The sequence below is a fragment of the Ceratotherium simum genome, chromosome 7, assembly GCF_057802395.1.
Source record: "Ceratotherium simum simum isolate JZ-2026a chromosome 7, ASM5780239v1, whole genome shotgun sequence".
Classification (NCBI taxonomy): domain Eukaryota; kingdom Metazoa; phylum Chordata; class Mammalia; order Perissodactyla; family Rhinocerotidae; genus Ceratotherium; species Ceratotherium simum.
Window position 1 is genome coordinate 24,566,780 of NC_141906.1, and position 56,953 is coordinate 24,623,732.

The 56,953-nt window shown below is 34.8% G+C and overlaps 2 protein-coding genes and 2 pseudogenes across 2 annotated transcripts; 3 read left to right on the top strand and 1 right to left on the bottom strand.

Moving 5' to 3' along the window:
* Positions 1-7,898: 7,898 nt before the first annotated feature.
* LOC101406344 (olfactory receptor 52N1-like) lies at positions 7,899-8,892 on the top strand (annotated as a pseudogene).
* A 13,284-nt stretch (positions 8,893-22,176) lies between these two features.
* LOC101406074 (olfactory receptor 56B2-like) lies at positions 22,177-23,136 on the bottom strand. The gene has a single exon (XM_004418616.1). It carries the CDS (start codon positions 23,134-23,136, stop codon positions 22,177-22,179), a length of 960 nt encoding a protein of 319 aa, XP_004418673.1.
* An 18,220-nt stretch (positions 23,137-41,356) lies between these two features.
* On the top strand, positions 41,357-42,319 carry LOC101407547 (olfactory receptor 52N1). Its single transcript, XM_004418322.1, has one exon. The coding sequence runs from the start codon at positions 41,357-41,359 to the stop codon at positions 42,317-42,319; it is 963 nt and encodes a 320-aa protein (XP_004418379.1).
* Positions 42,320-50,365: 8,046 nt separating this feature from the next.
* LOC101408069 (olfactory receptor 52N5-like) lies at positions 50,366-51,772 on the top strand (annotated as a pseudogene).
* The last annotated feature ends 5,181 nt before the right edge of the window (positions 51,773-56,953 follow it).

Below are 56,953 nucleotides of genomic sequence, written 5' to 3' on the forward strand. Positions count from 1 at the left end.
GAGGGCTTGAGTTAACTAATTTAAAGACTTATAAGGATACAGTAATCAAGATAATGTAGTAATAATATAAGGATGGAAATATAAATAAATGAAACAGAACAGAGAGTCCAGAAACAGAATCACACATATACGGTCAATCGATTTTCAACAAAGGAATCAAAATATGTAATGGGATGAATAATTTTTCCAAGTGGTGCTGGAACAATTGTGTGTTTCTAGGGACAAATGAATCACTGCCCTTACTTTTCTGCATGCACAAAAAGTACCTGAACATGGAGCACATAATTAAACTAGAAGCTAAAATTACAGAACCACTAGATGAAAACTTAAGATATGTCTTAATGTCCTTGGGCTAGGCAATATTTATTAGCTAGGAAACAAAAAGTATAAAACATAAAATAAAAATTTGGTGAGATGTACATCGTTAAAATTAAAAACTACTCTTTGAAAGATGCCATTAATAATATAAACATGAAAAGACAAATTAGAAGCTGAGAAAAAAAAAGACTTGCAATAAATATATCTTAATAATGACTTTTATTCAAAATATACAATGAATATTTTCAATTCAAAAATAATAATACAAATAACCCAAATATAAATGGCAAAATATTTGAACAGACATTTCACCAAGGAAGATGTATACGAGACAAGGACACAAAAAATGCTTAGTATCATAAGTCATCTGGGAAATGCAAAGCAAGATCACAATGAGATACTACTATATCCACACCAGCATGTTTAAAATTAAAAAGAATGACCATATCAAGTATTGGTGAGAATGTAGGCCAAATCGACTCTCATATATTGTTGGTGGGAATGTAAAATGGTAAAAGCACTTTGCCAGTTTCATGAAAACTTAAACATGCACCTACTATATGACTCAACAGTTCCAACTGGATGCTTAATTAAGAAAACTAAAAATATATGTCTATAGAAAAACATGCCGTGAACGTCTACAACAGGTTTATTTATAATAGCCCCAATCAAGAAACAAATGAATATCCAATAATGCAGGTGAGTGAACAAATTGTAGCAAATTCATACTATAGCATACTAGAAGCAATTTAAAAAGAATAAACCACTAATACTCAAAATTACATGGATGAATCTTACAAATATTATGCTAGGTGAAAGGAACCAGACACAAAAGAACATACTATATTGCCCCATGCATACTAATATCTAAGATCACTAATCTAACATACAGTGTTACAAAGCAGATTATGAGTTATTTGGGACTTGAAATATAGTTGAGCATTGACTGAAAGAGGCATAAGAAAATTTTTGGGGGGGTGATAAAAATTTCTATATGTAACTGTATAGTAGTTGCACAGTTGTATATACGTGTCAAAACTCTTTAAACGGTATCTTTCTGATATGTGCAATTCAGTGAATTATACATTATAAAGTTGACATTAAAACCAATCAACATAAATCAATATGTTATCAATAAAATGAAGACTAATCATATGATCACCCCAATAGATGCAAGTTGATAATATTATAACATTCAAAATCCACTCATATGAAAAAATATCTAAGTATATTTGGAACAGAAGGGAACATCTTTCAGCTGATTAAGAATATCTATTCAAGTGACATCATTACTTGAACACTCCCAAACTCATTTCATGAGGCCAGCATTACCAAGATACCAAAGCCAGATAAGAACACTACAGAAAAGAAAACTGCAGGCCAATATCCCTGATGAATATAGATGCAAAAAGTCTCAACAAAATACTAGCAGACTGAATTGAACAACACATTAAAAGGATCATACACTATGATCAAGTGGATTCATCTCTGGGATGCAAGGATGTTTCAACATATGCCAATCAATAAATGTGATACATCACATTAATGGAATGACAGACAAAAATAATACGATCATCTCAATAGATACAGAAAAGGCATTTGACAAAATTCAACATCCTTTCATGATAAAAACTCCTAACAAAGTAGGTATAGAAGGAATGTACCTTAACATAATAAAAGCCATGTATAACAACCCCATAGCTCCATCTTACTGAACAGTGAAAGGCTAAAAGCTTTCATTCTAAGATCAGGAAAAAGACAAGGATGCCTGCTCTGACTACTTCTGTTCAACATAGTACTGAAGGTCCTACCAAGAGCAATTAAGCAAGAAAAGGAAATAAAAGACATCCAAATTGGAAAGGAAGTAGTAAAATTGTCTCTTCATGGTTAACAAGACCTTGTATATAAAAAATTCTAAAGACTCCACCAAAATACTCTTAGACAGAATAAATTCAGTAAGGTGTCAGGATACAACACCAGTATACAAAAATCAGTTGCATTTCTATACACTAACAACGAACTATCTGAAAAAGAAATAAAGAAAACATTTCCATTTACCATCACATCAAAAACAATAAAATACTTAGGAGTAAATTTAATCACGGAAGTAAAAGATCTATGCACTAAAATTTATGAGACCTTTATGAAGGAATTTGAAGAAGACACAAATAAATGGAAAGATATCCTATGTTCATGCATCAGAAGTGTTAAAGTTAAAATATCCATATTATTTAAATCCTTCATAGATTCAAGGCAATCCCTATTGAAATTCCAATGGCGTTTTTCACAGAAACAGAAAAAAAAACAATACTAAAATTTGCATGGAATTGCAAAAGACCCTGGGTAACCAAAGGAATCATGAGAAAGAACAAAGCTGAAGGCATCACACTTCCTGATTTCAAACTATAATCAAAGCTATAGTAATCAAAATGGTACAGCGTTGGCATGAAGACACATTGACCAATGGAACAGAATCAAGAGCGCATAAATAAACCCAGGCATATGTGGTGAACTAATATTGACAAGGGAGCCAAAAATACTCAATGAAGAAAGGATAGTTTTTTTCAATAAATGGTGCTGGTAAAACTGGATATCCACATACAAAAGAATAAAACTAGACTCTTATCTTACACCATTCACAAAAAATAACTCAAAATGGATTATGGGCTTAAACATAAGATCTGAAATCATAAAACTCCTAGAAGAAAATGTAGGGTAAAAGCTTATTGACATGGGTCTTGTCGATATTCTTTTTGGATATGTCACCAAAGTCACTAGAACAAAAACCAATAATCAAGCGGAACTGCATCAAACTAACAACTTTTGCACAGTAAAAGAAACAATCAATAAAATAAAAAGGCAGCTTACAGACCACGAGAATATATTTGCAAGCCATATGTCTGGTAACAGGTTAATATCCAAAATATATAAGTGATTCATACAACTCTAGCAACAAGACTTAAAAATTTTATTAATGATGTGCAGAGAACTTGAATAGATATTTTTCAAAGAAGACATACAAATGGCCAACAAGTACCTGAAAAGGTGTTCAACATGACTAATCACCAGGGAAATACAAATTAAAACCACAATGAGATATCACCTCATATCTGTTAGAATGGCTATCAACAAGAAGACAGTAAATAAGTTCTGATGAGAAGGTGGGCAAAAGAGAACGCTGGTGCACTATGGGTGGGATTGTAAATTGGTATAGCCACTGTGGAAAACAATGTGGGGGTTCCTCAAAAAATTAAAAATAGAACTACCATATGATCCAACAATTTCTCTTCTGGGTGTAGATCTGAAAGAGATGTCACTAATCTTTATCTTCAAGAGAAATCTGCGGGCCGGCTCCGTGGCTTGGCGGTTAAGTGCGCGCGCTCTGATGCTGGCGGCCCGGGTTCGGATCCCGGGAGCGCCCCGAGGCACCACTTCTCCGTCCAACGCGAGGCCGAGTCCCACGTACAGCAACTAGAAGGATGTGAACCTATGACATACAACTATCTACTGGGGCTTTGGGGGAAAAACTGAATAAATAAAATCTTTAAAAAAAAAAAAAAAAAAAAGAGAAATCTGCACTCCCACGCTCATTGCAGCACTGTTCACAATAGGCATGACTTGGAAACAATTGAAGTGTCTGTAGATGGATAAATGGATAAAGGAAATGTGGTATATGTACAATGAAATGTTATTCAGCCATGAGGAATAAGGAAATCCTGCCATTTGCAACAACATGAATGGATTTTGAGAGCAATATGCTAAATGAGGTGTCAGACAGAGAAAGACAGATACTGTATGATATCACTTATATGTAGAATCTAAAAATAACAGACTCATAGAAAAAGAGTAGAATGGTGTACAACAGGGACTAGGGCGTGGAGAAAATTGGGACATGTTGGTCAAAAGAAAAACTTGCAGTTATAAATATGAATAAGTTCTGGGGATCTAATGTACAGCATGGTGACTATAGTTAACAATACTGTATTGTACACTTGAAAGTTGCTATGAGAACAGACTTTTAATGTTGTCACCACAATGACACAACAAAATGGTAATTATGTGAGGTGAAGGATGTGTTAACTAATGTTTTGTGGTAAATATTTTGCAATATACACCTGTATCAAATCATCACATTGTACACCTTAAACTTACACAATGTTATATGTCAATTATATTTCATAGAGCTGGGAAAAACAGAATCTATAAAATTCTACAGCAAGTATCATGGTGAATTATTGGACAGTAATCCAGAATTATCTTCTCAGCAATGGATTACACTTTCCTGAACATCCAAAACAGTTGTTTCAAGTTTTGTATGGGGATATAATTGAAAGTCAAAGTGAGTTTTATCAACCAGCAGGCAGACGCACATTATTACAAATTACTACATGTTACTATAAGCAGTTACCCATATTGATTTGTTCTGAAGAAGTGACTTGCTTTTATTTTATAATAGTTTTTATCATTTCACAGCTGTGGTTCTGCATTGTAGCAGAAGTACATGTCTTCATATGACTGTCTGGAGCCAGGTTTCTCTATGTCTAGTCGGCTTCACTATACCCAGTCATCACTATATCCACTATAGCCAATGAAACAACGATGTCCATGATCACTCCTCCTGTTAAACATTGCACTGAAGGGATATCCTAGCCAGTTGAATAAGACAAGACAAAATGCAAAAAAAAAAAAAAAAAAGGAAACTGTTAAGCAAACTTTTCTTCATTCACAATGAGATGGTTTATATCTAGATAATCCAAAATGATCTGTACAAAATAATTTTAAAATTAACAAGTAAATTTATCAAGGACACTAAATATATGATAACATATAAAACCCCATTGTTTGCATACCAATATTATTTAATTCTCCACCAAAAATATTTGTTTCAGTACCAACTTTGTATATGACGTTGTGCTAAGTTTTGAAAAAGGTAGATGACAGGTCTGTCTCTCAAAAGGATTGAATTCTGAAAGTCCAAATGGTTTCACACCTACATAATCTCTGTTGCACATATAAAATGTTATGCCCTCCTGAGTCATAGACTATGACTTGGGACAAAATAATTCCTAAGACAACTCCTGATGGCTGAGCCAGGTTTATTAACCCAGATATATCTGATTCCTAAGTCTTCTTTTTTCACATTAAAAACACACATAGAAAAGCACTTCTTCTCCGAGACTATAGTAGAAAGAGATAGTAACAATTAAGTTTTCTCAGCTCCCCTACTTCAGAATATATCACACACACACACACACACACACGCACACACACACACACACACACAGAATGGGAACGCTCCCTCCTCCCTTAGCCTCCATGTGGTCTCAATATAGGTCTTCTATCTCTCCTGCAGGGCCAAGGGCATCCTATAGACGTGAATATGACTTAACCCGTGGGTATCTCTTCAGCTTGTTGAAGAACTCCAATAGCTTTTAGGGTGAGAAGATTTCAGAATTGAGGTGCATTCTTCTTGTTAATGGAGTAGATGTATGTTAGGATAACTGAGGCAGGAGGAGGAATAAAGGAGCTATCAGAGAGGGTTATTCTCATTTTTGAAAAGGCACGATATACCCTACCATAAGGTTGCTTTTACAGACTGACTTGGATGCTCCACTTTCACTTGAGATAAAACGTTCTTCTTTCAACTACAGAAACATAATCCTTGTAGGGAGTATTCTAAAGAAAGGTAATCAGTCTCACTGACTATGAAAGCTAAAAACATCGTTTCTGAGAGAAAATAATTTATACTGTGGAGAAAAGAATGATGACAGCCTTATTTCATAATTTTCTTTGTTTCTTATCTACTTTTACTTTTAGGGTACTGTCTCTATTTCACATCATAATTATGATATTTTAGTCATTTCTCAATTCAAAGACCCCTAGATTTCGTCTACTCAGCCTTCATCTTGTAAAGAATAAGGACGTGAAATTTTACAAAAGGTACATCCATAAAGAAGAACTAATTTTACACAACCTTAAATTTCCAACAGAGACACCTCAAGTGGCTGGTGGGTCCCCTCTCAGATGTCCAGCAGGTGCTATAAATTTCAACACTGATATTTTGGATTCAAAGAGACTATTTATTTTTTCTCCAATAGCCACTTATATAGGACTATCCCCGCATTATACTACTTGCACTTTTTTTCTAAATTAGCACATTGTAACTCAACATAACCCACTATTTCAGACTTGTGTATCCTACTTGCATCCATCCTATGGTCATAATTTTGTTCTTGTCTGCTTACGATATACTATTCCACCAAATATTCTCCTCCTTACTACTCAGAAGTGTTTGGTCAGTCCTTATTATCTCACAGCTTTTTTTCCTATGGACTTAAAAAAACATATATTGAGCATCAGTTTTATGCTAAAAAAAACCTTAGCTTTTTTTTTTTTTTTTTTTGTGAGGAAGATCAGTCCTGAGCTGACATCCATGCTAATCCTCTTCTTTTTGCTGAGGAAGACCAGCTCTGAGCTAACATCTATGGCCAATCCTCCTCGGTTTTTTTTTTGTTTCCCCCAAAGCCCCAGTAGATAGTTGTATGTAATAGTTGCACATCCTTCTAGTTGCTGTATGTGGGACGCGGCCTCAGCATGGCCGGAGAAGCGGTACGTCGGTGCGCGCCAGGGATCCGAACCCGGGCCACCAGTAGCGGGGCACATGCACTTAACCACTAAGCCACGAGGCCGGCCCAAAACACCTTAGCTTTGAAGATTACGTAGCCTGAGAAATATTTAATTCCATGGTTCTCTGAAGTTGTGATATAAATAAAAAGTAAAGTGCTTTGTTCTATAGGAAATGTCAGTTGTTTTAGTTCAGATGATGAATATCTCTAGTCTCATTGGATTAGATGCTAGAGTCCATTGGACTAGACTCTCACCTTACAAACACAAAGTTCTCTAAGTTATCACATTTCCATGAATCTTCCCCATCCATTTATTGTGGAACGGATCAAAGGAATTAATAGGTGGCCTTTTCAAGATATTAGTAAGGGGATTATTTTTTTTCTACCTTTAAGATATTCTATGATTTCTCTCAAAGAAAGCTTTTGGCACAAGGGGATAATTTATAGTTTTTTGCATTCCAGCTTCCTGAAAATTGGATTTGGTCTAAAATTAGGTTGAAATCATTGTCAGACTGATTAACTTTGAAGAATGAGCCCACAAGAACTATTAAGGTTTGCTAACATTTCAGAATGGAATAGGCATCTCTGATTAAGATGGTGAGCACCTAAAACACAGCAAATATTCTTTTCGAACATCCAGTTGGGCAGTTAGTGGCCAACTTCAGTGAAGAATGGCTTGCATAATAATAAAGAAGAGACATCCAGATGCAGCAAATCACCTAGATTCAGTCAGTTCATTTTATCAATGTCTAATTCTTAAGGCATGGACCCAAATAGTGTGTATGTTATGTATTCAACATAAGAGACTATATATGGTGATTGATGTACAAGAAAGACTAATTAGCTATTATGGAGAAGAAAATCCTGCTTGTCAATTACTCTCTGAATTTACTTTTTTTTTTTTCTTGTAGGGAAATTGTGTATCTGCCGTACCATGAACTTCCAACAGTCATTATGTCATTTCTGAATGACACCAGCCTAACTCCAGCTTCATTCATCCTCAATGGCATCCCTGGGCTGGAAGAAGTGTACTTGTGGATCCCTTTCCCATTGTGTGCCATGCACATCATTACCATTACAGAGAACTTTGGCCTTATGTACCTTATCTACTTTGAAGAGGGCTTACGTAGACATATGTACACCTTCCTAGCCCTTCTTTCCTTCACGGATGTGCTCACGTGTACCAGCACTCTTCCCAACACCCTCGGCATATTGTGATTAAAACTTAAGGATACTGATTTTAAGGCCTGCCTGGTCCAAATGTTCTTTGTGCACACCTTCACTGGGATGGTGTCTGGGGTGCTCATGCTCGTGGCCCTGGACCGCTATGTGGCTATTTGCTAACCCCTGCACTATGCCACTATCCTCACTAATTCAGTGCCGAGGCTGGGCTCCTCACTTAACTTAGAGGTGTAATGCTTGTTATCCCTTTCACTTTCCTCACCAAGCGCCTGCCATACTGCGGGGGCAATGTCATACCCCATACATACCGTGACCACATGTCTGTGGCTAAGATATCCTGTGGCAATATTAAGCTCAATGCCATCTATGGTTTAACTGTCGCCTTTCTGATTCGGGACTTTGACGTCATGTGCCTCGCAATCTCCTATACCATGATTCTTCGTGCAGTTGTGAGTCTGTCATCAGCAGATGCTCGACAGAAAACTTTCAGAACCTCTACTGCCCACATCTGTGCCATCGTCATCACCTATGTCCCTGCTTTCTTCACCTTGTTTATACACTGTTTGAGGGACACACTATTCCTCCACACATACACATTATTATGGCTAATCTCGATCCACTCATGCCTCCCATAATTAACCCTATTGTGTATGGAGTGAAAACCAAACAGATACAAGAAAATGTCATTAATTTTTTGCCTAAGGGAAAGAATAATTCTTCTCATAACATTTACACAGAGTCTTCTGAGAAGTTAGGGTTCTCTTAGCCAGGTTGATATCACCTAGTCAATAGGAAACTATTCAAATGAAAACAGATGTCTGGCCATAAGAAATATTTTAATGTGACTTTAATTCTTCTACCTCTTTTGAAAGGGTACCACTGTCTTCATGTAGACAAAGATCCTCTCTTCTGAAATTCCATGTTCTTCAAAGTCTCTTTCCTTATAGGGGCCTATAAAGTTCAATGCATTTAATTTCCTAGACAGATATTTGTCTCCTGAATGACAATCTACACAACCTTGTGGCACAGTGGTTGCATCACTAGGACCGGAGTTGAACTTTTTAAAAATTTTAAGTCCCTGGCAAAACATGAGCCATGTTCATCAGTATCTGTGCTAATTTATTTTTCTTAGCATTTTCCCTCCCAAACCCTTTGGAGTTTGTTCTTATTTCCCAAGTTCTTATCTCCTACTTGTTTTCCCAAGTTTGTCAGCTATATATCCAGCACTGCATACATATGTTCACCAGAAAACTTGTAAAAGATATGTTTCAGCATACTCATAATACCCAGAAGCTATGTCCATCATAATCAAACTGAATAAGTAAACAATTGTGGTCTATTCAAATATAATGTCAAGTGAAATAGATAAAATAATATGTAGTGCATGATTTCATTTATATAAAGCTTACAAACAGACAAAACTAGTTTACAGTGTTAGAAATTAGGATGATGCTTAACTTTGAGAATGAAAGTCCAGGTAATGATTAAACAGGGCATGAGGGGAGCTTCTGAGTGGCTGCCAATGATTTAATTCTTGACTTGAATTGTAATTACAGAGTGTGTCCACTTGGTAATATTTCATAAAGCTGTACACTTATGATGTATTAATTGCATGTATACTACACTTTAGTAAAATATTCATTTAAAATAATATATCTTAATGACACTCTATGACTCCCTAAACCATGAAACATTTTCTTCCTTGACTCTTCAGCTATCTGTCTGTCTATGGCTTACAAAGTATATATACTATTTTTTCTTACAGAAGTATGTTAAATTTAGTGTAAATAATATGTGCATTTGTACAAATTATAATCAAACAACACAGACAAGATAATCATTAAAACAAATCAAAACCTTCACCTTGAAAATCTCTTCCACCTAGTTCCTTGGCAGAAATTGCCTCTTAAAAATATTTTGACATACGGCAACTAGAAGGATCTGCAACTAGGACATACAACTATCTACTGGGGCTTGGGGGAGAAAAAGGAGGAGGATTGGCAATAGATGTTAGCCCAGGACTGGTCTTTCTCAGTAAAAAGAGGAGGATTGGCATGGATGTTAGCTCAGGGCTAATCTACCTCACACAAAAAAATATATATATATATTTTGTGTGTATGTGTTTGTTTATGTTTTTGTTATTCATTTTGGTGATTACTTGTTTTACTCCAAGGTATGTTTGAACTTTAATTCAATTACCAACTACTCTGTTACAGACAATGAGGATTTTAACTCAGTTACAATATTTGTCACTTGTGTGTTTTTTATATATATACGTGTGTGTGTTTGTAGTATATACTCATGCATATTATATACATATGCATATATATGCATAAATTTGTATATGCATATATGTAAAGCACATACCCATATATTAAATATTACATATTATATTAAAATATAAATTAAAATTATAAATAAAACATATATTCAATATGTGTTTGTGTGTGTAGTTTCTTGTTTTCCCTACCACTTCCAAGCCCGCTGTTAATCAGACATATCTTTAATTTTCAGTTTTAAAATCATTACTACTTGCTCCGATTCTGGAAATCTTCTAAGATTTGTGCATAATTTGATTGTAATAGTTGAAAACTATTACTAAATAGTTTTTGAGTTACTATAATTGTATGAATATTGATATGATTATTGAATATGAATGTATATTACTTTACAGCCAAGTCAGGACTATATTTCCTTCTCTGTTGGTCTAATCCTTAGTATTTTTAAAGAAGGATATTTCTAGCATCAATATTTTTCAGAGATATCAGATAACATACTCCCCTCATAAAACAATGAAATTATTTCTATGGAAAGGGAGCAAGTAAACAATTAGAAAATGACTTTTATAACAGAAAAGAATGGATGATGTGAAAAATATCTAAGGGAAGGAAAATAAAGTTGTAAAAATCTCACAGAAAGGAAAGAAAAAGCCAGACAATGTAAAACATGAAAGAAAGGTAAAGAGATATAAAACTTCTGTCCAAGAGGGCAAAAGTCTGACTTTGAGGATTTACGTTAAGAGAGAAAAGTGTTAAGGCAAGGGGAGAATTTATCCAAACAACCATAAAATCATATTTCATATAACAAAATTCAAAATTTGTATTTTAAGAAATATCAAGAAACTCCAAAATATCCAGAAAATTGTTTATAAAAGATTCAAATCTGGACATGCCACAGTGAAATTAAAAAATATAAAGATAATGAAAATACCCCCAAAATTTTCAGGTAGAAAACAGACATTAAAATTTCAAAAATCTCAATTCATATTTACAGAATTGTAAAGGTTACCTATAAGCAAATATTGATGCTGGAAGATAATAGAGCAGTTCTCTTACTTACAAAAGGAAATAATTATTAAACTAGAATTCTATTCTCAGCCCAATAATCAAATATATGAACAGCAATGTTATCCTAGATATGACAAAAATCAATAACCAGTTTTCTTAGAAAGTTATCTGAGGATCTACTCCAGAAAAATGAGGGAATAAAGCAAAAAAATGCTGGTATATGAGATTCAGGGGTTAGTGGACTGAGTCTAGGAAAGGAAAAAAAGAATTCCCATTGCTCAGAATGAAGAAGATCGAAGATGACGTAATTTCTTGTAGACCAACTTTCAACTGTTACTCTTGTGTTCATCCAATATCTCATTATTACCATTACCAGAAACTCTTACCATTATTGCTACAACGTCTCTTGAGGGTAGTTTAAGTAGATCAGTTCCAAAGATCCTTGCACCTCCTCTTGAGAGTATATTGTGTGAAGATTTTCTTACACTTTCTTTCTTATGAATAACACTGCAATGAACATGGGATTGTGCAGATATCTCTTAGAGATCCTGATTTCAATTCTTTTGGGTAAATACCAAGAAGTGAGATTTCTAGGTCTTATGTAGTTGTATTTAAAAATTTTTGAGGAACCTCCACATTGTTTTTCATAGTTGCTGCAACAATTTGCATTCCTACCAACAGTGTACAAGTGTTCCAATTTCTCCATATTGTAGCCAATACTTGTAGTCTTTTTTTCTTTTTTTTTTGATAATAGCCATCCTGATAGATATCAGATGACATCTCATTGTGGTTTTGATTTGCATTTCCCTGATGATTAGTGATGTTGAGTATCTTATCATATATCTGATAACCATTTGTATGTCTTCTTTGGAAAAATGTCTATGCAAGTCCTTAGCTAATTTTTTAATTGGTTTAGTTTTTTTGCAATTGAGTTGTAGGAGTTCCTTATATATTTTGGATATTAATCTTTATAAGATGTATGGTTTGCAAATATCTTCTTGTATTCCATAAGTTGCCTTTTCACTCTGTTGATTGCATCCTTCTTTCATTAAAATCTTCCCATCTTATTTCTTCTGAGACTTTTTAAAAATCTTTCATTCACTGCTAATCACTTCCCTTTACTACTTTTCTTAACTATACTTGCTGTTATCTGTCTTTTTGAAATTTCTTACTTTTAATGCCATAAGGAATATAGCACTCTTCTCTATTGTAAGTCATAACAACCTCCTTATTTTAATTTTCTCAACAAGAATTGTATTGTATAAATAATTAAAGAAAGTGATCTGAATAAACTCATTTGAATTAATGTGTAAGTCACTGAGAATTTATTTGTCCTTTTTTTAAAACTTATTTTTGTGAGACATAATTGACACATAACATTGCATAAGTTTAAGGAATACTACCTATGTTGATTTGATACATTTATACATTGCAATTTGATTACCACTATGGCTAACACCTCTATCATGTCACATAATTATCATTTCTTTTTTGTGGTGGAAACACTTAAGATCTAGTCTCTTAGCAACTTTGAAGTTTATAATACAATATTGTTGTCTGTCTATAATCACTATGCTGTGCATTAGATCTCCAGGATTTATTTATCTACTAGTTCCAAGTTTGTACCTCTAAACAACATATATACAATTTACCCACCCGCAGGCCTCTGGTAACCTTCATTCTACTCTCTGTTTTTATGAGTTTGGCAGATTCCAATATAAGTGATATCATGCAGTAATTGTCTTTCTCTATCTGACTTACCTCACTTTAACATAATGTCCTCAAGGTTCATCCACATTGTCGCAAATGCAAGATCTCCTTCTTTCTCATGGTTGGGTAATATTCCATTGTGTCTATATGTAAATAGAAGCAGCAGTGATGAAATATGCAGCCTATAAATTAAGATACTGATTTTTTAAAAAATTACATATACATGCAAATAAAGATACACAAAATCTTAACAGCAGGCATTTTTTGTGTCAGAAGTATGCATTATTTAAAAATGTTTTTATTGCTCCATTTTTCTCTTTTTAAATTGATGAGTGTTCTATTTTAGAATTCAGAATAACAAACAACTAAACACTTATTATAAAATCACAGACACCTCTACATTTTGCCTTATTTTTAATTGCTTTAGTTAAGAATTTCCAACTTCTAATCCTAATGGTGTAATATCTGTATCACAAGAATTACTTCATGGACTGCCCTTGTTTTGGGGCCAACCATGGTGGGGGGTGTTATTTTTTTCCAAATCTATGAATCGTTCTATGCTGTTTTCATTTAGGGCTCTGTAGTCTTTCAGGGTGCTTAAAGACTTGGGTGTTTCACATTCAGATGTGGGTGTCCTAAGCATATGAGATTATGCCTGTTTCCTGTGGAAAGTCACAGGATGGTTTCTAAGCACTTTTGATATAAAGTCTGTAAGATGAAATCAGGGTGCTGCCATCATGTACATTCCTGGACTGTCTGCTTGGCATGAGCACCTTACACATTCCTTCTTGTCTGGAGCTACATTGTGGGTAAGGTAATGCCTTCCAAATATTTCAATCCTAAGCTTATTTTATGACAAAGCTTAGTCTTGTTCCAGTTTGCCTGTGTCGTCACAGGGATCAAGGGCATTGCTCTACAGACAATGCTGGTGATTGCTTAGTCTAGAAAAAATTAAGAACATGTTCTTTCCACATTGAAAGCAGAGATGATACTAGCAAGGAATATGTGCTCTTATTTGGACAAGAGAGAAGCTAGATGCTCTCAAAATCTTCTTTAGAGCATAGAGAATTCTTTTATAATTATTCATTTTTAAAAGTATGTGGTAGAATGACAGAGACTAAGAATTAGACAATAATAACCCTAAGATGCCTTAGATCAAGAAAAGATAAATAGGTACAACCTATTCCCTAGAAGTCACTAGACCACTATCTGGACCCTCTTTCCTTTCTTTAATTCAGTCACACACTTTGCAGTCCACCAATCTAACTCCAATTTACTTCTTTTTTAATCCAGGTACTGTCCTCATTCACGGAGTCAAAGAGGTGGCAGATTTGGTCCATATACTAAAACAGCTCACAGGTCAGTAAAGGTATATGACGAATATACAAATAGTCCTCACACAGGTGCCCAGGTTATCATCATCATGAAAAAGGGAGGAAATATGAGGGTAACAGAAAGGGAGAAAGGTGACTTTCAAATACAGAGCGTGGTTTGGCTTAAGAGAGAAAGGGATGAGTTTCACCAGCATTTAGCATAGAGAGTACAAAATTCTGTATCTTTCAGCAAGCTATTGAACATACTGACTCTTGGTTAGATAAAATGGCTATGATAATATTGATTTGGTAGACTCAATATAGGAATGGAATGAAACTAATTAATTAATTTAAATAACAAATAGGTAAATATATTTGCATAGGTAAATATAGACAACCAAATAGTACTGCTACTGTTTTATCTGTAGGGATGTGGATAAATATTTGCATTGGTATGCAAACTGGCTATTTATACACAAGGTAAACCTAAAAGAAGCAGAGTAGAGGCACAGAAAGGCCTTATGCTGAGTGCCACTATGGCACATGGTGGATGCTTAATGGAATTTTTAAAAATATAACAAATGATATTATTTAATGTAATGTAGAGTTGAAATATTCAGTCTCAGTTACAACATTATGTATCAGTAAGAAATTGGATTTGACATTTCGGGAAAAACATTTCAGAATAACTATAGCAAAAAAAGCTGCAACAGTCTCAAGAGAATCTAGAGCTTTCTTTTCTGGATCCAGTTTTTTCCTGACATTCCCCTCCAGGAGATTACGGAAAGGATTCTTCAAATGCCTCATGTAATTTTATTCTATGTCTCAGACCCTAACTTCCTCTAAACATGTGCTGTCCTAGGCCATCTCTAGAGAGACATAGCATGGAAGTGAGAAGGATGTGAAAAAGCAAGCTTCCGTGGCTTTATTAAGCCCTGAGCGGTATCTGATTCATCATGATCTTTCTGGGGACTGAGATCAAGTGATAATCTAAAGGAGCTTGTTTTCTGTTTTAAACAGCCAGAGGCAACAATGGGTGCTGCAGACACTTTGCGTCAAATGGCTGCCCAGTGTGTGATGAGGAAACAGCAGAAGTAGCAGTGATAGCATCAATCAGAGTACTTTCCATCAGATCCTGGAGGCTTAGACACCTGGATCAGGTAATAGGACCTATCGTTGTCAAGGAGGGAAGAGAAGTTGTGGTTGACATGAGGTGGTATGGTGCAGCACACGTAGATGTGGTACGGCACTCTTAGTACACTGTGTTGCTTTGTCTCTTTCATTGAAAGAGGCCCAATGCCAGACTGAAGGAACACCTTGAGGTCAACTTCTCTTCCTGTGCTTTTGTCATATTGTACTTCTAATACTTTCTTATAGTGTCTCCCCATTTTACCTCCCCAGAGTCACAGGCAAAAATAAGGAAAGGGAGGGAGGTTCAGGGTAAGACTGAATGGTACTTGTAATGAAGTTACCCTCTCCTTTGAAATAGAAAATATGAATCATCCCACACAATCCTCTTGTTCTTTACCTGGAAGATGGCTAGAGTACTGGGCAAGGAGAAATTATAAGAAGCAGGAGCTGTAGAGGTCCCAAGTTAGAAACATGAAGACTCATATTCCTCCAGAGAAAACAAACACACAAACAAATAAACATAAAAACAAATGATTGAGAGATAAATCACTGATCCATTGCTTGTTAGCCTTTATAAAGGATTTGGTTTAGTGGAACAGATGTGAAGTCTGAGCTAGAAAAATTTGGACTTCACTCTAAATTAATGACTAATAGCTTTGGGCAATCAAATTAAACATCCTGTTCCTGGCTCAGGGAATTTAGTAACAATAGCTTCCCCTGGACTCTGGAATGCACAGTCCTCTTTAAAGAAAGTGACCTTCTATCTCAGTGTTCACTGAAGGCTCTTCAAGATAAGTATATGGCAGAGAGACTTTCAAATATGGAAAGAAATTGAGCAAAGTCAACCTAGGCTTGAAGTACATGTAGTATTTTGGCCTTGGTAAGTAGTACAGCAACGTTTAAGCGTGAAATGCTAGGATACAGTGACCATATAATTTATCACCCAAACTAGGACACTTTTGGGTGCTTAGGGAATGGAAGGAAAGAAAATGTTAAAGAGAAGATAAAATCTAAATTTTACTTTATTGAATGCCATGCCAAGAAATTTGACTCTTACCCTCAAATTGATGAAAAGGCATTGAAGATTATTAAGCAGTGGATTAAAATTTCTTCAAAATTTTGCTATTGGACAATTTGATTTGAAAAGTACAACAGGCAAAGCAAAAATGTAGGTGATATAGCTAGGTGGTCTTTAAACGACGATGAGTGTCATAGAAAAAAACGGCTATTACAATTATGTCTGGATCAAAAAGAGAAGTTTTTCTTGTCTGAGGATAGCGTAGAGACAATAGACATGCTGATGTGACCTAGAAAGAGTAAGAAACAAGACATTTTGAGCTATAAAGGTAGAGGCATACCTGAGAAGTTCACAAAGATGCTGGTAGATCATGTGTAGATGATGACAGCATTATCCAAACGACAGAACTCAGATATGGAGCCTATTTTGGCGTGGGGTAGAGGTTGAAGTGATGAGTTTAGTCTCAGGCATGGTGAATTTAAACTGTCCATGGAAATAGCCAGTATGCGTTTAAAAGGAGGACTCATAGCTTTTTTTTGACATAGCTTTCTCATAAAATTATCTGAAAACTATCTTCATGTTGGCTCTACTTGAGGTCATGAGAGTGGAAATATTTCCAAGAGAAAGAATAAACGGAGAGTCCAGAAAATATGGTTCTCAAGATTTATGTAAAAACAGGAGACATGAAAAGCAAACAGATGACCTCAATGATATTGGATGATTACAGGGTATTTGAGAAAGGGAGATTTCTTATTTTTCTCTTTAAAGGCAATCAAGTTAGATTGACCTTCATGACCACTATCCTTGAATCTCATATCCATATAGCATCTCCACTTGCATTTCGAATTAGTATATCCAATCCACCAGGATACCAACTTAGGAGTAAAACCAACTTCTGATTATTTCTCAGAATGTTTGGTAGTATTAGCCTTGCATTATAGATAAGCAACTGAGGCTTTGAGAGTGAAGTAAATCTCACCAAGTCGTACAACTGGTATGAAAAGAGCTGAAATTTGAATAAGATCTTATTTGGTGTACATTACCATAATCTTCCCATTACGTATTGCCACTCAAAATTAATGTTATCAACAAATTCCAGGCCATCCTTCATGCAATTATAACTTACTGTCATAAGCTATGTACACTGTCAAACCAGGATGCAGAGCAAAGAGATTGCATGAATGTTAGAATCGTATATGAATATCACTCTGTCCTCGGATCTAGTTTTGTGACATTCAATGTTATTTGATCTCTCTCTGTCTTAGTTTCTCATATTTGATGATAAAAGCCTCGACAACTTTGTAATTATGGCTTTAAAAGTTACATTTAAACTTTTTAAAAAACTATTAAAATACTACTTGTAATATAGTATTACTCAATGAATTGTATATTTTCATGGTCACTATTAGTCAAAATTGTTGATACTATTATAAATGTAATTTTATTCCAAATTTAAGTCTACATTCTCAAGGAAGATCTGAGTTAAATTTCTATTTCTTAATTCCTTCTCCTCAGGTTAGAGATTTCTGCAAAAATAGAGTTCCTCCATTGAATTAGTTATGCTCCTTTCAAATAATTCATATGTGGCCCCCAAATCTTTTATTATTAATGGAATTCCTGATCTGGAAAGAGTACACATCACATCAGAATGAACTTAGAGATCTGGAACTCAGAACTGTTGGAATCTCTGAGATCCTGGAACATCTTTAACTAAGAGGCGAAGTACTCAGGGTTACTAATCTTAATAATCTCTCTGACAGTACTTGAAAAAGAGTAACCCAAGTTCACGATATTGAAAGGGGGGAAATCATCAACTTCAGGATTCTCATTCCACCACTAACATTACTGGACACTTCTAATGAAACAGAAATGTGGTTGCACATTCTAGGTGTTAACTCAGTTAATCATCACAAAAGCTCCGTAAGGCAGGTCACATAATTTCCTCATTATTGATGAATAGAACATTAGAGAATAAGAGGACTCTGGTCCTTATCCTCTGTCTGGTGAACCACGGAAGCTGGACAAGAGGAAAGCGATCTGATATGTCAGTCTGGACTCAAGTTTTATTTTGGTAAAGGATTGTTTTCTTTAGAAACTTAATGTATGGAATAAGTGTAGCGATTTGTATGCATGGAGACATTTAGGTAACACTAGAGAATAGAATAATACAATTGATAATTGTGGAAATAAGATAGGCTTTGAAATGTATTATTGATAAATATCTGAGTAGTGTGTACAAATTGTCAAGGTGGTTCAACAAATAAGGTCATTACTCATCTTCCTCTCAATACATTGAACAGTTAACTCTGAACTCTTTGTGTCCATGCAACAAAAGCAAGTAGATAAATCACAGAAAGCATAGATACCCACAAATTGTGACTAGGAAATATATCTCTGAGATTTCTTGTGCTGTAGTCCTAGGAACATATTTCCTAAATAATATTTATGTCTCTCATGATTCCTTTCTATAGTTCTAGTGTTGGTTACTAAAGCTAGTTTTACTGTTACATGAGATGTTTAGAACCCATCTTCAATAATTTTGCAAAACTCTTAGTGAATGGTCCCAGCTTATACCAAGTAATATAGTGTTAACCACAAATTGTATTAGCCTTTTTCCAAAACAAATTTAAAATGATTTCAATACATTACAGCTTAATTTTCCTGCAAGGAACATGGATTCATATTATGCTGTAGGTGGACAGGTAAATTGAAGTAGTAACATTAACAAACAAATGTGGCCACTTATAAAGTAGAATTTTTATATCGTCTGTTGTCTCCTCTCATTTCCAAACTGCATAGAAAATGAGTTTGTTTTGTCACTAGACAGTCCTCAATTTTACAACCCGTATTCTTCTTTCAGTATGACAGTGGGTTCCTCCAAGAAGGTTTTGCTCTCTAAAATGGATGAACAGAATCACAGATAAGTCTTTCCAAATATGAGGCGAGTAAATTTGACTTTCATTCTTAGGAACAAGAGGAGGGCAGGTAAGAAGCGAGAGTGTGCTGACCATGATGGAGAACTGTTCTCTAGCTCTCTCTCCATTACTTCTTGTCATGGAGGTGGTGCATACCTGACTTTCACCACAACAGAACCACTGATTCCTATTTGGTTATGGAAATAACATAGATATTCATAATCGTGATGGACAGTTGCCCTGAACTGCAATCTGAGAATTGAGGACATAAACATTTTCTAGGAAATCTAATCTTTTACAGCATCTTTGCCTTCAAATGGATAGGTGGAAGCAAACCAGTGTTTCCGATAGTATAAAGGTCAATTCACATACTCTCAAAAAGCCTCTCTCCAATTCATCTTAGTACTAGCAACAACAATAATCATATCATTAGTTCAACTTTCCTATGTCCTTAATACCTTAGTGTCTGGATAGTAAAACAATGAGCCGGATGCAATCTCATCCAGGTGTTCAGGGTACTGGTCAGAAAACATCATGTTTCTACAGTATATGTACATTCACAGTCTTCAACATCTGAATCCCTTCATATATGTACTATTGAACTAATTATTTAATGAAATATGTGTGTTATATTTCCCATGAGGATATTGCACCACACTACGCACAGGTGTTGCTATGGGAATTCAACTAACCCGTCAGAGAGGGAAAATATTTCCATTCCTACCACCTATAAGATCATGCACCAAAAAAAGAACAATTTCATATGCATGCATATATCTGTGTGTTTGTATGTGAGTAATATATATGCAGAATGAGAATGAACACAATCTAATTTTAATGAACGTTAGCAATTTTAATATTTTTAAAGGGTTTTGCTTCTTTACGTGTAAGGTGCTTTAGGAGACAAGTTGGAAACTCTTACTGTGTTTCAGAACGTTTCAATCACTCTCACACATTCGTATGTTCTTTTACTGGATTAATTTTTCTGTCAAGTGAAGTTGTTGATGAATATTATGGCACTGTAGAAATTTATCCAATGTTCAGGGTTATCAGGCATACATCTTACATTAGGACTATTTAGATGCCCAAATATTCAGATAATAATGAAGATGGTGATAAAATTAATAATTAATATTCTCAATATACATTTGTTATATATGTTTTTGAAAAATGTATAATACCATATTGAAACAAATTCTGCCGTTTTTAACTGACGTTATATGATGAGAATATTCAAAGGAGGATTATTCAGCAATATTATGATAAATTAAAAGTATATTCAGATGTGTTCATGTAATGTCATTAATCATTTTCCTAATCTTAGATATATATGTTCTTTTATAGTGCAGGAAATGATACAACAAATATATATGTAGAGAAAAATTTTAGCACAGTTTTTTTCTACTTTATCATTTTTTGATCAAAGTGAAATTCACATGCCATCAAATAACCAATTAACAATGTACAATTGAGTCCCTTTAGTGCATTCACAATGCTGTGCAAATATCAGTGCTATACAACTCTGGGACATTTCCATTGTCTCAAAGGGAAACTCCATAACCATTAAGCTGTCCCTCCAGCCCCTGCCAACAACTAGCTTTCTTTCTGATTCAAAGGATTACTTATTCTGGAGATTCCATAAAATTGGAATCATACAACACTTAATCTTTTGTTATTTTTTTTCACTTAGCGTAATGTTTTCAAAGTTTACTTCTGTAGGAGCATGTATCAGTACTTCATCCTTTTTACAGATTCATAATATCTCTTGTATATATGTGCCTCAATTTGTTTATCCATGCAACAACTGATGGACATTTGGGTTCTTTCCACTTTTAGCTAACAATGCTACAATGAGCATTTGTACATGAGTTTTGTTGTTACACTTGTGTTCAATTATTTAAATTATATTCTTGGGAGTTGAATTGATCAGCTATATGCTAACTGCCTTTAACTTTTTGAGTAATTACCAAACTTTTTTCTATAGCTCCTGTGTGATTTTACATACCCTTTCACCATGTATGAGGACTCTAATGTGTTCCCAGAAAATTCTCAACATCTGCTAATTTTTTTTAATATTGTAGCCTTTTTAGATTATATAGTGGTGTCTTATTGTGGTTTTGATTTGAATTTAGTGATTTTGAGCATCTTTTCACGTCCTTGTTGGGCATTGCACATCTTCTTTAGAGAAATATCTGTTCAAATTCTTGGCCCATTTAAAAAAGATATAAGACACATTGAAAGGCCCATAGACAAATGGCAGAAATAATTCCTACTGATCAGTAATTATATCAAACGTACACGGATTACTATTTCAAATTAAGAAGAAGAGGTTGGCAGATATCTGCTCTAACCATCTCTATTCAGCATTGTCTGGAAGTTCTAGCCAGGGCAACTAGGTAAGAAAACGAAATGTATGTTCCACTTGTCTTTCCCTTGGGTTCCTTGAGACAATCAGCATCATTGTGTTATTATTTGGAATGAAGATTTTCCTGACAAGTAAGATTTTGAATATAAGTTTCACCATGTTCTTTGAATTTTTAATAGCTACTGTTTCCTTATACAACTGAAAAGTTGCCACAATGTCCATGTCTCTTAGTTCTTCTGCCGTTTGCAAAACTTGCAAAATATAATGGATATATATGTGGAGAAATTCCAAAAGTGAGTACTTTCTCCATATTACTTGCCCTTCATGTCCAGCTTAAGAACCTTATATAAGCCCTGCCTGAGCTCCTTGTTCTTGAATGCATAGACCATGGGGTTGAGGGCAGGAGGAATGACATTGTGTAGTACATTGAGTAGAATTGGGATGAGCGGAACTGTCATTGCTGTGCTGTGGGTGATGGAAATGACAATGAGGACAGTATAGAAGAAAAGGATTAGGATGAGGTGGGAAGTGCACGTACTTAGGGCCTTGGATGCAGCTTCTGCTGAGTTCAGCTTCAGCACAGAGTGAAATATCAAAGTATATGACAAAACAATCAAACCCAGGTCACTTCCCATGAGTGTCCAGGCAAGAATTAGCTGGTAGATGCTGTTGATTTTCCCGTCATCACAGGATAGGCTAGTGACTCCGAGAGTAGTGCACAGACAGTGCTCAATTTGGTTCTGGGAGCAGTAATTTCTCTGAGCAGCCAACATAGGCACTGGGATGGTAGAAAGACTGTTCCTCAGTGCCATGAACACAGTTGCTTTGACCACAAATGATTCAGTAATTATTGAAGGATGGCGTAGTGGTTGGCAAATGGCTACATATCTATCTATAGCCATGCAGAGAAAGATGCCTGACTCCATGCCCACAAAACAATGTATGACATACATCTGAGCAAAGCACTCAGGGAGACCAATCCTCTTAGCGTTAAACCATAAGATGGCCAGGATCTTGGGCATGATGGTGGTAGTCAGGCCCATGTCCACCACAGCCAAGATGCCCAGGAAATGGTACATAGGCTGGTGCAGGGTTGCTTCTTGATTGATGACGATCAGGATAAGGATGTTGGCGCTGAGAGCTAAGAGGTAGAGCAGAGCCAGGGGCAGGGAGAGCCAGTGCTGCCAGCTGTGAATGCCTGGGAATCCCATCAGAATGAACTCAGAGACGTGGAAATTAGAGCTGTTGGAATCTCTGAGATACTGGAACATCTTTCACTAAGAGGAAAAGTATCCAAGGTTACTAATCTTAATAATCTCTCCGACAGTGCTTGAAAAGGACTAACCCAAGTTTATGTTATTGAAGAGGGGAAATCACCATATTTAAATATTCTCATCCCACCGCTAACATTATTGGACATTTCTAATGAAACAGGAACTATGGTCGCTTGTTATAGGTTTTACACAGTTAATCATCACAAATACTCCGTAAGGCAGATCACATAATTTCCACATTACTGGGGAAAAGAACATTAGAGAATATAAAGATGTTGGTCATTATTTTTTGTCTTGTAAGTTATGGAAGCTGGGCAAAAAGAAAGCTATCTGATATCCCAGCCTGGCCTGTTAAGTTTCAATTTTCTAAAGAATTGGTTTACTTAGAAACTTAATGTACAGAATAAGTGTAGAAATTTGTATGCATGGAGACATTTAGGTAGCAGATTAGAATATAGAATATCAAAAAGAACTCTTTGTATTCAAGGACTTGACAATTTGTGAAATACTCATGAATATCATTTAATGGTAATTAAAATGTATGGGGTAATTTGGTATACCCATGTTTCAGTTAGGAAACCGATGTCCAAAATCTCTAATGACCTGTTCAAAGGCAAGTAACCATAAGAGAGAAATATGGTTTAGTAACCTCAGTGTTCCTTAAGTCCAGTTGATTCTGGTTTTCAGTACTTTTCCCCTACTTGGACACACTTTTTGCTCCTTGGAGCACTCCAGATAGCCACACTATAAAATCTAAAGCATATGTTTAAAGAAAATGAGTTTCAGGTAAATGCTTCTAAAATCCAGTCACTCTATATGTAAGAAACATCCTTGATTCAATCATGTATTCATTCTTACGGTAAAAACGGAAGTAGATTTTCATGATTTGTTTCTACCATATGTGTGCTATTTCTTATTTGTTTCCTTTCAACATATCAAATATTAAGGACATAATATAAAGACACGGAATTTTTGGAAAATATTGTGGTTCAAAACTATGGTATCTACAGATTTGCAGTGAAGCTATAGACTTGGTGAATATACTCATCTTAATCCAAAGGCAATCCGTTGTACTTATAACGGAGAAAGGTAAATTAAAGAAGATATATATTAATGTAAATACATCTATTCTGCTTCATGTATATTATTTTCATAACTTCTGAATTTCAATAGTTTATTTTTATAGCTTGCTTTGTTTTTTATTTTTAACTTTGGAACTACTTCTCAAATGTCTTGCAATCTTTGACTGTTAATTTGAAGTGAATAAAGAGTCTTGAGAAAGCAGGTTTGAAACTCCAGGTGATGAGTGAGTCTCATCAACTGGTAGGATTTACCTTTAGTGCTCTAGTAGGGACCTCTTTGCCTCATTGTTGGCATCTTTAGTTATCAGGGTTTATAGGTCTTTTGTCAGGGACTTTCAATTTCTCCAGAAAAGAATCCAGCAATCTCTATCCTGGAGGAACATACGACTGCCTGCCAGTGTTCTTGGCATTGAGTAGTGGAAAGAGACTGTGAGTCTCACACTTCAGTGTGAGTATTGGTTTCAACCCTCTCATTTTTTATGATGCCTTATCCTTGGCCCTCATCGCACCTGATATAATTGCATTCATAGTATTTGTTAAAATTTACAGGCATCCTAAGAGGATAGTTAACATTGTTTATAAGAGTGGATTAATCAGATATTTCAAGTTGTTCCTTATTCAATATTTCTACCTACATCCCTGTTTAATCTTCATGTGTCCGCAACAAAGGGTGACAGATTAGACACTGCAAAAAACAAGTTCTTTGGAAATATTCTTTGGAATATTTGGAAATATATATGTTGCTTCTTTAGAAAAGCAACGTATTATGAAGTATTTAACAAGAGTGCTCTTCAAAGTCTCTCTTGTGTCATCACAAACTCTTAGAGCAAGGAAAAGAAAATAAGACAGCAGAAAAAACAAAGATCATGGGCTAGGAAATAAAGGTTAATTAGTTAAACTATACTACAAATTGGTCATAATTTACAGTTATATTATATAAAAATTTATGCAATAAAATATATACATATATATGAATATTAAAGAGGAAGTGCCAAGAAAACAATAAATGAAGTACACACATGATGTTTTGGGAAACAGAAATCATATTAACATGCCAACACATACCCAAAATTTGGGAGGAAATATTACTATCATGTGAAATAGAAACCCAAACAATAAATGTTGGATTCAGATAACCTTTGAGAAGCAGTAGATGATATGTTTGACGCAGAACAATTTGAGATGAGTGTTAACAAATTGTTTCATCTTCAGATCTGTTAGAGTTTCCACAATGAAATAGTACAAAATACAGAAATTATCATTTTCAGTCTATTTGTGTACAGTGGAAAATTTAAACATGAGAACTTTGCTTAAATCAATCAGAAGATATTAGCTGATCTTCAATTTCCTGTTTAGCAGCACTGATATGGGCTTAAGCTCATAACTGCAAGGTGAACAAGAGCCTTGTAATTTGCAGTATTAAAAACATATTTCCTAAATATGAGATAAATATCACATTTATGTCCCTCATCTTTCCTTTTTATAGTTGTAGTGTTAATGAGTAACACTGGTTTTATTACTACATGAGAAGTTTAGGGCACATTTTCAATAAATTTGTAAAACTCTCAGTGAACAATCCCAGCTTATACCAAGTCATATAGTATTAACCACAAAATACACTAGTGTTTTTCCAAAACAAATTTAAAATGATTTTGACACATTACAGCTTAATTTTTCTGCATGGAAAATGGATTCATATTATGCTGTGAGCAGGCACGAATGTTGAAGGAGTAAGAATAACATATGAATGTGGCCACTTATAAAGTATAATCTTTTATCGTCTACTGTCTCTTCTCATTTCCAAACTGCATAGAAAATGCGTTTGTTTTGTCACTAGACAGTCATCAATTTTACAACCCATACGCTTCTTTCAATATGACAGTGGGTTCCTCCAAGAAGGTTTTGCTCTCTAAAATGGATGAAACAGAGTCACAGATAAGTCTTTCTAAACATGAGGTGAGTAAATTAGACTCTAATTCTTAGGAACAAGAGGAGGGCAGGTAAGAAGCAAGAGTGTGTTGACCGTGATCGAGAACATTTTCAAGAAAACCCAATCTTTTACAGCATCTGTGCCTTCGAATGGGTAGGTGGAATCAAGCTAGGGTTTCCGATAGTATAAAGGTCAATTCACATACACTCAAAAATCCTCTCTCCAACTCATCTTAGTACTAGCAACAACAACAATCTTATCATTAGTTCCACTTTCGTACATCCTTAATACCTTAGTTTCTGGATAGCAAAACGATGAGCTGAATGCAATCTGGTCCAGGTGTTCAGGGTATTGGTCAGAAACCATCATGATTCTACAATATATGTACGTTCATTGTCTTCTTCCTCTGAATCCCCTGATATGTGTATTATTGAACTAATTCTTTAAAGAAATATGTGTGTTATACACCCCAAAGGATTATTGCACGACACTCGACACAGGTACTGCTATGGGAATTCAGCTAACCCCTATTCAGAGAAGGAAAATATTGAAAGCTTTCCATTCCTACTCCTAGAATGCGATGCACAAATAAGGGAATAATTTTGTATACGTCTATCTATATCCATGTAAGTAATATATACCCAGGAATGAGAATAAACACAATCTTATTTTAATGAATGTTAACAATTTATAATATTTTATAGGGTTTTGTCTCTTTTATGTGTAATGCCCTTTAGCACACAAGTTGGAAGCCCTTACAAAGTTTCAGAATATTTCATTCATTCTCACACACATTCATATGTTCTTTTATGGGATTATTTTTTCTTTCAACTGAGGTTGCTGATGAATATCACAGCATTATAGAGTTTCATCAAAAGTTCAGGCTTACTATGCGTACATATTAAGTTAGGAATATTTAAGTGTCCAAATTATGATGTGATAATGATTATAGTCATAATAGGGATAATAAGAATACACAATAAGTAACTCCAGTTTTGTATTCCTTTAATTAGGCAATGAAAGTAATGCCTACATATTTTTATTAACTGGGAAAAGAAAAGTTAATTTTGAAAGAGACAATTTGAACTCTTAAATTTAAAAAAGTATGTTATTTCTTTTGTGTGTGTGTGTGAGGAAGATCAGCCCTGATCTAACACCCATGCCAATCTTCCTCTTTTTGCTGAGGAAGACAGGCCCTGAGCTAACATCTATTGCCAATCCTCCTCTTTTTTTTTTTTCCCTTTTTCTCCCCTAAGCCCCAGTTGTATGTCATAGTTGTACATCCTTCTAGTTGCTGTATGTGGGACGCTGCCTCAGCATAACAGGACAAGCGGTGCGTCAGTGCACGCCTGGGATCTGAACCCCGTGCCTCCAGTAGCAGAGTGCACGCACTTAACCACTAAGCCATGGGGTTGGCCCAAAAGTATGTCATTTCTGATTCATTTCTTAATATATATTTGCTGTATATTTTTTGAAGAAATATTTATACAGTACAATATTAAAACAATTTCTGGCATTTTCTATTGACATTATATATTAAGCACACTGAAAATAGAATTAATCAGTTATTTTATGGTTAAATAAAAGTGCATCATATGTATTTACAAAATTTATTTAACTGTTTTCCTAGACATATATTCTTAGTCATATATGTTTTGTAGGAAATTATACAAGTGTATATTTAGGGAACACTTTTAGTACAGTTTTTTTCACCACGTCATTTTTTTTTTTTATTGAGATGAAATTCACATTCTGTAAAATTAACCATTTTATCCATTGAAATGTAAATTGAGTGGCTTTAGTTCACATTCACATTCACATTCACAATGCTGTGCAACCATCAACACTGTATAACTCCAGAATATTTTCATTACCTCAAAAGGAAACTCCACAGCCGTTAATCAGTCACTCATTGCCCTGTCTCTCCAGACCCTAACCATAACTCATTGGTTTTTTTATTGAGATAACATTGGTTTATAACATTATATAAATATTAAGTGTACATCATTATATTTCAGTTTCTATGTAGACAACATCATGTACACCCAAAGGCTAATTACCATCTGTCACCATACACATGTGCCCTATTACCCCTTTAGGCCTCCTCCCTCACCCTTTCCCCTATGGTAACCACCAGTCTAATATCTATGTGTTTGTTTTTATTGTTGTTGCTTTTAGCTTCCACTTATGAGCGAAATCGTATGGTATTTGACTTTCTCTGTCTGACTTATTTCGCTTAGCGTAATACCCTCAAGGTACATCCATGTTGTTGCAAATGGCAAGATTTCATCTTTTTATGGCTGAGTGGTATTCCGTCATGTATATGGATACCATATTTTTATGCATTCATCCACTGATGGGCAAATAGGATGTTTCCAGGACTTGGCTATTGTGAATAATGCTCAATGGACATAGGGTTGCTTTACACTTGCACGTTTTCTTGTTCTTTGGATAGATAGCCATAAGTGGAACAGCTGGATCGCATGGTAGTTCTGGTCTTACTTTTATGAGAAATCTCCATACTGTTTTCTATTGTGGCTGCACCGTTTTACATATCACCAGCTGTGTATGAGGGTTCCCTTTTCTCCACATCTTCTCCAACCCTTATTTTTTTTGTCTTGTTAATTATAGCCGTTTTGACAGGCATGAGGTGATATCTCATTGTAGTTTTGATTTGTATTTCCCTAGTAATTAATGATGTTGAACATCTTTTCCTGTGCCTGTTGGCCATCTGCATATCTACCTTGGAAAAATTTTCAGATCCTTTGACCATTATTTAATGGGATTGCTTGTTTTTTGATGTTGAGTTCTTTATATATTTTAGATATTAACCCCTTGTGAGATATATGATTTGCAAATATCTCCTCCCAGTTGTTAGGTTGTCTTTTTGTTTTGTTGATGGTTTCCTTTGCTGTGCAGAAGCTTTTTAGTTTGATGTAGTCCCATTGTTTATTTTTTCTTTTGTTTCCCTTGCCTGGTGAGACATGGTATTCAAAAATTAACTGCTAAGGGAGCCGGCCCTGTGGCCTAGTGGTTAAGTTCAGTGTGCTCTGCTTCGGTGGCCTGGATTCAATTCCTGGGTGCAGACCTACACCACTCATCAGCGTCCATGCTGTGGCAGTGACCCACATACAAAATAGAGGAAGATCCGTGCAGATGTTAGCTCAGGGTGAATCTTCCTCAGCAAAAAATAAATAAATAAATAAATAAAAAACTGCTAAGACTGATGTCAAAGAGTGTACTGCCTATGTTTTCTTCTAGAACGTTATGGTTTCACATCTTACATTCAAGTCTTGAATCCATTTTAAGTTAATTTTTGTGTATCGTATAAGATAATGGTCTACTTTCATTCTTTTGCATGTGACCGTCCAGTTTTCCCAGCACCATTTATTGAAGAGACTTTCCATTCTCCGCTATAGTCTTGGCTCACTTGTCAAAAATTAGCAGTCCATAGATGCGTGTCTATTTCTGGGCTCTCTATACTGTTCCATTGATCTGTGCATCTGTTATTGTGCCAGTACAATGCTGTTGTAATTAACACGCTGTGTAGTATATTTTGAAATCAGGGAGTGTGATACCTCCAACTTTGTTCTTTTTTCTCAGAATTGCTTTAGCTGTTCAGGGTCTTTTGTTGTTCCATATCAATTTTAGGATTCTTTGTTCTATTTCTGTGAAAAATGTCATGGGACTTTGATAGGGATTCCATTGAATCTGTAGATTGCTTTGGGAAGTATGGACATTTTAACTACATTAATTTTTCCAATCCATGAGCATGGAATATCTTTCTACTTTTTTCTTTCTTCTTTGATTTATTTCAACAATGTTTTATAGTTTTCAATGTACACTTCTTTGTTTAAATTTATTCCTAGGTGTTTTATTATTTTCATTGTGATTAAGTTGGATTGCATTCTTGATTTCTCTTTCTGCTATTTCAGTGTTAGTGTATAAAAACACCACTGATTTTTGTATGTTGATTTTGTACCCTGCAACTTTACTGTGTTCATTTATCATCCCTATTAGTTTTTGGGTGGATTCTTTAGGATTTTCTACATATAAAATGATATCATCTTCTAAGTGACAGTTTTACTTCATTTCAATTTTGATCATTTTTATTTCTTTTTCTTGACTGATTGTTCTGGGTAGGATTTCCAATACTGTGTTAAATAAGAGTGGTGAAAGAGGGCGTCCTTGTCTAATTCATGTTATTAAAGGGATGACTTTCAGTTTTTCACCATTGAATATGATGTTACCTATGGGTTTGCCACATATGGCCTTTATTATGTTGAGGTATTTTCTGTCTATACCCATTTTATTCAGAGTTTTTATCATAAATGGACACTATCTTGTTGAATACTTTCTCTGCATCTATTGAGATGATCATGTGATTTTTATTCTTCATTTGTTTAATGTGGTATATTTCATTGATTGATTTGTGGATATGGAACCATCCCTGCATCGCTGCAATAAATCCCACTTGATCATGGTTTATGATCTTTTTAATGTATTTTTGTATCCAATTCACTAGTATTTTGTTGAGGATTTTGCATCTATGTTCATCAGTGAGATAGGCCTGTAATTTTCTTTCTTTTTTTTTTTGCAATGTTCCTGTATTTTTTTTAATCTGAGTGATGTTGGCCTTATAGAATGAGTTAGGACGCATCCCCTTCTCTTCTTTTATTTCTAAAATCAAAATATTAAAATCAAATCACTCTATAGCTAAGAAACTCCCTTGACTTAATCATGTATTCATTTCTAAGGTAAACACTGAAATAGATTTTCATGTTTTTTTCTACCAAATGTGTGCTATTTATTATTTGTTTCATTTCAGTATTTCAAATATTAAAAATGTAACATAAAGACGCAGAAATTACTGTGGTTCAAAATTATGGAATCTACAGAAGAGCACTGTGGATATAGACTTGGTAGATATACACATCTTAACTCAAAGACATTCCATTGCACTTAAAACATAATGAAGAAAGGTAAGTTAAAGAAGATATATATTTTCATAAATGCATCTATTCTGCCTCACATTTATTATTTTCATAACTTTTGAAATTCAGTATTTAATTTCTTTTGCTTGTTTTGTTTTTTATCTTTAATTTTGGAGCTATTTTTCAAATATCTTGTTATCTTTGACTATTAATTCACATTTAATAAAGAGACTTTCGAAAGTTGATTTGAAACTCCAGCTAATGAGTTTAATGCTCTTATAGGGACCTCTTTGATAGATATTGACTTTCTTAGTTATCAGTGTTTATAGGTCTTTTCTCAGGGACTTTCAATTTTTCCAGAAAAGAATCCACCAATCTACATCCTTATGCAAAACAAGCTCTATAATGTAGAGCTTCTTCCCAGAGTGAGAGACTTCAATTATTATAAATCTAGTGCGGTATAGCTTTCTTCCAGGGCAGACAGTTATGGTAAATGAAAAGCCCAAAGGCAAGCCTTCTTTTTAAAGTATGCTGAGTTACAATATTAATAGCATTAAGGAAAATAATATTTAAATAAATTTACATGGTAAACTAACAGATGGAAGACATGATCCCAGTCCTAGGTTCTCCTAGGAAGTTTCTGAAGGCAGAAAAATCTTTGAATGGCAATATACTTGCTAAAGTCTGTTTTGCTTTATATCTATTTTTCTAATTAAAAAATATATTAAGCAAGCACACATGCTTATAAATATTATGCATATATTATATGCTTATGATAAAAATAATGTGTGGATGTGAGAGGTTAATGAATTCTGTTTATCCATAAATGTTTATAATATGTACATTATTTTGGAGTATGTGATAATACATGCCAAGATGTCTAGTAAAGACAATCCCTCTATGTTTATGGGTGGGCTTATTGAAGGAGAAAATGTACAAAATTTCCAATTGATAAGAGGGAATTAGAAAGTTCTTTGTTTTTTTCTATCATATAACTGAAAACAGGTTTAGTATTAGGAAAATGAGATAAAATGGATGTGACAGGGCTCAGAAATTTATGTTAATACTGCTTACTTTGAGAAAGCCTCTGTGAGTCAAACTTGGTCTTAATTACTGCCTGATACGTGAAATTACCAAGATACTCTCCTAAGATTCTGTTAGCCAAAAGTTTCCTAATATATGAAACTCCTATAGCTTGTAGGACTAATAGTAGGGTTCAATATTAATTATAACAGTAGGCAGAGAGCTGCTGTGTAACAGTCAGGATAAAGTAGTTGTGAATAATAGTCTTTGGCAAATGATAGACCTAAACTTGAATTCTCCTATTCCATTTAATAACTGCGTGAATTATGTTAAGTATATTATCATCTATAGGGTTCTATTGGTACGAAATCATTTTATTCTCTATAAGACTGTAATAATAATACCAATCTCAAAGTAATGTTTCAGTTTTAAATGAGATAATTCATCTAAAGATGATCACATGTTTTTTCTTTTTTATTCTGTTAATATCAAATCATTGATTGAGGTTTAAATATTAATTTAACCTTATATTTCTGAAATAAACTCCAATTAGTTATGAGTTATTATCGTTTTCTTGCATTAATAGGTTTAATTTTTAACATTAATACATTGAGATTCTTTACATCTTCAATTATAAGATACATCCATCAGCCTATAAATTTTCTTTCTTATAATGTCTTCATAAGGTTTTGATATTGAGGCTGTGTGGCTTCATGAAACAAATTTGGAAGTGTTACATCATTCCCCATTCTGTGCAAAAGTTTAGTTCTTATTTAAACATTTGGAAGAAGTCACCATTAATGTCATCTGAGCCTGGAGTTATTTTTATGGAGAGGATTTAAATGTAGATTCTATTTCTCTAACAGATATGGACTACTCTAGATTTTTTTCCATCTTTTTCAGTCAGTTTTGGTAATTGGATATTCCAAGGAAGTTGTCCATTTCATCTACCTTGTCAAATTTATTGTTCACTTCTAGTTAATTTGCTAAAATTATGCTTTCAAAAATAGAAATGCCGGGGCCGGCCCTGTGGCGTAGCGGTTGAGTGCCCACGCTCCACTGCTGGCGGCCCAGGTTCAGATCCCGGCACGCACCAGCGCACCGCTTGTCAGGCCATGCTGTGGGGGTGTCCCACATGAAGAGTGGAAGAAGATGGGCACAGATGTTGGCCCAGGACCAGTCTTCTTCAGCAAAAAGAAGAGGATTGGCATGGATGTTAGCGCAGGGCTGATCTTCCTCCAAAAAAAAAAAAACAAAAGAAGAACTCATACAGAAAATGAGCATATTTCTGTCTATCAAAATTTGAGGGAAACAGAAAAACATTGTTTAGAGAGAAATTAGCAAATCTAAATACTTAAAATAGTATGTAAATTCAGTTATCTGAAGTTTTACTTTAAAATCTAGAAGAAAAAGAAGATTTACTAAATACCAAAATAAGAAAAGTAAATAAGACTAAAATGAACTTTATTTATATTTAACTGCAATCAACAATAGGAAATTGAAAGTATAAAAAATATCAAAATGATTTATCATAGGTTCAAAATTGATAAAACACTTATGTATGTATTTAATAAAATATTTGCAAGATCTTTACACTATACTACAGAACATTACTAAGAGAGTTCAAGAAGATCTAAATAAATAAATTTAATATGTTCAAGGATTAGAAGATTTGAGAGTGTTAAAATACCATTTTTCTCAAATTAATCTATAGGTTCAATGTCATTCTCATAAAAATCCAGGAAAGATTTTTATAAGTATAAAAAATTAAACTAAAATATCTATGGAAATGGAAAGGACAAAGAATATATAAAGAAATCTTTAAAAAGAAAGAACAAATATAGAGGGCCTATATTAACTAATTTAAAGACTTATAAGGCTACAGTAATCATGATAACTTAGTGATAATATAAGGATGGAAATAAAAATAAAATAAACAGAAAAGAGAGTCCAGAAATAGACTCACACATATATGGTCAATTGATTTTCAACAAAGGGATGAAAATACGTAATAGGATGAATTGGTTTTCCAAGTGGTACTGGAATAATTGTGTGTGTCTCGGAACAAATGAATCACTGCCCTTACCTCACTGCGTACACAAAAATTACCTGAACATGGAGCACATAATTAAACTAGAAGCTAAAATTACAGAACCTCTAGATGAAAACTTAAGAGATGTCTTAATGTCCTTGAGCTACGCAGTATTTCTTAGCTAGGAAACAAAAAGTATAAAACATAAAACAAAAATTTGGTGAGACGTTCATCATTAAAATTAAAAAGTACTCTTTGAAAGATACTATTAATAATATGCTGTAGGAAAAGACAAATTAGAAAGTGAGAGAGAAAAGACTTGCAATAAATGTATCTTAATAATGACTTTCATTCATAATACATAATGAAGGTTTTCAATTCAATAATAATAATTCAAATAACCCAAATAAAAATGGCAAAATATTTGAACAAACACTTCACCAAGGAAGATGTACAAGAGACAAGAACCCCCAAAAATGCCTGCTATCATTAGCCATCAGGGAAGCACAAAGCAAAATCACAGTGAGATATCCCTATACACACACTAGCATGTTTGAAATTAAAAAGACTGACCATATTAAGTGTTGGTGAGAATGTGAACGGACTACTTGGACTTCCATATACTGTTGGTGGGAATGTAAAATGTTAAAATCACTTTGCAAAGCACTTTGCCAGTATCATGAAAACTTAAACATGCACCTACTATATGACTCAACAATTCCGCTCCTAGATGTTTATCTAATAGAACTAAAAATATGTGTCTATATGAAGACTTGCCCATGAAGGTCTACAGTTAGTTATCTATAATAGCCCCAATCAGGAAACAAAGGAAAATCCAATAACGCAGGTGAGTGAGTAAACAAATAGTAGTAAATCCATACGATGGCATACTAGAAGCAGTTTATAAAGAATAAACCATTAATACTGAAAATTACATGAATGAATATTACAAATATTATGCTGGGCGAAAGAAAGAGACACAAAAGAGCGTACTATATTACCTCATGTATGCTAACATCTAGGATCACTAATCTAATATACAGTGTTACAAAGCAAATCAAGAGTTATCTGGAACTTGGAAGTGTGGGTGAGGATTGACTGAAAGGGGCACAAGGAAATTTTAGGGGATGATGAAAATTTGTATAATATAATTATATAGTAGTTGCATAGATGTATATATCTATCAAAACTTCTTAAATGGTATCTTTACAATCTGTACATTTTAGAGCATGTGAATTATATATTATAAAGTTGAGATAAATAATAATTAACATAAATCAATATGTTATCAATAAAATGAAGACTGATCATATGATCACCCCAATAGATGCAAGTTAATAATATTATAACATTTAAAATCCATTCATAAGAAAAAAAATATCTGAGTGATGTTGGAATAGAAGGGAACATCTTACAGCTGGTTAAGAATATCTATGCAAGAGACATCACCACTTGAACACTCCCAAACTCATTTCATGAGGCCAGCATTACCAAAATACCAAAGCCAGATAAGAACACTACAAGAAAAGAAAACTACAGGCCAATATCCCTGATGAATATAGATACAAAAAGTCTCAACAAAATACCAGCAGACTGAATTGAACAACACATTAAAAGGATCATACACTATGATCAAGTGGATTCATCTCTGGGATGCAAGGATGTTTCGACATATGCAAATCAATAAATGTGATACATCACATTAATGGAATGACAGATAAAAATAATATGACCATCTTAATAGATGCAGAAAAGGTATTTGACAAAATTCAACATCCTTTCATGATAAAAACTCCTAACAAAGTAGGTAATAGGAGGAATATAACTTAACATAATAAAGGCCATGTATGACAAACACATAGCCTCATCTTATTCAACAGTTAAAGCCTGAAAGCCTTCTTTCATTCTAAGATCAGGAACAAGGCTTGGATGCCCACTGTCACTATGCTTAGTCAACATTGTACCGCAAGTCCTAGCCAGAGCAATTTAGAAAGAAAAAGAAATAAAAGACATCAAAATTGGAAAGGAAGACGTAAAATTGTCTCTATTTGCTGATGACGTGACCTTGTATCTTGAAAATCCTAAGGACTCCACCAAAAAACTGTTAGACATAATATAAAAAATCAGTCAAGTTTCAGGATAAAACATCAGCATACGAAAATAAGTTGCATTTCTGTATACTAACAGTGAACTATCTCAAAGAGATATAAAGAAAACATTCCCATTTACAATAGCATCAAAAACAATTTAAAAAATTAGGAATAAATTTAACCAAGCAAGAGAAAGATCTATACACCAAAAATTACAAGACATTGATAAAAGAATTTGAAGAAAACACAAATAAATAGAAAGATGTTTCATGATCATGGACAGAAGAGTTAATGTTAAAATATCCATACCATCTAAATCCTTCTATAGATTCAATGCAATACCTATCAAAATTCCAATGGCATTTTTTTCACAACAATAGAATAAAACAACCCTAAAATTTTTCTGGAATCACAAAAGACCCCAAATAGCCAAAGCAATCAAAAGAACAAAGGTGAAGGTATCACGCTTCCTGATTTCAAACTATATTAGAAAGCTATAGTAATCAAAACAGTATGGCATTGGCATAAAAACAGACACATAAACCAATGGAACAGAGTCAAGAGACTGTAAATAAACCCATACATATATGGTCAACTAATATTTGACAAGGGAGTCAAAAGTAATCAATGAGGAAAGGATAGTCTTTTCAATAAGTGGTCCCAGGAAAACTGGATATCTGCATGTGAAAGAATGAAACTAGACCCCTATCTTACTCCACTCACAAAAATTAACACAAAATGAATTATGGGTGTAAATGTACTATCTGAAACCATAAAATTTCTAGAAGAAAACATAGCGGAAAAACTCCTTAATATCTATCTTGGCAATGATTTTTTTTGGATATGGCACCAAAAGCATCAGAACAAAAACAAAAGTCAAGTGGTACTACATCAAATTAAAACCTTCTGCACAGCAAAAGAAACAATCAACAAAATGAAAAGGCAACCTACAGACGGGGAAAAGGTATTTTCAAACCATGTATCTGATAAGGAGCTAATATCCAAAATATATAAGTATCTCATACTATTCTAGCAAAAAAACTAACAATTTTACTAATAATGTGCAGAGGACTTGAATAGATATTTTTCAAAGAAGACATAAAAATGGCCCACAAGTGCCTGGAAAGGTGCTCAACATCGCTAATCATCAGAGAAACACAAATTAAATCTACAATTAGATATTACCTCACACCTGTTGGAACAGCTATTATCAAAAAGACAGCAGATAACAAGTTCTGATGAGAATTTGGACAGAAGGGAACCCTGGTGAAATGTTAGTGGGAATTTAAATTGGGATAGTCACTATGGAAAACAATGTGGAGGTTCCTCAAAAATTTAAAAGTAGGACTATCATATGATCCAGCAATTTCACTTCTGGAAGGAAGTGAAATTTCCTTCACATCCGAAGGAGATGAAATCATTATTTCAAAGAGAAATCTGCACTCCCGTGTTCACTGGAGCACTGTTCACGATAGGCCAAGACAGGGAAAGAACTGAAGTGTCCCTGGATGGATGAATGGATAAAGAAAATGTGGTATATGTACAATGGAATGTTATTCAGCCATGGGGAAGAAGGAAATCCTGTCATTTGCCACAACATAAATGGACCTTGAGAGAAGTATGTTAAATGAGAGACATCAGACAGAGAAAAACAAATACTATATGATATCACTCATATGTGGAATATAAAAACATCAGATTCATAGAAAAAGAGTAGAACATTGGACACTAGGGACTAAGGGGTGGGGAAAATTGGGACATGCTGGCCAAAGGGTAAAAAATTGCAGTTATAAATATGAATAAGTTCTGAGGATCTAATGTACAGCTCCGTGACTATAGTTAAAAATTACTGTATCGTGTACTTGAAAGTTGCTATAAGAATAAAACTTTAATGTTCTCACGTTAATAAGACAATCAAATGGTAATTATGTGAGGTGAAGGATGTGTTAACTAACCTTTTGTGGTAAATATTTTGCAATATACATCTGTATCAAATCATCACACTGTACACATTAAACTTACACAGTGTTATATGCTAATTATATTTCATAAAGCTAGGAAAAACAGTATCTATAAAAATGTGTAGCAAGTATCGTAGACAATGGTCAATTATTTGATGTTAATCCAGAATTATCTTCTCCATAATGAATTACACTTTCCTAAACATCCCAAACAATCCTTTCAGGTTTTGTATGGGGGTATATTTGAAAGTCCAAGTGAGTTTTATCTACTAGGAGGCACATGCACACTATTACAAATCACTGCATGATACCAAGAAGTTAGCAAAATATGATTTATTCAGAAGAAGTGACTTGTTTTTATTTTATAATTTTTTTTTTAATCATTTTACAGCTGTGCTTCTGCATTTATAGCATAAGTCTACGTCTTCATATGACTGTTTGGAACCAGGTTTCTCTACCTGTACTCGGCTTTACTAAATCTAGTCATCAGTAATGAAACAAAGATATCGCTGATCACTCCTCCTGTTAAACATTGCACAGGAGATATCCTAGTCAGTTCAATAAGGCAAGAAAAAAATGCAAAAAAAAAAAAAAATTGGAAAAGGAGGAGAAAATGTTCTTCATCTACCATGACATGGTATATATCTAGATATTCCAAAATAATCTGTACATAAAATTGTTAAAATTAGTAAGTAAATTTATCAGACACAAATCAAGATCACATATAAAACTCAATTGTTTGCATACCAAAGTTAGTTAATTTTTCACCAAAAATATTTTTTCTCAGTAACAATTTTGTGCATGTTATCGTGCTAAGTTTTAAAAAAAGTAGAAGACAGGTCTGTCTCCCAAAAGGATTGAATTCTGAAAGTTCAAATAGTTTCACATCTACAGACTCTTTGTTGTACCTATAAAAAATCATGCCCTCTGGAGTCCTAGACTACAACTTGGGACAAAATAATTCCTAAGCAATTCCCAATGGCTGAGTCAGGGTTCTTAACCCAGACATATCTTATTCCTAACTCTTCTTTTTTCACATTAAAAACACATGGACGATCACTTCTCCTCTGAGACTATAGTAGAAAGTGATAGTAACAATTAAGATTTACCAGCTCCCCAAATTCAGAATATATCACACACACACACACAGAATGGAAATGCCCCCTCATCCACCTTCTTACGTGTAGTCTCAATATAAGTCTTCTATCTCTCCTGCAGGGCCAAGGGCATCATATAGACACGAATATGACTCAATCCGTGGATATATCTTCAGTTTGTTGAAGAATTCCAGTAGCTTTCAGGGTGAGCAGATTTCAGAAATGGGGTATATTCTTCTTATTAAAGGAGTGGGTGCAGATTAGGATACCCAAGGAAGGAAGAGGAATAAGGGAGTTGTCAGATAGTGTTATTCTCCTCACTTTTGAAAAGCAAGATGTACCCTACCACAAGGCTGCTTTTATAGACTGGCTTGGATGCTCCAATTTCACTTTGGATAAAATATTCGTGTTTTAACTACTGAAACATAATCTATGTGAGGATTATTCTAAAAAGAGGTAATCAGTCCTACTAAGTGTGAAAGCTAAAAACAGTACCTCTGAGAGAAAACAATTTATATTGTAGAAAAAAGAAAAAGATGACAGCCTTATTCCATAATTTTCTCTGTTTCTCATCTACTTTTCCTTTTAGGGAACTGCTTCTGTTTCACATTGTGATTATGATATTTGAATCATTCTTCAATTCAAAGGACCCCTAGATTTCATCTGCTCAGCCTTTATCTTTTAAAGAATAAGGACATAAAATTTTATAAAGGACACATGAAGAAAGGAGAACCAATTTTACACAACCTTAAATTTCCAACAGAGACACCTCAAGTGGCAGGTGGGTCCCCCTCAGATGTCCAGCAGGTACTCTCAATTTCAACATTGATATTTTGGATTCAAAGACACTATTTATTTTTTATCCAATAGCCTCTTATATAGGACTATCTGCCTTATTACAGTACTTGTACATTTTTTTCCAATCAGCACATTCCAGCGCAATATAACCCACTTTTTCAGCCTTGTGCATTCTACCTGCATCCATCCTATGGTCATAACTTCGTTATTGTCTATTATAATGTATTATCACGCCAAATATTCTCCTCCTTACTGTTCATAAGTGTTTGGTCAGTCCTTATTCTCCCACAGCTTCTTTTTCTATGAACTTAAAAAAATATATTGAGTATCTCTTTTATTCCAAAAAAGCTTAGCTTTGAAGATTATGTAGCTGGAGAAATATTTGATTCTATGGTTCTCTGAAGTTGTGATATGCATAGAAAATAAACTGCTATGTTCTATAGGAAATGTCAATTGTTTTAGTTTAAGATGATAAGTATCTCTATTTTCATTGGATTAGACTCTAGAGTCCACTGGACTAGACTTTAACCTTAGGAAAACACTAACTTCTCTAAGTTATCACATTTCCAATGAATCTTCCATATCTATTTATTGTGGAACTGATCAAAGGAACTAATAGGTGGCCTTTCGATATTAGGAAGGGGATTGTTATTTTTCTACCTTTAATATCATTCTATGATTTTTCTTAAAGAAAGCTTTGGCGCAGGGGATGATGTACAGTTTTCTGCATTTAAGTTTCATTAAAAGTGAAAGAGGTGAAGATTTGGGCTAAAACTAGTTGAAATCATTGTCAATATGTCCACGAGGTAAGACTGATCAACTTTGAAAAGTGAACCCATGAGAACCATTAAAGGTTTCTAATGTTTCAGAATGGAATAGGCATCTCTGATTAAGATGGTGAACATCTAGAACACAACAAATATTTAATCACCTCTTGGTCATACAGTACAGTTGGTCAGTTAGTGACCAACTTCAGCCTGCAGAGTGGATTACATGATAAAAACAAGAGACATATAGATCAAGCACATTAACTAGACTTAGTTCATTTTATGAATGTCTAATGCTTAAGGCATGGACAAAAACAGTGTATATGTTATGTATTCAACACAAGAGACTATATATGGTGATTGATGTACAAGAAAAACTAATTAGCCATCATGGGGAAGAAAATCCTGCTTGTCAATTACTCTCTGAATTTATTTATTTTTTTTATTTTTCTGCTTACAGAGCAGTTCTGTAACTGCTGTACCATGAACTTTCATCAGTCATTATGTCATTTCCAAATGGCACCAGCCTAATTCCAGCTTCATTCATCCTCAATGGCATCCCTGGGCTGGAAGAAGTGCACTTGTGGATCTCTTTCCCCCTGTGTACCATGTACAGCATTGCCATTACAGGGAACTTTGGCCTTATGTTCCTTATCTACTTTGAAGAAGGCTTACACAGACCTATGTACATCTTCCTAGCCCTTCTTTCCTTCACAGATGTCCTCATGTGTACCAGCACTCTTCCCAACACCCTTTGCATACTGTGGTTCAATCTCAAGGAGATTGATTTTAAGGCCTGCCTGGCCCAGATGTTCTTTGTGCACACCTTCACTGGGATGGAGTCTGGGGTGCTCATGCTCATGGCCCTGGACCGCTATGTGGCCATTTGCTACCCCCTGCACTATGCCACTATACTCACTAATTCAGCCATTGCCAAGGCCGGGCTCCTCACTTTTCTTAGAGGTGTAATGCTTGTTATCCCTTTCATTTTCCTCACCAAGCGCCTGCCATACTGCAAGGGAAATGTTATACCCCATACGTACTGTGACCACATGTCTGTGGCTAAGATATCCTGTGGCAATGTTAAAATCAATGCCATCTATGGTTTAATGGTCGCCCTCTTGATTGGGGGCTTTGATATCTTCTGCATCACAATATCCTATACAATGATTCTTCGTGCAGTTGTGAGTCTGTCATCAGCAGATGCTCGACAGAGAACTTTCAGCACCTGTACCGCCCACATCTGTGCCATAGTCATCACCTATGTCCCAGCTTTCTTCACCTTCTTTACACATCGTTTTGGGGGACACACAATTCCTCCACACATACACATTATTATGGCTAACCTCTATCTACTCATGCCTCCCACAATGAACCCTATTGTGTATGGAGTGAAAACCAAGCAGATACGAGAAAGTGTCATTAGGTTTTTGCTGAAGGGAAACAATAGTTCTCATAATATTTAAATCGAGTCTTCTGAGAAATTAGAGTTCTTTTAGCCAGGTTGAGATCATCAAGTCAGTAGAAAATCCTCCAAATGAAAGCAGAGGTCTGGCCATAGAAAATGTTTTCATGTGACTTTTATTTTTCTACTTCTTTTGAAAGGGTACTCGTATGCTCATGTAGGTAAGGACCATCTCTTTTGAAATTCCATATTCTTCAAAGCTTCTTTACTCATAAGGGATTATGAAGTTCAAAGCATTTAATCTCCTAGACGGATATTTCTCTCCTGAATTGTAATCTATACAATTTTGTGGCACAGTGGTTGGATCACTAGTATTGGAGTTGAACTTTTTTAAAATTTTAACTCCCTGGAAAAACAGAAAACATGTTCACCAATGTCTGTGCTAATTTGTTTATCTCAGCATTCTTCTGACAAAATCATTTGGAGTTTATTTCCCAAGTTCTTATTTCCTGCCTTCTTTCCCAAGTTTGTAAGTTGTATATCCAGCAATGCATACATATTTTGACCAGAAAACTTGTAAAAGAAGTAAGTTGCAGCATACTCATAATACCCAGAACCTATGTCCATCACCATCAAACTGAATAAATAAATAATTGTGGTCTATTCAAATATAAAGCAAAGTGAAAGTGACAAGATGATATGTATTGTATAATTTCATTTATGGAAAGCTCACAAGCAGGCAAAACTAATTTATGGTGTTAGAAATTAGGATGATGTTTAATTTGAGAATTAGAGTCTAGGTAATGATTGGACAGGGTATGGAGGGTATTTCTGAGGTGCTGCCAATGATCTAGTTCTTGATCTGAATGGTAATTACAGGGTGTTTCCACTTGAGGATATTTCATGAAGCTGTACACTTACGACGTGCACTATTGTTTTCATGCATGTTACACTTTGGTAAAATATTCTTCTAAAATAATATGTCTTAAGCACACTCTCAGGTCTTTCTAAACTGTAAAACATTTTATTCCTTGACTCTTATGCTATATGCTGTCTATGGCTTACAAAGTATATATATTTTCCTTTCTTTCAGAAGTATGCTAAATTTAGTGGAAATAATATGTATATTTGTACAAATTATAATCGAACAACACAGACAACGTAGTCATGAGAAAAATCAAAACCTCAATAATGAAAATTTCTTCCACCTAGTTCCTTGGCAGAAATAGCCTCTTAAAAATATTATGTTCAGGGGCTGACCTGGTGGCATAGTGACTAAGTTCACATGCTCCACTTTGGTGGCCCGGGGTTCGCAGTTTTGAATCCTGGGTGCGGACCGACTCACTGCTCATCAAGCCATGCTGTAGTGGCGTCCCATATACAAAATAGAGGAAGATGGGCACAGATGTTAGCTCAGAGCCGATATTCATCAGCAAAAAGAATGAAATTGGCCACAGATGTTAGCTCAGGGCCATTCTTACTCACCAAAAAAAAAAAAAAAAAAAGACAATTGTATATATATATGTTCTTGTTGTTCTTCTTTTTGGTGATTACTTATTTAATCCAAGCTATGTTTGAATCTTAATTCTATTACCAGGTACTCTGTTACAGACAATGAGAATTTTAACTCAATTATAATATCTGTCAACTGTGTGTTGATATATATGTGTGTGTGTCATGTATACACTTGTATATAGGTATATATATGTATGTGCACCATGTATACACTTATATATAGGTATATATGTGTATATATGTGTATAAAACACAAAATAAATCACACATCCATATATTAAATATTATATAATATATTATAAAATATATAATAATATTAAAATTATAAAATTAAACATATTTGCTAAATATGTGAGTATGTGTAGAATTTCCTTTTTTCCCTACCACTTCCAAGCTCAATGTTAATCAGTTATATCTTTAATTTTCTGTTCTAAGATCATTACTATTGCTATGGTTCTGGAAATTTTCCAAAATTTGTTTATAATTTGATTATAATAGTTAAAAAGTAATTAAAAGTATTTGAATTACTGTAATTATATGAATAGTGGGTATGAATGTACATTACTTTAAAATCAAGTCAGGACTATATTTCTTTCTCTCTTGGTGCGATGTCACCACCCTTACTATTTTTGTAGAAGAATATTTCTGGCTTCAATATTTTTCAGAGGTATCAGATAATATGCTCCACTCATAAAACAATGAAAGGATTTCTACGGAAAACGAGCAAACAATTAGAAAATAACTTTTATATGAGAAAAGAGTGAATTATGGCACAGATATCTAAGAAAAGGCAAATAAAGTTGCAAAAATCTCACAAAAAGGAAATAAAATGTCAATACAATGTAAAACATGAAAGAAAAGAGATATAGAACTTCTGTCCAGGAGGGCAAAATCTTGACTTTTAGGATTTACATTAAAAGAGAAAAGTATTAAAGTGAAGGGAGAATTTATCCAAACAACTGTAAAATAATATTTCCCCAGCCCTCAGCCTCTGATAACCTCGATTCTACTCTCTGTTTCTATGAGTTTGACTTTTTTAGATTCCATATGTGAGTGATATCATACAGTATTTGTTTTTCTCTATGTGACTTATCTCACTTAGCATAAGGCCCTCAAAACCCATCCATGTTGTCACGAATGACTGGATTTCCTTCTTTCCCACAGCTGAATAATATTTCATTGTGTGTATACGTAAATAGAAGCATTCAGTGATGAAATATGTAGCTTGTAAATTATTATCTTGATTTAAAAAAAAGGCATTATGTATGCAGGGAAATAAAGTCACACAAAATCCTAATAGCAGGCATTGTTTAATGTAAGAAGTATGTGTCATTTAAAAATGTTTTTGTTGCTACATTTTTCTCTTTTTAAATTAGTGAGTGTAATATTTTAGAGTTCAGAATAACAAACAACTAAACACTTATTATAAAATCACACACACCTATACATTTTGCTTTATTTTTAATTGACTTAGTTAAGAATTTCCAACTTCTAACCCTAATGTGGGTTATCTGTACCATGAGACTTACTTTCTGGACTGCTCTTGTTTGGGGGCCAGCTATGGTTTGGCATTTTGGTTTTTCCCAAATATATGAACCTTTGTGTTATGTTTTCCTTTAGGGGTCTGTAATATCCAGGAGTGCTTAAGTCCTGTTTTACACTAAGACTTGAGTGTCCTGAGAATATGAGCTATCCCTGTTTCCTGTGGGAAGTCAGCAAGACTAAGCACTTCTGGTCTAAAGTCTATAAGATGAAACCAGGGTGCTGCCACCATATACATTTCTGGACCATCTCTCTGGCATGAGCACTTTACACATTCCTTCTTGTCTAGAGCTACATTGTGGGTAAGGTAATGCCTACCAGACTTTTCAATCCTAGGCTTATTGCATGACTTTGCTCTTAATCTTGTTCCAGTCTGCTTGAGTCATTACAGGATCAACAGTATTGCCCTACAGAGGATGTTGTTGGTAATTTCTTAGTCTGGTAAAAATTTAGAATATGCTCATTACACATTCAAAAGAGAATAAGTACTAGCAAGGGATGTGTGCTCTTATTTGGGCAAGGGAGAAGCTAGATGTTCTCAAAATCTTCTTTAGAGCATAGAGCATTCTTCTTTTCTCTTTATACACTTTTAAAAATATATGGTTAAATGACAGAGATGCAGAATTAGACAATAATAACCCTAAGATGCCTTAGATCAAGAAAAGATAAATAGGTACATCCTTTTCCCTAGAAGTCACTAGCCCACCCATCCGCATCCCCTTTCTGTTCTTCAATTCAGTCACACACTTTGCAGTCCGCCAATCTAACTCCAATTTACTTCTTTTTTAATCCAGGTACTGTCCTCATTCACGGGGTCAAAGAGGTGGAAGATTTGGCCCATATACTAAAACAGCTCACAGGTTGGTAAAGGGATATGATAGATATACAAATAGTTTCCACACAGGTCCCCAGGTTATTGTCATTGTGAGAAATGGAGAGAATATTAAGGTAGTAGAGAGGAAGAAATGTGACTTTCAAGCAGAGAACTAGGTTTGGCTTAAGAGAGAAAGGGATGTGTTTCACCAGTATTTAGCATAGAGAGCACAAAATTCTGTATCTTTCAACAAAGTATTGAATATACTGAGTCTTTGTTAGATAAAATGGCTATGATAATATTGAATTGGTAGACTCATTACAGGAATACAATGAAATTCATCTGTGACTTTAAATAACAAATAGGTACATATATTTAAATAGGCAAATACAGAGAACTAAATAGTACTGCTGCTGTTTTTTTCTGTAGGTATGTCGATAAATATTTGACTTGGTAAGCAAGTTGGCTATTTATGCACAAGATAAACCTAAAAGAATCAGAGTAGAGGCACAGAAAGGCCTTATGCTGAGTGCCACCACGTCACATGGTGGATGCTTAATGGAATTTTTAAAAGTCTAACAAATGAAATTGTTTAATCTAATTTAGGGTCTTGAAGTATTCAGTTTCAGTGATAACACTGTGTGTCATTAATAAATTAAATTTGACATTTCAGGAAACACATTTCAAAACACCAGTAACAAAAAAAGCTGAAACAGTCTCAGAGAATCTCGAGTTCTCATTTCTCGATCCAGCTTTTTCCTGGCATTCCTCTTCAGGGCATTAGCGAGAGGATTCTTCAGATGCCTGATAGGATTTTATTCTGTGTCCCAGACACTAAATTCCTCTGAACAAATGCTGTCCTAGGCCATCTCTAGAGAAACATAGCATGGAAGTGAGAAGGATGTGAAAAAGCAAGCCTCCTTGTCCTTCCTAAGCCCTGAGCAGTACCTGATTCATCATGATCTTTCTGGGGGCTGAGATCAAGTGATAATCTAAAGGAGCCTGTTTTCTGTTTTAAACAGCCAGAGGCAAGAGTGGGTGCTGCAGGCACTTTGTGTCAAATGGCTGCCCAGTGTGGGATGAGGAAACAGCAGAAGCAGCAGTGACAGTATCAATCATAGTACTTCCCATCAGATCCTGGAAGTGTAGACACCAGGATCAGGTAATGGGACCTATTGTCATCAAGGAGGGAAGAGAAGTTATGATTGACATGAGGTGGTATGGTGCAGCACATGTAGATGTGGTACACCTTTTATAGCATAGTGCATTGTCTGTCTCTTTCATTGAAAAAGGCTCAATGCAAGACTGAAGAAAGACCTTGAGGGCCGGCCCCGTGGCTTGGTGGTTAAGTGAGCGTGCTCCACTGCTGGCGGCCCGGGTTCGGATCCCGGGCTCGCACCGACGCGCTGCTTCTCCGGCCATGCTGAGGCCGCGTCCCACACACAGCAACTAGAAGGATGTGCAGCTATGACACACAACTATCTACTGGGGCTTTGGGGGGAAAAAATAAATAAAATAAAATCTTTAAAAAAAAAAAAAATAAAATCTTTAAAAAAAAAAAAAAGAAAGACCTTGAGGTGAACTTCTCTTCCTGTGCTTTTGTCATATGTTCTTCTAATACCTTCCTATACTCTCTCTCCGTTTTACTTTCCCAAAACCACAGGCAAAAATAAGGAAGTGGAGGGGCTGGACCCGTGGTGCAGAGGTTAAGTGCACGCACTCTGCTTTGGCAGCCTGGGGTTCATGGGTTCGGATCCCGGGCCTGCACTGACGCACCGCTTCTCATGCTGTGCTGTGGCGGAGTCCCATATAAAATAGAGGAAGATGGGCACAGATGATAGCTCAGGGCCAATCTGCCTCACAAATAAATAAATAAATAAATAAATAAGGAGGTGGAGGGAGGTTCTGGGTAAGACTGAATGGTACTTGTAACCAAATTACCCTCCCCTTTGAAAGAGAAAGTATGAATCATTGCACACAATCCTCTTTTTCTTTACCTGGAAGATGGCTAGAGTACTGGGCAAGGAGAAATTATAAGAACAGGAGCTGTAGAGGTCCCAAGTTAGAAATGTGAAGCCTCGTATTCTTCCAGAGAAAACAAACAAGCAAACAAGTAAACACAAAAACCAACAAATGAGAAATAAATCACTGATCCAGTGCTTGTTAGTCTTTGTAAAGGATTTGGTTTGGTGGAACAGATGTGAAGTCTGAGCTAGAAAAACCTGGATTTCACTCAAAATTAATCACTAACAGCTTTAGGTAAGTAAATTAAACATCACGTACCTGGCTCAGGGAATTTATTGACAATAGCTTACCCTGAACTTTGAAATGCACAGTCCTCTGTAAAGGAAGTGACCTTCTATCTCAGTGTTCAAAGGAGACTTTTCAAGATAAGAATATGGCAGACAGACTTTCAAATAGGGAAAGAAATTGAGCAAAGCCAACATAGATTTGAAGTATATGTGGTATTTTCAGCTTGGCACATAATCTGGCAATGTTTATGCACAAAATTCTAGGATACAGTAGCCATATAACTTACTGTCTAAACTAGGACACTTTTGGGTGCTTAGGTAATGGAAATAAATAAAATGGGAAAGAGAAGATAAGACCTAAATTTTACTTTATTGAATGCCATGCCAAGTAATTTGAGCCTTACCCTCAAATTGTTGGGAACACATTGAAAATTATTAAGCAGTGGATTAAATTGTCTTCAGAATTATGGTGTAGAACAAATTTGATTTGAAATGTGCAAGAGGAAAAACAAAGAAATAGGTGGATGTAGCTAGGTGGTCTTTAAAAGATAGTTAAGTGTGATGATAGAAAGGAAAGGCTGATATTAGAAATATTTCCAGATTAAAAATAGAAGTTTTTCTTGTCTGAGGATAGAGTACAGAAAATAGGCATGCTGAGGTGACCTGAAGAGGGTAAGAACAAAGACACTTTGAACTATAAAGGGATGATACCCAAGACGAGGTAACGGAATACCTGAGAAGATCACAAAGATGCTGGTGGATCGTGTGGTAGGTGATGACAGCGTTATCCAAACGACAGAACTCAGAAATAGAGTTTATTTTGGCATGGGGTAGAGGTTGAAGTGATGAATTTAGTCTTTACTATGGTGAATTTAAACTGCCCATGGAACTAACCCATATGCATTTAGAAGGAGAACTCAACTATTTTGACATAGCTTTCTTATAAAATTATCTGAAAAGTATCTTCATGTTGGTTCTACTTGAGGTAATGATACTGCAAATCTTTCCAAGAGGGAGAAAAACCAGAGTCCGGAAAATATGGTTCTTAAGAATAGTGCAAAAACAGAAGACATTGAAAGGTAACAGATGACCTCAATGTCATTGGAGGATTACAGGATATTTGAGAAAAGCAGATTTCTTATTTTTCTCTTGCATGGGACAATCAAGTTAGATTGACCTTCGTGACCACTATCCTTGAATCCCATATCCATATAGTGTCTACACTTGCATTTCAAATGAGTATATTCTAGGATACCAACCAAGGTACTAGGTACCACGTTGGTACTAGGATACAAATCAAGGAGTTAAATAAACTTCTCATTATTTTTCGGAACTCTTTGAGGTATGTATCAAAATCCTTGCTTTATAGATGAGAAACTGAGGCTTTGAGAGTGAAGCAAACCTCTCCAAGTCATACAATTGGTATGAAAATGCTGAAATTTGATTAATATTTTATTTGGTATACATAACCATAATCTTCCCATTATATATTTCCACTCATAATTAATGTAACAAACAAATTGCAGGCAATGCTTCATGCAATTATAACTTGCTGTCATAAGCTATGTATTCTGTCAAACTAGGGTGAAGAGTAAAGAGATTGTAGGGATATTGGAGTCGTAAGTGAATATCATTTCTATCCCGGAATCTAGTTTTGTGATATTCAACATTATTCAATCTCTCTATGCCTCAGATTATTCTATTTGATGATAAAAAATTATTATGTTTGTAATTATGGCTTTAAAAATTATGTTTACACTGTTTACAAAACTTTCAAAATATTACCTGCAATATAGTATTATTCAATAAATTGTGTATTTTCAGCATCACTATTAGTCAAAATTGTCAGTACTATTATAAGTGTAATTTTATTCCAAATTTAAGTTTGCATTCTCAAGGATGATGAAATACATTTCTATTTCTTAATTCATTCTCCTCGGGATAGAGACTTCTGGAAAAATAGAGTTCCTCTGTTGAATTACTTATGCTGGTTTCCAACAATTCATATATGGCCCCCAAATCTTTTATTCTTAATGGAATCCCTGGTTTGGAAAGAGTACATGTATGGATCTCCACCCCATTCTGCACAACGTATATCATCTCCCTTGTGGGAAACCTTGGTTTTGTGCACCTCGTTCATCACGAGGAGTCCTTACATTGACCAATGTATTTCTTTCTGGCCATGCTCTCCCTCATTGACCTCTTTACCTGCACCACTACTCTACCCAATCTACTCTGCATCTTCTGGTTCAATCTCAAAAAAATTAACTTCAGTGCTTGCTTAGTCCAGATGTTCTTTGTCCATGGGTTCACAGGTGTGGAGTCTGGTGTGCTCATGCTCATGGCTCTGGACCGCTATGTGGCCATTTGCCACCCACTGTGTCATGCTACCATACTTACTAACTCTTTCATTGCCAAAGGTGGGCTTGCCACCCTCCTGAGAGGGATGTTGCAGATGATTCCTTTCCCAATCTTAGCCAAGTGTTTGCCCTTCTGCCACAGCAATATTATCTCCCATACATATTGTGACCACATGTCACATGTGGTGAAGTGATTCTGTGCTAGTATCAAGGTCAATGTCATCTATGGTTTAATGGTCGCCCTTCTGATTGGAGTGTTTACCATCTGCTGTATATCCATATCTTACATGATGATCATGTAAGATGGTAGTGGTCAGCCTGTCATCAGCAGGTGCTCAGCAGAAGGCCTTCAGCACCTGCACTGCCCATATATCTGCCATCATCATTCCCTATGTTCCAGCCTTCTTCACTTTCTTTACCCACAGTTTTTGGGGACACACCATTCTCCCTTCTCGTCACTTCATTGTGCCTAGTCTTTACCTTCTTCTTCCCCCAACTCTGAACTCTATTGTTTATGGAGTAAAGGCAAAACAGATCCAAGACAGTGTCACAAAGCTCTTCCAGGGTGAGAAAGTTGCAAATATTCAGGACAACTGAAATTATATAGAAGAAAGACGAATGCAAAACAGCAAATAAACTCATGTGTGACATCATACATTCACTCATGTCTGGTATCATATATTTTCCATGACCTATCTCAGAATGTGTTCTCTGCAATGATAGTGGGAAAATTTGTAGCTAATTCTGGATTTGTACTTTCCCTTATTTATTCTCCATTGCCAATTTTAATCAGGTCATTGATAGGGGCTCACTACAACTTTCCTCTAATGTATCCGTATAAGATATGTTCTTAACATTGTGAGAGAGTCATTCAGTGTCTTGTCTATGTTAGTAATCCTCCCTGTAGATATGAAATGAAATGTTATTTCAGGATGGTTTCCAGCCTGGGCAGTCTTTGAAGCTAAAAGTCAGTTTATGATTTATGCTGATAATGTATAGATCTAGGTAAAAACAGCAGTCATGGATTTTAAAAGAAAGACATTTAGTAAACATCATATTGTAAAAGGCTGTGCAGATCTATTTACTCAAGAAATGAAGAATACATGTAATATATAGGTTATCCCTCAAAAATAATACATGCAATCCATGACTCAAAACACCTATGCTGTTTCTGAATATTGATTTATTTTTCCTCAATTATTCACTGATATCAGAGGTTTTCTCTATTGAATAAAATTACTTACTAAGAACCATGGCTACTACATAAATAATGCTCACAACTACCAGGTGTGTGAAAACATTGTGGATGTAGTCTCTCCATATAATCTCTCAGTTCAATAATCTCTCTTTCTTGGTTCACTGATCATCAATGATGTATCTCCAGTTTCCTCCACTTTTACCTCTAGAATATCTAATGCAACACTTGTTGAAGTGTTGTCCATGGACCCATGAGGGCCTCAAGACCATTTCAGGGAATCTGTGAAACCACAACAATTTTCATAGTAATATTAAGTCACTGTTTGCCCTTTTCAGTCTCATTCTCTTATTGATATACAAAAGAGTTTTCTAGAGTCCACGTGATGTGTGATTATTATTGGAAAATAAACTATGGCAGCATTTGGAAGATGTGCATAACTCAAGGCGCCAATATTTCCAAATGACAAATATTTGATGTTACAGAGGTATAAATGTGTAAAATCAATTCCAGTGCAAGACAGACCAAGAGGTTTTAATGTAGCAGAGTACCAAAAGTTCATTGATGTGGTTTCAGATTCTACATTGCAAGTAATGTTTAGGCAACTATTTGTCGTCAATTTTGGATGCAGTATGCAAGAAGAATATTCATAATTAATTGAAAAAGTTATTAAAACCTCAAGTCCTCCCTCTTCCTATATATATATATATCTAAGTGGGGTCATATTTTCTTCATAACTATTGTACAAAACAACATATTTCAACAGGTTGCATGCAGAAGCCAATACGAGCATCTAGCTGTTGTCTAAGTCAGACGTTAAAATACTTGCAAAAATTAAAATAATATGACTTTATATTATTTTTTTTGAAAAATACAATTATTTTTCATGAAAATACGTTTTATGGCAACAAAGATTCTTTATTGCTATTTTAAAATTAATTAACAAATAAACACAAAATTTCTGTTTCAATTTTCAATACAGTTAATATTTATAGATATGAACCACATAAGCAAAAGCTCTTTAGGGTTTCAGTAAAGTTTAATAGCATCAATTTAATAGTAAGTGCAACAATTTTGAGAATTGCTGATCAATCATTTCTGTGAGGTCTTTCTTTTATTCCTCTTCTTTAAATTGAGGTATAACTTCTATAGAGTACAGTGCACAAATCTTAAGTATACCTGTGTTACCAGCACACAGACCCAAGTATAGAACATTTGCAGCACCTGAGTGGTTTTCACAGGGCCCCCAAAGATAACCAGAGTCTTGACCTCAGCACCATGGATTTCCTTGTGTTTTTTTTAACTTTATTTCATAGAAATAATACAGGATGTACTCTTTTATGTCTATCATCTCTCACTCAACAGTAGTTTTGTGAGATTCATCCATTTGCTTCGTATAGCAGCACTTCATTCTTTATCATTGCTGTGTAGTAGTACAATGTTCTATATATATATAATAAAATAATAAATAAATATAAATATAAATAATATTATATACTTTATTAAAATTTATATATGTAAACGTTCTTCATCTATAATTAATATATATGTATACACATTCTTTCATTCTGTCATTGACAGAAATTGTTTTTAATTTGGGGATACTATTGACACTAACTTGAGTATTCATTACATGTCCTTTGGTGGATATAAGTGCTGCTTTCTTCTTTTGGGCATATATCCAGAAGTGTAATTTATAGTCATAGAATATGTGTATGTTTAGTTTTAATAGACACTGCCAGTTTTCCAAAATATTTGTGTCAATTTACACTCCTACCAGCAATATATGAATGTTTTAGTTGCTTCACATCCTGCCAAAAATTGATATTGTCAGTTATTTTAATTTTAATTATTCTCTGTCCTTAGTGGTGTCTCATTGTGGTTTTAAATTGCATCTCCCAATTGACGGATGCCAAACAACATTTTATATGAATTTTTATTTTGATATTCTCTTTTGTGACGTGTCTAAGCCTTCTGCCAATTTTTCTATTGAATTTTATAATTTTTTGGAGTTAGTGTTTCATTTGTTAAACGTAGTCATTGCAAATTCTCTTTCTCTCCGTCTCGATCTCTCCTGTTTAGTGAAACTGTCAGATTTAAAGAAACTAAAATTTGTGTAATATTTTGAACTGACACACAATTCATACACAAATTGTTTCAATTTTCCCCATAATGTTCTGTAACTTTTGCTTCCTATTTCAAGACTCAATCCAAGATTATATATAGTACTTAATTGTTAACTTTAGTCTTTAATAACTGAAATAGTTTTCTGAATTTCTTAGAATTTTATATAATTGACATTTTGAATTTATTTTTAGTAGAATGGCTCTCATTTTAGTTTTTCTAAAGATTTCTCATGATTAATTTCAGATTATACAAAATATATATTACATCTTTTATCCTTCTCTGTGCATCACACTAAAGGCATATGATGTCAGGTATTTCCATACTTGGTGATGTTAAGATTGATATTTGATTAAGGTTGCCAATTCCTTCCAGCCAAACGCACTAGAAACACACTTGCAGTCCAACCAAGTTGGATTAATACTTGCTGCAACAGTCTGCAAACCATGGAAAATGTGAGGCATCTTAGCAAAAGGGTTTTACAAGGGGAGCTTCTTTTGTCTTAAAAAATGGAGCTAAGGCACAAACTCAAGAATGACATTCTGTGGAGTCGAGGGGCTCTCCTTCAATATGTGGTAGATATCTGAAGTAGAGTAATCACATGGTCTTGTGTCTTTGACAACTAAACCACAGCACTCAGAAGCCAATGGGTAGAAATAGAAGTAGGCTTTAATGTTATCACTCCTAGTGACCCACATATTTCTTTCTCTCACTTTAGTCTCAACTGGTAATAGGTTCTAATTTTCAAGGGTAGGGGACCTCTTCTATTAGAGGACACAGTGCCTAAAACTATAGCTGTTATTTGGTAATTGTGGCTCACCATGCCTATAGACTAGGAGGTAGAGAAAGAAGTGATGCTGTTGGCGGAGATAATTGAGCCAGATTGTCATGAGGAGATATGATTGTTGCTACATGGTGGTGGGAGGATAATGTCTGGAAACAAGGAGAGTTCAATGACAAACCTCTTGGTGCTTCTAATCTGGTGATTATCAATGGGCAAGTGTAGCTTAAAAATATTGAAAATGGCATGAAAACCTAGGATCTTAGTCCCCTCAGGGATAAAGGTGTAGGACATTTGCCTGTGCAAAAAGCTTAAACTAGCAGACATTTCAGCCATGTGAGAGGGGAATCTATAATAGGAAGTATGATAAGGACATAACGACTATCAGTTATGGCTTCAGGATCAACTACAGTGGTGTGTTTTTATTTTGTCCCATAAACTCTCTTGTTGCAAGCTGTCTTTTTTTTTCTTTCTTTCTTTTTTTAAAGAAATCATGACTGGCCACTAACTCTAAAAGGCCATGAAAGTCTGGAGTTAATATAATGTGAGACCCAACTGTGTCTGGATCTTGCAAGTGGTAGAACATACTAGATGCTGTGGGTACCCCTCCTATATCCCCTTGGCACTCACAGTTCCTAGAGTGTCTTATTGCAAGCTGTGACTCTGGTTGAGAGCTTTCTTCAGCTGTCAAGCAGGGAAGTCCAGACGTAACCAGGAATTAAGTCATCTAAGTCCCATGAGCAGGAATAGGAGGACAAATACTCAAATTTTCTCATGTTATGGTGGGAAAATGATAATATGTATCTCATAACATTATCCAAAAAATCCCCAGTTGTACTGAACCGATGTACATACAGCCAGTAACTGGTTTATTTACTTGCCTTATATTGACTTCCTTTTCTTCTCTTTATTACACTCCCTTCCTTCAATGTTTCCCACTACCATTTTCCAAATAAAACATTTAAGTCAAATTCTTATCTCAGATGTGATTCTGGGAGAACCCAGCATAGGATAGTGTCTCTTTTAATCAGACTATAATATGAGAAACCACTTACCCAAAGAGAAATGCTCAGTATTTTATTTATTTCTAATATGTTCTAATACAACCAGTTGGATAAAAGAGAACATTATAATCCACAATTTTAGTGATGAAGTTTAAAGAGATTTAATAATTGTTTTCTAGTCATACAGATAATAAGAGGACAATTTTGGACTTGAGACACGGTCTGTCTGATCCCAGAGCATAAGTTTTTAACTGGTGCACTCTTTATTATAAACAAGTACTGGTCGCGGAGAAAAAGGAACAGAAACAATTTACATTACTCAAATAGTAATTGGGAAATATTGATTCAATTATTTACTTTTCTCTAAATTGCTACTAAGGAAAGAATAGAAAATAAACCACAAAGCATATAAGAGTCGTATAGTAATTTCAGGAATTATGGATAAGGGTATTAATTGTAGTATCAGAATTAATAAAGGTTTATATATAGACTGCTTAATTAATATCAAGGTGGCATTTATATAAAATTCAAAAATAAGAAAAACTAATCAATGTAGATAGAAGTCAAGAGATTGGTTACATTTAGGTTAATGACTACGAGGGCACATGGATAGAGCAATTCCAATGCTGCAAATAAACATTTCTTGTCCTGGTTGTGTTCTCTTCATGATAATTCATCAAGCTGTGTAGTCATGACTCACATTGTCATTTTTGTGTTTGTTATACCTCAATTAAAATATTATTTAATCCATTCATCCCTTGATGGGCACTTAGGTTACTTCCAAGTCTTGGCTATTGTGAATAATGCTGCAATGAACACAGGGGTGCATGTATCTTTTCACATTGGTGTTTTCGTGTTCTTTGGATAAATACCCAGCAATGGAATAGTTGGGTCATATGGTAGTTATACTACTCAGCCATAAGAAACGATGAAATACAGCCATTTGTGACAACACGGATGGACATTGAGGGTATAATGCTAAGTGAAATAAGTCAGAGGGAGAAGGTCAAATACTGTATGATCTCACTCATAAGTAGAAGATAAAAACAACAACAAATAAATACAGAGAGACAGAGATTGGATTGGTGGTTACCGGGCAGTGAGGGGT

What these genes read in the sequence shown, in the direction of transcription:
- LOC101406074 (XM_004418616.1), bottom strand. Translation starts at nt 23,136, where the DNA reads ATGTTCCAGTATCTCAGAGATTCCAACAGCTCTAATTTCCACGTCTCT.
- LOC101407547 (XM_004418322.1), top strand. Translation starts at nt 41,357, where the DNA reads ATGTCATTTCCAAATGGCACCAGCCTAATTCCAGCTTCATTCATCCTC.